At 41.9% G+C, this 71,700-nt stretch overlaps 2 protein-coding genes across 2 annotated transcripts in view; one reads left to right on the forward strand and one right to left on the reverse strand.

Moving 5' to 3' along the window:
• Window positions 1-789: 789 nt before the first annotated feature.
• On the forward strand, window positions 790-42,212 carry CDC40 (cell division cycle 40). The gene is made up of 15 exons (XM_069851706.1): window positions 790-1,024; window positions 11,538-11,624; window positions 13,255-13,384; window positions 23,301-23,384; window positions 25,353-25,492; window positions 26,093-26,189; window positions 27,811-27,950; window positions 29,505-29,579; window positions 30,247-30,292; window positions 31,643-31,744; window positions 32,992-33,107; window positions 33,187-33,320; window positions 38,213-38,289; window positions 40,465-40,609; window positions 41,746-42,212. Exons 1-15 carry the CDS (start codon window positions 833-835, stop codon window positions 41,921-41,923), a joined length of 1,743 nt encoding a protein of 580 aa, XP_069707807.1. The 5' UTR covers window positions 790-832; the 3' UTR covers window positions 41,924-42,212.
• Window positions 42,213-54,277: 12,065 nt separating this feature from the next.
• The window catches only part of METTL24 (methyltransferase like 24), a 27,380-nt gene continuing 9,957 nt past the window's right edge, over window positions 54,278-71,700 (reverse strand). The window contains exon 4 of the mRNA XM_069851719.1: window positions 54,278-55,785. Within this exon, the coding sequence (XP_069707820.1) occupies window positions 55,471-55,785 (315 nt within the window). The 3' untranslated portion in view covers window positions 54,278-55,470. The remainder of the gene's footprint in view (window positions 55,786-71,700) is intronic.

Genomic DNA, 71,700 nt, shown 5'->3' on the forward strand with positions numbered 1-71,700 from the left:
CGTGTGCGCGCGGGGGGCGGGGCCGAGGGAGGGCTGTTTACCCAGCGGCCGGACCCGAGGCTCGGGTTGGTCCGTGCGCCGCCGCCCCCCAAACCCCCGCGATGTGTGTGGGGAGGGAGGTGGCGGAGCCCACCCCACACCTTCCCCCCTCCCCCCCCCCCCCTGCGAGGGCGGCAGGTGGTACGGTCCGGCCCGCCGGCGGGGCCGAGGCGCTGATTGGCTGGCGGGGCCAAAGCCGGCTGCTGGCGGCCAATGGGCGGGGGGGGCGGTGCTCCGGCCCGCGGCGACGGGACTTCCCTGCCCGGAGCCCTTTGTGTGCGGGAGGAGCTGTCGTGCCCGCTCTGTCGGAGTGTTTTGGGGAAAACCCGAGCTCCCGTGAGCGAACGGCCGGGTTGGTGCCGCTGCCATCGGCCGGCGCGCTTCCCGTCCCTCCCCGGAGGTTCCTCGTGTCGCGCTCGTCTCCCTAGGGGAAAGCGGTGCCAGACAATGCCCCGGCCCGGCGGCGGCGGCGGCCACGCTGTAACACCCGTGCCATGTCCCCCCGCCCCGCTCTGCCCGGGGCCGGCGCCGCGTTGCATGCTGGGTCTTGTAGTCCTGTCTGGGGGTCCTGGAAGGTTACACGCCAACCACAGCAAAGGGAATTAATATCCCCCTAAAACGTCTCTAGACCGCATAGAACACGGCAATTTATCCTTTAAAGCGTGTCTCTCGTTTTATGGAGCTATGTGTTAGAGTGTGGCCCCCCGCCTCGCTCGTCCTGTGCGGGGAAAAGGACGCGGCGAGCTCCGCGGAGCTGCCAGGACCCGCCCGTCCCGTCGTCCCCCGCGTCAAGATGTCGGCGGCCATCGCCGCGCTCGCCTCCTACGGCGGCTCCGACTCGGAGCCCGACTCGGAACCCGAGGCCGAGGCCGGCTCCGGGGGCGCCGCCGTGCTCGCCAGCCGCGACGCCGTGCTGCACCTCCGAGCGCCGCCCGCCGCCCCCCCGGCCCTGCCCGTCGACGCGGCCCCGGAAGTGGCGGTGAAGGTGAGGAGGCTTCCCGGAGGGACAGGGGCCCGCGCCGCCGCCGCTGGGGCGGCCTTCCCGGGCCCGGGCGGTGGCAGTGGCACCGCTTGGCCTTGCCCTGCCCCACCAGGTGGGCGCCGGAGCTGGGAAGGGGGCGGAGGCCGTGCCCGGGGCTCGGCCGGCAGCCGGCGGTGGCGGTTACGCTCATTAAAGGCTGTTATCTTTCGGTGCCTTGTTTGGAGCTCCTCAGAGATTCTTGTCTTCTGTTCCCCTCAGGTTAAGGTGGTTTTCTGTGTAGTTTGCCCAGGTGGTGAGGTGAAGTCGATACTCGATAGGCTGAGTGTATCTGTATATCCAGAGCAGGTGCAAAGCTGAGCGGTGTTTCTGGTTTCCTTCCAGTCTTGCTTGGGAATCCTCAGTTTTCCAAATTCAGTATCATAGTGGTTTGCTTTTGTGATTCCAGAAAGGGGGAAGGGGATGGTGTTGGTTTGGGTATAGGTCTTCACTCTAGTTGATTAATTTATAATCAAATGCAAGCACCTGACCACGATGACTGTCAATACAGTACTGTGTTCTTTACAGTTGTTGTCAAACGTTTCCTACTTTATGACAAAGAGAGGGATGGCATCTTTCAGTTTGTTGTTAGTTAATTCATGTGCTGTTGCAACCGATCATATTCATGCATGTGTGTTGTATTGTACCAACTAGGTGTGCACTTCCTTATCTCTGAGAGTTTTAGAAATATTTAACTTATTAATTTGTAGCCTCTGGCAGACTCTTTTGTATGGGCTTTGAAAGGAAGGCTTATTGACATCTATAGTATCTTTTGAGTGTGAATCATCATTACTGGTAAATAGCTTTGGCTGTGTTCTTTGCTAGTCTTAACACTGTAGTAACAGGGTCTCCCTTTGCCATGTCAGCACAAAGGTTTATGCATTCACTTGGTGGCTGACATCAGGGGAGTGATCGGATAAAAAAAACTTCTGGTTATTTGTCCTTGGATCTGTTCCTCTTATCTGGTTTGTGATGTAGCTGTGGAAATGCTGTGCTGGTACAGTTAAATACCTATTGCCACAGTAGGAACAAGCAGCTAGAGGAAAAAGCTAGGTTTCAGTAGGGTGTTCAATTCAAATTTGTTTGCTAGGCTATGCCTTGAAAGGGCATACAACTACACTACAACTAGGATTGTCTCTGCCACAGGCCTTCTGATAACCAAGATAAAAAGAAAGTGAGGTTTCTGAGCACCAAGGTGGTTCATTAAAATGTTGTCTATCATTTTTATTTGGGATCATAGATGAGATGGATAGAACTGAAAAGATCAATGGCTTCAAGCTGAGGCTTTCTGAATAGGCAGCGTAGTGGAGAGTGTATTTTAGCACCATAACCTTTGGGGAGTAACAGATCATTTCCTTGTAGAGTGATATCAGGCTTTCTTTTCAGACTTTTATGGTTCAAGAAAGAAGTGCTGATCTTGTAGAGAGCGTGCTCTCAACACCTTCTGTGTCTAAAAGTGATACCAGCCCACTGATCAGCAGTGAAAGCTTGCCAGTCACCCCCTCCGGAGTTTACCCTCATTCTTCAGGATTAGAAAGCTGTGGTGGCTTGACCCTGGCTGGATTCCAGGCTCCCACTGAGTCACTCTGTCACTCACTCTCCTCAGTTGGACAGGGGAGAGAAAAGGCTCATCAGCTGATAGAAGGACAAGGAGGCATCACCCACCAATTACAGTCACAGGCAAAACAGGCTTGACTAGGGGAAATTAATTTATTACCAATAAAGTCAGAGTGGGGTTATGAGATATACTCCAAGATGTAGTTCTTCATTCTACAGAAATCTGCTGCTTCCTTGCCTCAAAGTGTATCACAGATATGTAACATCGTATTGCTGTGAAAATAATTTTCTATAATTGAAAACTGTACTAATTTTTTGTAACTGTGTTTTAAAAGTCTGAAGGGAGGGCTTTTGTTACACTCTCTTCTTACAATCTGCTGATCTTACAGTGCTGATCTTCATGTTACATTACTCATAATAAATAATACTGAGCTATAATTACTGGTTACTTCAATTCAGTAGTATTTTAACTAATTTTAAGTTAGAAAGCCAACTAGATGAAAGTGCATGTTTCTAGTACTATTCTTAGCACCACTGAAGTGCTGAAAATGTTACAGTACCTGAGGGAACATAACAGAGGAAGAAAGCATGCACTTCTAGTCCTTTCATCTAGAACAGGATGGATTAGAGCTGCAAAAAGTTCAGAGCATAAAGTTACTGCTTTTGTACGAGGAATTATTGAAGAGGCCAAAACTGGAAAAGAGGTGACTGAGTTGAAAAGTATGACAGAGATCTACAGAACCATTAAATGACACGGAAAGGATGTTAAATACTTACTGCTGTTTCCAGTATTGCAACTATATGCTAAGTAGTAGGAGCTGAGTTCCCAAACAAGAGGATGCATTTCTTCATGCAACATGTAGTAGGGTTATTCTGTTGCCAAGAAATATTGTGTATGCCAGAAGTTTACACTGTTACAAGGAAAGTCTGGACAAGTTCTTGGAAGAGATCCATTGAAGGGAGAGGTGCCAGTAAATACACAGATTTCTTCAAGCTCACGAAGACACAAGCTTTTCTGACCTGGAAACAGATGGCTGCTAGGAGAGTGCAGCAGTAGTATCATGTACACCTGCCCTGTTCTTACTGTCCCTTAGGTGTCAAGTTTTCACATGGCTGATATTTTCTTCTGTGGGGAGAGTGGATAGATTAATCAAGATCCCTCCCTCCTGTGCTTCAACACTGGTGCTTTCTGCTACTAGTCAGGTCTCCTGCAGGCAGTGGTTCTTGTTTTGCTCCAGCCTACTTAAAGGAGAAATAAAGCCCAGATGAAGTAAGGCTTTAGGTCTTTCTGCTCTGTAAGAACATCTTGCTGAAGGATGGGTAGCTCCAGGCCAGTTGTGTTGACTCTGGTTGTTGTGGGGTACGAACATATTGAGAACTTGAGGCACTAGGTATGAAGTTGCCATAAAAATTTCCTCCTGAGCATGGCAACGCCCATTGGGCTGGGCTAAGCAGGCTCTTCATCTCTTATGCTCTTGAAGAAATCAGTTTTGTTTACTGATTAACTACGGTTGATGCAATGAGAAGAAACCCAGAATATGTTTAAGTAATGGAAGTCTGATAATCTAGAACTGCGCTGCTAGCTATCCAGAAACTGTCCAAGTAAGGTGTGTTTGTTAGTGGTGGCTTTTATGTGTGGATTGAATTAGGTTAATTAAGAACTTAAACTGAAAAAGTCAGATACAGACACTCATTTGCTTGGTCCTTAACGCTACTGCATTGTGAATGTTTATTCAATGTTTTGATTGAATAAACTGACTTGATTTAAAAGTAGAGTCCAGCACGTGTTTCAAGTCCTGTAACATAATGATTTTCATTTTTTCAGTCTAAACCTTTTATTTTAGGATTTTTTATCAGTTATATTTTGCTAGACATTGCCAAAACCAATTATATTTGATTTCCTTACAATTTCTATGGACATGAAAAAATCACTCTAACATTGCTCTCAAAATAGTTTTTTTCACTAGTGAAATAAAAATGCTGGAAGAAATGCTGGAAGAAATACTGGAAATTGCGTATTTTGTGAAGAAATCACTTTCATGGGAAATGTTGTAGCTATAAGCTTTGCTTTTGGTGAGAACACTTACTGTTTGATCTCTACTAGTTCAAGGCGAGACTTGGATGGGAGCAGACTTCACAATATTTATCTACGATATCTCCTTCACTGGTTTTGAGGAGAGGATACTTAGCTCAGTTGGAATCAACTAGGGTGGCCTGGCCCCCAGTATAGGACCTGGAGGGCTTGTGTTGTCTTTAATATGGGAAGGAGATGGAAGCCTCAGGTCTGTTTTTCCTGTTGAGTCTACTTTACCTTTGGCGCTATGCAGGTGTTCAGAAAAAATACTGCTTCAGGGGAATAAGCAGACCTCAGTCACATTTCTTAATGTTGTTTTGTAGGAATCAGTGATAGCAAGGTAGACCTGTTGGATACTTTTGACTTGGGGTCCTTGAACTGACCTTGCGTTGTAAGAGCGGGAAACTGAACAAAGAGGTGAACATCAGAGATGCAAATCAGGGTGGAGAGAGCATTTAGGGGCAGCGTGTGGGGTTTTGGAGGTCAACCAACCAAATGTTGCTGCTGGTGATTGCGAGCATGTGGACAATAGGCCTGGGCCAATCAGGATGCTATGGGAAGCGCGTAGACAGATGAGAAAAGGTATGTAAACCTGTAAGTTCCAACAATAAAGATCTCCGCTTTTACATCTATCTGGAGTCCATCTCGTCATTTTATTCCCGCATTCTTTAAAACCTAATCCCTGCCCAGCTACGGCGAGGAAAGGTACAGAGTCGGTGTGTGATCGTTCTGTAGCAATGATAAGCATTTAGTGACTTGGAGGGTATTGTCTGTTAGGAATGTTTTGGCTTCTTTTAATATGGTGGGCTTTCCTGTTTTCTTTGACGCAAAATATCTCGTAGAGAATGGATCTTTAGAACTTGTCGTTGTGCAAGATACTGAGAATCTAGCCTGGTTCAACAAATCCACTAAACATATGCTTTTCTTGCTGATTTATTTTTATTCTATTGAAGTTAGTGGGATGGAAGTTTGCTGTTAGGAGTGTATGAATGAGTAGAATGACTAAAAGCTGGAAACAACAAAATTTTGATGTTGGTACTTCACTGTAAATGCTATGCATGCCTGAAAATCATTGGACTGAGATAGTACTGTGTATTTGACAGCCCAAGTGGTTTATGCAAGAATGGGTAAGTGGCAAATTGTTTAAGTCTCTGTGGCTCGTGAGATGGGGTCTTAATTTACTACATTTTAATTTAATGGATAATTAAAACTAATTAAATTTTATGCAAAGCAGGCTGCCCTTCTTAGCTCTTTGGTGAACCAATAATGAATTTACCAGGGGAGAAGGTGACATTGTAGGTTTATTATCTAAAATGTCCAGAAAAGAAAACTCAAACTATGTAGCCATAACAGCTCTTTGTTTGCATGATGTGAAACTGTAAAACTCTGACCTTTGTTGTGTTCTAACAGACTTCATATTTAGACAAACACTTGAGATTGAAGCATCCAATTCTGCTTCTAAATGCATAACTGGCTTTCACTGAACTTACAGGTAGTCATATATTAACAGTTTGGGCGTTAATTTGGCTGAAAAGTTAAAATATTGTGGATTCAAGTGATTGTGATTTGCCATAACATAAACAACATTATATTCTTTGTAAGGAGCCAGAACCAGCATCCAGTGTTACAGTCTATGTCGCAGTTTGCTTCTTTTACTTAGGGTTTTTGTTTGATGTCTATTATAGGGATTTGGCCTGTGCTTAATTAAAAGATGTTTTTGTCTTGCATACATGTAAAATAAAACTTCTTGCAAGCTTTTTTTCAGATTTTTTTTTTAAATTATTGAGATATTTTGCATTGTATAAATCAAATACTTTTCACTGATGGTAACGGTTTGGACATTCAGGTAGGGTTTTTCTGAAGAAAACCAGGACTGTAGCATGTTTAAGGAATCTGTTAGAAGGAAAGCTAATCTGATTTACTGTATTTATAGTCTAACAACCTTTTTATTTCCTGTGTTCTTTCTTGTGCTGGCTTATAACTGGCCAAAGAGCCTTTGTGGGAGGACAAAAGGAGGACACCTTGGTAGGAGCTAGACGTTCTGTGATCTCTAGGGAGTTATAATAAAGCACCTGCTTGTCTACATTTAGCATCAAATGCTTTTTTATGTCTGAAAGTAGATTCCTTAGGCAAAGCCCTGAGTGCCCTACCTCTATGATAGTGAGATGATTTGTTGTAGGATGAAACAACACAGAAGCAGCAAAAAGAGAGCATGGAAGTAACAAAGCATTTTTTTACCTAATCAGGTCAAATCAGAACTATAAATCAACTTGATATTGCATATAAGTAAAAATTACATATATTTAAAAAACAAATAAAAGCCCCCAACCAGTACACCAAGTAATTCATTGGTAAGACATCACCTTTTTCTTTCTTGTCTTGCATCAAGAGTGATACCTTTGTCTGGCTGGATAGACACTCATTTAACCTGTCTACCAAACTTCAGTGGATATACAGACTCTGCAGTTTCAGTGTTTGGCTGTTCTTATGTATGCTAAGGACATAGTTTGAATCTTTTTTTAGGCTAAGTTAGGTTGTTTGATTTCTCTGTATGGTTCGTATTTTCTTAAATTTTTTATCATTCTTTATTTTCTCTTTTGGAGTCTTTCTAGCAGCACGTGTCTTACCTGATCGGTGATGCCTGAAGTGGCCACTGTATTTCAGTTGGGCTCTTGCTGCCCGCACTGAGAGGAGCGGAGAGGTGGCATATAGAGCTGGAGGCTGCAGCTCCATTGTATTATGTCTTCCTAGAAAGCCATATTTAATAAAATGTAACTTCCTAAAAGTTTAATTCTTCTTTTCCAGCTTCTATGGCACGTACCACCTTTAATGATATTGCAACATGCCATAAAACCCGTATTGAAACAATTTCCCAGTTGCAGGAAACACGAACTGCTTCTCTGCCAGTCCTACAGCTTTCTGTGGAGGAACACAGTATCTGTTTAAACTGACAGCATCTTGACACCACACCACACCCCCCCCCCCGCTTTTCTATGATTCCTGTGCCTTTCTGAACAAGAAGTGACTTAGAGTAATACTTAGCCCATCACTGAATTTACAGATTCCAGTCCACAGAGCCACTACATGATGAATTGCTCACCTTAGGCTTTTAGATAAATCAAAATCTGTTGTGTGTGACCAAAGGAAAAAAACTACAGCACGGCAGACTAATGTAATTCTTTACGTTTCCTTATCTCAGTCAGAGCACTGCCAGACTGCTGCTCTTGTGATGCCTTCCCTGTTTGCTGTAGCCAGGGCAAATGTGTCTAGAATGCATGCAGCCAAGTTCTGTTGGCTGTTGCTGGCATAAGAGGACAGAGTCATAAGATCTGTATGTTAGCTTTCCTCACTTTCTGGGTCTTAGAAAGATGAGTTCTCCTGAAATGGTCTTCTGGTGATGTACGCAGTTCTACCCAGTGTTCTTCACTATGTGCAGAGGTTGCTGAGAAGTTCTTTCGTCTCAGAAAAAAAAACCCAAACAACCGAAAAAGCAAATGAACAAAACAAATCTCTCCATGGAATGCCTCAATGCAGATAGCTTGCCAGTTTGTGAAATGATTGGTGAACTAGGTTAATATTTTTAATGTCTCTGCTGCCTACCACAGTCTTATAATGCTGTACAAAATGGCATTGATCAGGTGTTGACCACAGGATGATTTGTCTGCTGCAATTTGAACTCTGTCTCCAGACCAACATTTCAGAATATGTTGTGTCAATACTTTTATTTTCCTATCAAAATTTCAGTTCTTAAAAATACTGAGAAGGTATATTGGGGAGCTGGGACATGTTCACATTATTCCATAAAGGAAAATATTGCAATGTAAAGATAGCCATTATGTGGTTCAGCAGAATACTAACAGGTCATCATTTGATGCCCAAATACATGATAGCATGAATAAGGCTGGAGGTCTTGGGGAGTGTAGCTCTGATAAATGTAACTTGTGCTTCAATTTCAAGGCTCAGTGGGTTTAACACAGAAGGGCTACGCCTGTGGTGGTCTAGCAGAGAACATATTGTGTGGCTTCCAAGTGACTCAGCACTGTTCCACCAGCAGTGAAGTGCAACCAGAATTGCTATAATCATCCAACAGAGGATCGGCTTTCATGGCACAATCTGTTTCTTTTCTCAATTACCAAGTGGCATGTAATAGGAATTAACAGGAAGAAAAGAGGAGGAAAAAGAGCAGAACTGAAAAATTCTTGGCATTTTTACAAAACTGGATTTTTCTCACTAGTTCAGTTTTAAAAGTGCCTTATTTTCAAGTAGACAGAACTGTTTAAATGTCACTGACAATTGATCAGATAAATTTTGCCATTTAATCAATTATATTAATTTTTATTTTCTTGAATCATAAGGTTGGTGGATAACATGTGAAGTCTGGCTGGCAAAGCAAGCTGTATGATATGGCTTGAAAAAGTTTTCTATAGTAAATGTCTTCAGATCGTGGAACTGTGAGAGGAGATGTAAGTGTGTAGGTAATATGGGTTAGGAAGAGAATTTTATTGGCTCGTGCTCTAGCTGGGGACAAAAAGTTCTGACTTTGTTGCTGAATGACCAGATTAGGCCTGCTGTGCTGTTCCCTGGCAGGTTCATAGTGTATGAAATTCAGGGTTGTGAATGTATCAGTAGCCATTGTCATCCAAGCCCAGGGAATTGGAAAGGTCGTGTGATGAGAGAAAGGAGGGCAGGCTGAGAATTGGCAGGCAAGAGCAGTGCAATGGCTGGACTTGCCTACTGAAATAATTGATACGCAGTGTGAGTAAAGCTTTCTAGTTGGACTTAACGATTCTACTAAGACAGCGGTCTTAACAGAAAAATGATTGATTGGATTGCTGATGTAGTTAAAAACGAAGTTCAGCGTGAGCTGGCAGTGTGCGCTTGCAGCCGTATCCTGGGCTGCATCAAAAAAAGTGCATCCAGCAGGTCGAGGGAGGTGATTCTGCCCCTCTATTCCTCTCTTGTGAGACCTCATCTGGAGTACTGTGTCCAGTTCTGGAATCCTCAACATAAGAAGGATATGGAGCTGTTGGAACGGGTCCAGAGGAGGGCTACAAAGATGATCAGAGGGCTTGAGCACCTCCCATACGAGGACAGGCTGAGAGAGTTGGGCTTGTTCAGCCTGGGGAAGAGAAGGCTCTGAGGAGACCTTACAGCAACCTTCCAGTACCTGAAGGGGTTCCAGAAAAGCTCCAGGGGAGGGACAGTTTACAAAGGCTTGTGGTGATAATACGACGGGAATGGGTATAAACTGGAGAGGGGCAGATTTAGACTAGACAAGGAGGAATTTCTTCACCATGAGAATGGTGAGGCACTGGCACAGGTTGCCCAGGGAAGCTGTGGCTGCCCCATCCCTGGAGGTGTTCCAGGCCAGGTTGGATGGGGCCTTGGGCAGCCTGATCAGGTGGGAGGTGTCTCTGCCAATGGCAGGGGGGTTGGAACTTTAAGGTCCCTTCCAACCCAGACTATGATTCTATGAAAAAACGTTTTCCTTTTTTTGAGCAGTTTTAACCAAATAAAATCAGGTAACAAGCCAAAGATCTTTAGGTACCATTTTTCTTTACTGTGTTCTAGGAAACCAGGTTTTAAAACCTTCTAAGTTTTGCATGCCTAAGCAAATTTGATTGCAGTTGGCTTGCTGTTGAACTGCAGAGAAAAAAGGCTTCCGGGCACAGCATGTCAGAGAATAGCTAACAATTTTAAATTAGTAAAGAATGTGCCATTCAGCTCTTTCAAGATACTATAATACAAAGAAAGATTGAGTTTGTTCAAGGTAATTTTTTTATTAAAGAATATTTTTTTATTAAAGAAGTGACCACTAAAATTCAATTGTGCCACTTCCTTCTGTGAGTTGCAAATGCTTTTGGATCCTGTAAGCACTGATTCAACACTTATGGTAAGATAGCTTTTTTTAGTATAGCATGTTGTAAAGCCCTTTCAAATGCATTTATTCTAGAATAAAGGTACAGGAAGTATTACTAGTAATAATACCACAAAATAATCTTCTCCTTTATTAACTGAGCCCTTAAGGGAGGGGGCTGGAGGGAGGTAGTGTCAATTTAGGATGGGTGTAAATGGGCCTTTGTTAGATATCTGTGAAAACAGGTCTTTTTAAGCATTACCCCCAACCAGCCTATCTTCTTTTCTTCCCCATCTTTTCTGTTTTCTGTTCAGCCACATGTGCCCTTCTGAGTTTTTCCATTTGAGTTGCTTGAGAAATTGTTCTTTTGGTTTGTCCTCCTTTCTTGTCCCTTCAACTATCAAATTTGTCACAACAGGCTTGGAAATGTCCGGAAATGCTGAAGCTGAATTATTTTTATACTTCTTGGTAAAAACTTGGAGATAGGGATCATTGGATTCTCTGAAACTCATTGTTATACACATTTGCTCTGATGTCAAATTTTTTTTCCAAACTATATTTTGAAACATTTACTTGTGACTACTGCCTTCTGCCTTTTGTAGAAATGTAGATTTTGCAGTTTTATATAAAATTGGTGACCGTTTTAATTGGTTCTTTTTTACAAGGCCTTTTTTTTTTTAAACACCGCCCCCCCCCAAAAAAAAAAAAAGTTTGCCTGCAATATTGCTGTTGTTTTTAAAATGTGTGGATGAAGTCTTTAAAAAAAATTCCACATGTACCTTAGACTGAATTCCTCAGTGAGGGCCCGACATTAGGTTTGCAATCGGTATTTGTTAAATATAGAAACTTTGACCAAGCTACTTTTCTTCTTTCATGGTACTAAAAGTGTCAGCTTGAATGAAAGGTCTAATTTGGTCTGAAATGGGGTAATGTCATGTATTTAAAAGTCTCTACGTGAAAAATTGTTAATTAATATGTTTATTTTATTTCAGGAAGATGTGGAAACAGGAGTCCACCTTGATCCTGCTATCAAGGAAGTTCAATACAATCCCACCTATGATACTATGTTTGCACCTGAGGTAAGAAACAGTTTTGATATTTAGAGCAGAAGTGCCTTTGGGTTGAAGGGTATTGGTTCTTTAAGTCTTGTGTAAAATTCAGATAAGGTATGTCTTATTTGGATGCTTGCTGCATTTCGGAATATGCTGTGGACAAATTGAAAAAAAGATTCTACACGTGTTATATTTTTAATGCTTGAATTTTCATATTCTTTATAAAGCTGTTTTAAGAAGAACCTTAAGTTTATCAGAACTATAGCTATGAAAATTAAAAAGCATTGTAAAGGTGTTGAGTAAAACATGAACTGCATGAAAGTAGTCTCTTACTGTTTTCACATTTTTGCTGTTTACTCATCATGCTACTTAGAGCAAAATGAATGGTTGCAAGTCTTGTGGTTATATGGCTTTTAAAAGGAAGATTTAAAATTAAAACCCAAGTACTTTCAGTATAACTGTTCACGTCAGTGTTAAGTATCTTAGAAACTTAAGCTATGCTAAATGTATGTAGTGAAAAAAACATTTTAGGCTGAATTTGGACTCGTGCCACGTGAACCACTTTCTACTTTATTATAACTGACGGGCTAGCTGAAACGTAAAAGTAACTGTTCAAGCATTTAACTTTATTCAGTATTTAACTGAATTCAGTATTTAACTTTATACCATATTTTAATGGTTGATAGGAATGGTTGGACTCGATGATCCTGGGGGTCTTTTCCAACATAGTGATTCTGAACTACTTTATACAGTTTGTCTGCTTTTAGACCAGGGGTCAGCATTCCAGGTAAACAAAGGCTGCATCCTTCTGAAATTTCTACGTTAGTTATACTTTACATTTGGAAAATCTTTTGTGGAACCACATAAATTTACTTTAGCAAAGTAAGCTTGCATTTTGCAACCTACCAAAGCTGTGAAGTGTGTGAGCAAAAACCAATTTAAACTTACTACAGTGTTACCTTGTCTAAGTGTTTTAGTTAGGGAAGCCTAATGTGGGACACTCGGGTGACTGCAATTATGACTGACAAGCATAGGGGTTACAATTAAATTTAGTTTTATGTTAGTCTCGGTGTACTGCATTTGTTTGTATTCACTGTTCTTTTCCCTAACCATGGCATGTCGAGGAAGACTGCCTTTTGTCATCTTACAAGAAGAAAAGCAAGGCAGGGTTTCCTAAGTGAATTTCCTGGAATAATGTAGCAAGTCCCCAGTTGCTTTTTAAATGCATGGAAGTATTGTTGTAAGTATGATTCTATTAAATACAGGAGTTCAGTAGGACTTGGTATCTCTTTCTTGATATCTCCCCCTTACAAGGACAGTATGCTATGGTTTTGTCTTCTGAATGCTTCTAGTGATCCCATAGTGAATGGCAGTGTTTTGTCTCAAGTAGTTAATATTGATTTGTCCTCTGTACGAGGCTAGAAAGTTCAGTCATGAACTGAGCTGCTCAAAGCACGTGTGTAAGCAGTATCTGTAAAATAACAGACTAAGAAGCTTATTCAGTAGACATAAAGAATAGAAATAGAAAGTTGAAGTGATTTTACATTACAGTTTTTGAAAGGCAATTTTTTTCCTGTGTTTTTTTTCCTGCAAAAGTACACACATGAGTAAGAAATTATTAATTCTGATATAATTTCTTTTAACACTGTTGATGTAGTTTGGACCAGAAAACCCATTCAGGACTCAGCAAATGGCTGCACCTAGAAATATGCTTTCTGGATATGCAGAACCCGCTCACATCAATGATTTCATGTTTGAGCAACAAAGAAGAACATTTGCAACCTATGGTAAGTCCTTAACAGCGGAATTCACTTCCAACTTTATTATGCCCAGGTTGGACAAAATAAGTTATTATCTATAGAACAGCTTATAGGACTACAAGTTCTATAAATTTATTTTAAACAGAATTAATAATAATAGGGAAAAGGCTTGGAACAAGAATACATACAGCTAGAGATTGTAGTATTTATCTGGGAAGTCTCATTTTGCAATTCCCTTTGAAATTCCCTCTTACCAAACCCTTTTTAATTAATCCTTTCATTAGTTGCATCAATGTAGAAAATACAAATCAAAATTTCGTGCTTTTAATATGATAAGGAACTGTAGATCTGTCATGCAAATAGGTTCTGTCACATGGTTCTAGCTAAAGGTAGCTCTCTCAAAGCCAAAAGGAAGCCTTACTGTGTGGTTGACTCTGTGGATACAAACTGAATGAATGGGAATTGAAGGAAGTGGGAATGCATCTACTTGAAATAGTCTTGGCAAAGATACAGCCAAAGGTGTATCTCTGTATTGGTGGTCATAGCTGCAGCTTTCTTGAAGAACCTTGTCAATTGTGAATAGTTGCATTTGAAAAATGAAACATTTGAGTTTGGGAGAGGCTTGAGTTTCAAGCAGACTTTTTATGGATTCTAAGAAAAAAATATTTTTTGAGTAAGGAAAATGTGGAAAGGCTATGGATTCTAAGCATTCTTTTGGACATGTTTGAAAGAATGAAATTGCCCCGTTTAACAATGATTAATTTTTCTCGTGTTTCATCGTAAGCTTTCATGTCAGTTTTAAACTTGACTGCAAATATTTGTCTTGCAAATACAAATCTTTGTTTCCCCATGAAATATCACTTTATATTCTTCAAATTCAATCTGTTAGGCAAGTTCTGATACTTCTTGTGTAAACTTAGTGTCACAACGCTCAACTTTTTGCACAAGTGTGTGGCTTTCTTTGTATTTACATTCAAAAGAATGCTCCCTGCAAACTGTCTTGCCTCAACATCACCTCCCTACACCTAAGTCCCCTTAACTGCATTAGGGCTTTATGTATACATTAATTAACTTATTGCTTTCTGTGATGAGTGAGGTTGGGACTTTATTGCTGACATCTGTGGGAGCCATGTATTATAGTGAAACCTGTATAAAATCAGAGTCTATAACATCCTTAATTTGTCTTTGTGTTTGGGTTCTATTAGTGGTTTTCTTGTTGATATTAAAAATTGCAATATATATGAGAGTTTATTTTCTTTTGCACTGTTTTAGATAATAGGTACTTCTCACTTAATTGTTAGGATGTGGAATGTAAGCAAAATGCCAGTATTATGCTCCGGAAATACACATACATTTCTTAAGTTTAACTTGCTTCACTGTAATTTTGATGTTAGAACTTGGCAGATAATGCAGGTAGGAGCCTATTTAGGATCTGAATAGACGGATTAGATTTTATTCTGTGAAATTAAATGTTACATTGTGTGAGTTGTGCATTTTTGTGTGTGTGTATGTGGAATAGATAGTGGAAAAAGGGGCTTGTAGGCACTTAGTGTTTGAGTTTAGAGGATTTTTTTGTTTGTTTCTGAAGTTCAGTTTGGGTGCAGATAGAACTAATTAAGTATACTCAAGGTTCCTGCTTTTGGTTTATATCATCGTTGTGCAGCAGTTGCCTTGAAAGCTGTATTACAAGAGAATATAAAAATATATTTTTGAGACAGATAACATTGCCAGCTGATATTCAGCCTTCTAGGAACGTTCAATAAATAATGGTCTGATTACAGTGAAAATAGAACTATGTAAAGGCTGACATAGGCAATTTGAACTGCAAAACCAAGCACCAAGAAGTTCAAGCCAGAAGGTGCAGTAAATGAGCCTGATATCCTGATTGACTAGAAGGTCTGTTAAAAACAGCACTCCTTTAAGTTGTCAAAAAGTTGTCTATTAAAAAATTCAATATTCTCTTTTCAATTTGGAAGGAGGTAATAAATGTCTTCTTGGAAAAGACCACCTATAAAAACTCAAGTATAAGTGACAGGCATAAATCTAAGTCATACCCATTTGTAAAGACTAAGTCATAACACTGGAAGAACAGAGAGAAATCTCTTAATTCAAAGCTGTACCTCTTGACACCTCTGGCCTCAGTTAGGCTGGTTAGCACCATTGTGCTAGGGCAGGAGGTCTCAAACAAATCAGCAGTGGCTAGCATGTAGATAAGCAGTGACTATAAATGAAGGGTGTGGTACAAGACAGAGAGGGTAGTAAAAAACAGGTCAGCTGCTGCAGAGTCTTTTAAAAAAATTGTGTTCCTTTATGTATTTTGAAAGTTAATACATCTTCAGTGGGAAACCTATATATTAATCACAAACAAAACCCAAGTATTTTCATAGAATCATAGAATCACTAGGTTGGAAAGGACCCACTGGATCATTGAGTCCAACCACTCCCATCAATCACTAAACCATGCCCCTCAGCACCTCATCCACCCCTCTTTTAAACACCTCCAGGGAAGGTGACTCAACCGTCCCCCTGGGCAGCTTCTGACAGTGCCCAATGACTCTTTCCGTGAAATATTTTTTCCTGATGTCAAGCCTGACAGTCTTTCTCATCTCCTCCTCTTGCCATAAATATCTACTGTTGAAAGTACTTTTTCCCTCTGAGGTTTGGATAGCTGAGAACATCCATGCTGTCACTGACTGAGGATCCTTCCAACCCTTTGTCCTGCTAGACAGTGTACACCAATGGGTACCTAGTGAGGAGCAGAAGAAAGAAACAAGCAGAGATCAGTCCAAATACTTTTTTTCATATGCAGTCTCTCAACCAAGGACAATGTTTCTATATTAATTTTGAGTGAATTTGTTGTGTTTGTTTGGGTTTGGGGTTTTTTTACAAATTTGTCCAGCTGCTGCTTGAACTCATACAATTTTTCTGTGTATGTAGTAACCTATTGCAGGCTGTTATGCAGCTAACTAGCACTTTGCGTGAGCAAGTACCTCTGTTTTGAACTTGTGGAACTTAACAGCCCTCTAGTTTGACTTGATATCCCCTAGTCTCTTGTGAACAGTCATTTCTTATTCACCATTTCTGCGTCATTCCTGATTTTTATAGATCTTGGCAATAGCTTCATTTCAGTCTGCTTTTTTCAGCTTGAAAAGATCTGGTCAGTCTTCTTGTTCCTCTGTTGCGGCCTTTCCCTGCCTATGGCTGTCCTTGTTTCTCTTCTGTCTGTGCTAGTTCCACTGTATCGTTCCTGAGATGAAGAGCAAAGCTGTGCACAGTGTTTAACATGTAATCTCCCAATGAATTTGTTCTATGGCTTAATAAAGTGAGAGCCTTTTTCCCTTCAGGTTCTAAGAATTCTAAACATTGCATTTTTCTCTGTGACTTTGAGCAACTTTGTAAAAATTTTTCAGATTATCGACGTGTCAGCAGCACAGACCTGAGCATGAATCTACCAGTCACTTTCCTGTGCTGAGGAAGCCGACCATTTTTTCTTGCCAGTGTTTTAATGACTTTTAATCAGTTGACCATATGAAGTCCTGTAGATTTTTTTAAAGTGTCTTTGAGGCACCATGTAATCAGTCTAAATTGGTTTTGTGAAGGTACCCAGCCTCAGTTGAGCTTTGCTCAGAAATGTTCTGGAGGTTTTGTCGTTGTGGTTTACCTGTACAGAAAGCTGTGTTGTCTGCTCTGCCGCAATATGTAATGTGCTCCAAGTGCCTACTCATTGTTTTCTGTATCATAGTTTCTGCTGCTTGAAACTTCTAACCATACGAATGTCTGACTGATTGACCTGTAGTTCCCTAGATCTCCTCTGAAGCGGCTTTTGAAAGTTGGAATTGTATTTAGTATGTTCCATTTTTGTCATTGAGACAATATTAGGTGAGAGTTTTTTGCACTGGCTTTAGATCTCTTGGATGACTGCCATATGGTCGATGTTTTTTTACTGCTTATTTGACTCTTTAGTCTCCTGGCATTTCACTTAGAAGTAGATATTTTGTAACATTACCTGCAAAGAAAGGTTCTAGCACAGGAGCTTCCCCAAGCTCCTCCATAGTGAACATGTGTTTTAAAAAACCTCACTGATGCTCTCTTTGCATCCCTTGATCATCTGTTGGCCTACATTCTGTCTGGTGTGCTTTCTGCCCTTGCACTCTTTGACAAAGGACACGTGTGAGTTTTTATACCTTATGTGATTTCCCCCTCAATTTTTTGTTTTGTGGTTTTCTTTTTGGGGGGGGAGCTGCCTTACTGTAGTTTTTACTTTGCTAGAGTTTGTTTCTTCGTATTTTTCACATTTGGATGCAACTTCAGCTCTTTGAAGAAGAGTTCTTTATTTCTGATGGTTTCTCTTTACATATTGTTCAGCTGTGCTCCCTTCCTTATGGTCTCTTTAAAGTCATCTTTTAATAGCTGGCAGAGTTTAGTTTTTTTCTCCTACATGGTGTCTTTGAAGTGTCCCTGTGTTTGGAAAATGATTTACCTTTGGTGCCTACTTTCTGTTCCTTTCCAACATCTTCTTTATTTAATGTAGCCCTCCTGTTTTGAGATTGAGATTATTGTAGTAAATGTTTTTATGACTTTAGTTACTTCCTCAGCAGTGTTGATTTATACTGCATTATGGTCATTGTTACAACACATACCCTCAGGAAAAAATCTCGTAAGTTTCCTTCACTGCTCAGTTGACTTCTTTTCACATGAAACTCGAATGCAGCTAGTTTGTGGTATGTGTACTTTGTGTAAAAATGCTATTTTCATCACATTTTGATCTAGAATTTGCTGTCTGCTACAAGAAGGAGTCTAAAATATCTCATTAGCACTGAGCTTCTTTTCCTAGCACCTGTTTAATCTCTATTACCATTTCATGGTTGTTGTGTCTTTTGATTGAACAGTCAATAAGGGAGTCTTGGTAACTGTACTTGCCACTTAAACCTGGAATTTCAATCCAAAGGATTCTTTAATGCATGTTAACACCATTATCTTGTTAATCTGATTTGTCTTTAAGCTTTCTGTAGCGTGTAGCACATTTTTTCTTACTGATATGACCATCTTAATTCTGCATTCTTTCTGCCTGATAAATAGAGTATTCTGTCCAATTATGTCAGTATTGTCCTACCAATTACATTAGTTTCTGAAGTTAAAACAAGGTGCTCAAATTTCACTATGTATTATTTTTAGCCTCTGCCACTTTATATGCATGCTTGGGTTTTCCATTTTTCTGCCTTCAGTTTAAATGGGATTCTGTGCTTATTGCTGTCCCTGTTATCTGAGGTTTCAGATTTCTGTGCTACCTTTTGCTTAAGGATGTCGGTTTTCTGAGATTGTGTGTCATTCCAAATTGCTTATTTTTCTTTAACTATTGGCTGTTTAATCTAAAAGCATTCTTTGAACCTTCTCAGTAGTACCTACCACCTTTTAAATCTAGGTAAGACGACCTACCCATGTCAGTAAGGTTCCCTTCGTTCCAGAAGTCGAGAGGTAGAATTGACACAGGCACTGGGGATGTTTTCCGCATTAGGGTTAAGACCTGCAGCTTCTTTTTGCAATGAATAACTTAATGAGAATGAGCTGAGCTGCCCTTCCAGGATGTATATTATACAGATTCAAAAATACTATGGCCTAATTGAGTCACTTTTGTACCATCCTTCAGTCCATAGAAAACTGAGGAAGAGCATGCTGAATATAAACCTCAGATCTCTAGCAGGTCAAGCAGACTTCAGCTTCTTTATCAAAAATGTCTCTGTGATACCAGCACATGGAAGTAGTCGGGTGTCTGCTGCTGTCTTTTACTTCTGCAGGATACAAAACATTTTAGTTCAGTACATAATTTACAAAAGTAAAGGCCGTATCTTAGTCTGCTCTAGTCATTCCCCATTTTCTTCGCCTCACACTGGATTCTTAAGCTACCATTTCATCTTTGACCCCCAAGAGGTTGTGAACCCTTGTTATTGTGAAAGCAAACACTTCTCTTGTCTTCCAGAGTCCCCAGAAGGAGTCAGGGGATGTTCAGGTTTTATATCCACACATGACAGCTGGAAACCAGTGATCTAGTCAGGGCCTTTTGAGTTGAGTCAGAATTGCTTCGAGGTCATTTAGATCTTTATACTATTTTGCGTGGGTCTGAAATCTACCTTAATATTCTAGCTGTAGTTTTTTCGCAGGTGTAGTAGTTGAGATTTTATTGATACTACGCTGAACCTTCTGGGCAGCAAATTTATGCTATTTTTTGTATTCCCTTCAGGAGCCCTATCAAGCCATGGGTCGTTGTTGCCTCTAATCTTTCACATATTGAAACTACCTATGAGTCTACCAGATTTTTGCCCTCTGTCTTTCATCTCTCTTTAGACTGACAAGCATGTTTCTTCAACCTTTCCTAGGCCTGCCGCCCACGCTCAAGGTTTTATCATTCATGTTATTCTCGATTTTTATCTAAATTTCTCTTTAAAATACACTGCTTAAAACTGGGCACAGCAATCTAGATTAGGCCTTGCCAGTGCTGTTCCATGTTTTATAGAGTTTTTCCTTTGAAATAAATCTCAGATTTCCTTTTTATCCTTTTTTTTCTCCATAGGTGCCAGATAGACTTGTTAAGTCTATCAACACCACTACCCTCGCAGCCTGTATTTTTTTTTTTTCACCTATACCTAATCAGTTATTTTCTTTTTTTAGTATTTGTCATTTCATCATGTCTTTGCTGAAGCAAAATTTTTCACATTTGTCTTTGGTGTCAGTTGCAGGTTTTACAGGTACGTGATCCTTTGCTGATGGCATTAAAATACTGAGTAAAACGGTTCGGGCAGGCTATTTTATAATCTTGTATAAGATCCTCTCCCAGTTTGATGAAAAGCCAGTAATGATTACCTTAGCTAAGTCTGACCTTATTTTAATTGGTAGCCAGTTTTGCATGTGGAATCATAGGTAATCTACCCTATTTTGAATCCATTGATGTAAGGCAACCTTTTTATATAAGTGAACCACTCCATTCCTGCAGCATTTAGTGTTTTAAAATCTCTCCTTCACGAGACATTAATGTCTTATTTAATAAGAAAGAGTCTTCTGTCTATAAATCTTAAAGCTCTTGATGAGTATCCAGTAACTTGGTTATAACAGGATTGCTTCATCAGTAAGGCCGGTATTTTAAGAGCTTAAAATTACTCTGACATGGAAATAACACTTTTGATTTTTTTCATCTCCTCATGTTGCATGCAACACCTACGGTCGCTATCAGATCTTATAATTGTAGGCACTTTATTCTCTGATTACTTTGATTGTGCGGAGAGGCCAGTGCAGTCAGAATGGGTTAGTCCAGCTGCACTGTTCCACATACCTGAGCCGCCGTGGCGCTCTGTGTGCTGCATTGCAAAGATACTTTAAAGATACTTTAATTAGCCACCTTTCTGGAACACACATCAAAGTATGATTATTTAAACAACCATTTTCAGGTGCACTGAAATTATGGATGTGGGTGGAATTGTACTTTTCCTTGCTAAAATGTAGCATGAAATATCTACCTCCTAAAAAAAACCTGAAGGAGACGTAGGAGTCAGGGCACATTATGTGGCATACCAGCTGAATAGGATAAAAGCAAGCTGTCTTTTGCAGCTGCATTTAGGAGTCCCAGCCAGAAAGAAAAGATTCTCTTTCACATATCCACTAGAAAGTAGAAATTGTTCAGAGCTTTTCTATGAGAATGATGCTGGACCAAATTCAACGCAGCTATAAGAAGTCTCCGCTTCCACGGGAAGTTGTGCTTGGCCCAGAGTCCCTATTCATTAGAATACTGTCCCTTTTTTACAAGTACCAAGCAAATAGAGTCCCAGAGACTGTGTCAATAGAGTTGAAGGACAAGTAAACCACTGTATTGATTTTGACATAAATCCAATGTAATATCTCTCTGCTGTTAACAGAAACCTTATAGCTTGGTAAAGAACTCATTGAAATAGTGGCTTAATAAAAGCAGGCAGTTAAATTAGCGAAAGTCTAATTGCAGTGTCTGCTCAGTTTGATTATCCATGAAAGTAAATCCTCATAACAGTCTCAAATAGGTTTTTTGTTGTTTGGTTTAAGTATAGGGGGAATTTCTATTTCGTATGAAAACATTGGTATATATTCATTCCCTAGATCGTACTTACAGGGTGTCTGGGTGTATGTTCCACGCCTGGATCTTACCAGGTTTGAAGCTTAAGAGTTGGTCTGCAGGTGAATTGCTCATTTGTACGGGAACACTCGCTGTGTTCGTGGAATGGTTCTTCTACTCATTTCAGTAATTTGTTTTTTTTTCCAGCGTCTAAAATAAATGAACTGGATTGTCTTCGAGGACTGTAGTCTTTCTGAGAAATGACTGGGGAGATGATCATCTTTGGCTATTGGGATGATGTTGATAAGTTCTCAACTTATATGCACCAAAAAGCTTTTATGGGCCATTGGTCTCTGTGGTGGACTGGCTCATCTCCCACTGTTCATGATTGTCTCTGTGAATCAACAAAAATATGAGAATTAGATTGTATGCTGTAGGATTTCTTTGATTTTTGTGTGTGTGATTACTGGAGGTTTAATATCTTCGTTGCTTCTTTTTGTTTGTTTTTCCTTCCTGATACAGAGAAATTCTCTTTGGGTCCTCAGGGGACATTTTGTCACTTTAATAATTAATAAAAATTGGTGAAATGTCCACCAGGGTGCAGTCTTTCCTTAAAAAAAAAAAAAAAAAGCCATGGTGGTCAGTTAAGTATTCAGTGCACCTGTTCCTTGGAAACTAGATGAGTTGTCTATCTTATTCATATAGGATCATGGTATTCACTTCAGGAGAAATGGAGAAAAACTGTCAGATATGCATATTAAAATGAGAACCTCAGTATAAAAAATTGTAAATATCCTGAATATCTATGAAATGCCGATATATTTTATAAATTATTTATAAGCATAAACACAGCAGGGTTGTTATTGTTGTTTTTTTTAACAAGACTCAATAGCTGTAATCAGGAAGTGAAAATTTGAATACTTAATTCTTCTATGAATTAAAGACCATTGCTGCTGCTTCTGATCCCATCCACATTAGTTAAAGCAATTGCTTTTAAGATGAAGGAACAAGCTTTCCCAGCTCTGGCAGGAGAATTAAATAATTTCTGCTGGGGGAGACAGAATATGCACAAAGCCCTAGAAAACTTAATTTGCTTTCCTTCTTTCTCCATCTCTATCCTCTTCCTTCCATCTGTTGCCATCCACAGGACTGCCAAAGACGAGTAGCACTCTGTTTGGTTCAGTGGAGGTAGGGAGCAGGGCGGGGGCTGGCTGCAGGGCCAGAGGCTGCTGCTAAAGCTTGTGGGCTCTCTGTGCTGCAGCAATGAACTGGTTTCAGTGTGCCTTACTGGCTTTGCAAACCAAGGAACAGTGCCCTGAACTAAAGCAGCATCTGTTTAAAAATCACATATCACTGAGATAAGATTTTGAGTTGTTATTTTCCTTATGCCATGTTTTAACAAGAAGAGGATGCTGTGGCATTTCATAATCTAATGTTTGCATTACAGCCAACTGATCTGAATTCAGTGTTGACCTCACTTTTGGAGCGAGGGTGTTGGACCATGGAGCTCCTGAGGTCCCTTCCCACCAGAAGGATTCTGTGACAGTGCCTCCTATGACTGCACTTTGTCTGCATCTTATGTTAACTGTTGTCTGTTGTATTTATTTGCTTCTCTGTATTGTGCAAATTTAAGCATTCTGGCAGCACTTCACTTCACTCAAGGACCTCATGGTAATACTCTAGTAATCCTAATACCCAGGCCAAGTGAGAAGTGGATGGGATTTCAAAATGTCAAACTTTCCTCATCCCTAGCTCCTTGAGAAAACACAGAAAAAAATATGGAATGTAGGGAAGGAGGGAGGGTAATAAAAGTTTTGCAAAATAAAAAAAACTTGATGTAACAGTATTTTATTTCTTCTCTTGTTCCAGGTTATGCATTAGATCCTTCCATAGATAACCCGGAAGTTGCTACCAAATATATTGGCTCTGTAGAAGAAGCTGAAAAAAATCAAGGTAAATAATTTGGAACCTCATATAAATGACTTGCAACTGATGACCGTTTCAGTTTCTTCTTCACTAAGAAATGGCATAGGTATCAGCAAATGAAGGAATTATGACTTACCCATGTCCAAAGACACAATAAATGAAGATCTTTTTTAATTGTGTGTGAAGAGGGAAGAGAGATATTGGGAGGCATTGTTTTCCTGAAGTAACAGACATTTAAGACTATCATTATGTCAAATTTAAAATTAGGATATGTAGTTGGAACCTAGCATGTCTCATTATATGAGTAGAGTTTATCTATATATTTGAAACAGAGCTTTTTGGTCCTCTTAAATTCTGTTCTAGCTAAAATTGTCATATGTCTATGTTAGGATATTTGTATGTTCAGCTAAGCACCTTAACTGCGCCAATCAGTAGCAGACTGATCACTCTGTGCAACCTTTAGCATTCTCTTGGGAATTGCATGTTATCTCTGCTTAGCAGAATTAAGCTATTTGGGTTATTTAGAAAAGAAAAACCATTGGAAGGTTGCCAGATGGTAAAGGCATAGCGTGCCACTGGGAGGATTGACTACCAGAAGCATGGAGTTTGTAATTAATACTTTGATACAAGATATTTAACACTCTAAGTGACTAATCTGCATTGGAAAATTGTACCTGTATAAACTTTACATTTATGCTTTCCCTTGCATGTCTTTTTCTAACATCTTATTCACATGTATATACAAAGGTTCTTTATTTCTGTGTCTTCTTCCATGGAGTATATCCAAGGTTATTTCACTCTTTTCTTCCAAAGTAAGATAAAGAAAACAGACTGATAAAGAAACTAGACTTATTTTGGTATAGCAGCTACAGACATTAGACAGAAATGGATAAGAATCATTAAAAAAAAAATAACCTTTTCAAAATGGGTTATTCATTAATGTACAATTTCTTCGTATGATTATTACATTAATTTCTTCATTGCCTATTTCCCCTTGCTTATACAAGGCCTTTTTGGGCTTGTTTGCACCAGATAAGTATTACTGATGCTGTGGGAAAACATTGTCTGAAAATTGCACATAATTGTACATACAACTTTTTGAAAAACTTTTAAGTCATTACTTCAACATCTTTTAACTTTTTTTCTTGCTATCTCTGTATTGTCTAATGGTTTTGACAAATCAGATTCTGAGGTCACAGCATTTGTGAAAAGCTAGCTACAAGTAAATGATCATGTCAGTGTGGACAGACTTTTTAATAGGGCATGTAGCAATAGGACAAGGGATAATGATTTTAAACTAAAAGAGAGTGGATTAAGGCTAGATATAAGGGAGAAATTGTTCATGATAAGGATGGTGAAACACTGGAAGAAGTTGCCCAGAGAGGTAGTAGATGTCCCATCCCTAGAAATGTTCAAGGTCAGGTTGGACGGGACTCTGAGCAACACGATCAAGTTGAAGATGTCCCTGCTTATTGCAGGAGTATATGACCTTTAAAAGGTCTCTTCCAACCCAAACTATGATTCTATGAGTTTTTGCTAAATTAAAATATACAAGTGTAGTTCGGGTTTGGGGACATTTGTCTTATTTGGGTTTTGAGGGTTTTTTAGAAACTTAGGAAGGTGAGAGGGATCAGAAGCCAGTTCTTAGTGCAGTATTTGAAATAGAGTCCTACTTAAGGTATGGAAATTGATGTGGTTTTATAGTCTGCAGACTTATTGTTACAAATGCATGGGTACGTGCATGGTTAAATAGTCCAACAAACCATGACACATAGTTTAAGTGGTTCCTCTGTTACTGTGCATAGTTAGCAGTGTCATAGTTAGAAAAGTTAGCAATGATTTGGCCATTTTGCTCAAATGCTTTTTGCATTTTGCTGTGTGCATTGGAAGAAGGAGTAGTGATGTTGGTGTTTTTTCTTTCAAGCTGACTATGATGTGACTTATGATGATGTGAGCTGTTTTATCAGCTAGACAGTGCATTGTTTGTTTCTTCAGGTTTAACAGTGTTTGAAACAGGACAGAGAAAAATTGAAAAAAGGAAGAAATTCAAGGAGAATGATGCATCGAATATTGATGGTTTCCTGGGACCATGGGCAAAGTATGTTGATGAAAAAGAAGTAGCCAAACCATCAGAAGTAAGTACTACTTTAATACAGTAGATGAAATTTTTAGTACATTATAGTGGTTTTAACAGAGATCCAGCTGCACTAGTAGTTTATCCATGCTTTAGGGTGATAGAAACACTTCAGTTGATATCTTCAAATAAGGTGTTCTGGATATTCTGCGTTCAATTACTTGCATAAATGTTTGCAAATAAAATTAATAGTATCAATGTGTAGTGTGTAGAGTCTGATTAAAAGATGATTAAAAACTGAAGCAGCTTGGAAAGAACTGAAAGTAAAACTTGTTTAAAGTAAAAAGAAAAAAAAACCATAAAAACAATTCCTCCCCCCACCAAAAAATATCCAGCCAACAAACGTCCTTCTTATTCAGTGATGCTTAGCTGTAGCCTGTGAATAAAGATAGTATCTAATTCTTTTAAATGTACATAGATTTTTAATTTTTTCTGGTTTGATAAGGGTATTCTCTTTATTGATGCTTAGAAATATTTCTAATCTTACTTAGAAAATAAATGTGTTCTTAATAGTAAGTAAAAGGTAGTGCAGTTCTGAATTTTGTTATGTGGTTCTGAGCACTGAATTTTTAAAAGTCAAGGTCACGTTTTATTTTTCCAGGAAGAACAGAAGGAGTTGGATGAAATAACAGCTAAGAGACAGAAGAGAGGAAAAGTAGAAGATGATAAACCTGGAGAGGAGAAGACTATATTACATGGTAACGGCATCTTCCTGCTTGTTCTCATTTCTTGCTCACTGTGTCTTCTTGCCTGCTGTGTTAATTAGTAAGGATGGCAGACAGCCTCAGCAGTTTTGTTGAGGCACCTTAATGTTTCTGTATTGGAGATAATACTGCTCACAGGCATAAGCGTAAGGGACAGGGAAATAGATAAACTTGGACTAATTCCACTTCATACTGTGAGGAGCAGTGTGGAAGTGTCATCTTTCAGGGTACTGGGTTTATTTATTTATTTTTTATAGTACTGGATGTACGTATCCCTTTCCTATTTTAGAGAGAAAACATTTTAAAGCTATGAGTTTGGCTTAGTTTCAGCTTTGGAATTGCTGCAGTTTTATATGTCAGTACTTTCATCAGCAGGTAGTGCTTTGAGTTATGGCTTTAGAAAATCACTTGGACTTTATACTTCCTCAATTCTTAACGTAAATGTTCTTGCTGTCATACTATGAGTTATTGTATATGAAATAATTACCCTATGGAAGACTACAGCATGTGGTACCTTCAAAGAGGATGCTTTGGTAAGTGAAATTAACTGGTTTTTGGTAAGTGTTATTTCAACTCTCTGCGTACAGAGCAGTCCTGCCTTGGCACAGATAGTCAGGTAAACTGTCTCTCTTTGTTTGCCACTTTGTACAGCCAGGCCCATGCGCACAAGCTAGAGCATTCTTTCTTATGTGCATTTAAGAAGGTTTGAGATATGTGTTGCTGACATTAGTACTTCGTTCTGTTCTGTTGCAATATTTATTGTATAGTGGCGAATGTAACAAACCTGAGATTTTAGCTATTGAGCCTCTGATAGAATAATTATTTAATATCCAGCTTTTCATGGTCTCTACCTGAAGTCTCACAGTAAAAGGCCTTACAAGATAAACTTTAATCTTCTCAAACACAAACATTCCAGAAATATGCAATTTTGTAGATATGTGTAAAGATTGATACTGTGCAAGAGGTCACTTGTACAACCAAAACTGCTATAATAATATCGCAGAAAATGAGAAATTAGTTTAATCTGAAATATCCTTTTCCATGCACAAATCATCCCTGCATGTCTGGCAGATCAGTCACTTTTTAAATCTAGATAAAGAGCAGCTACTGGCTACTGCTGACCAATATTGGTTCATACCGGTCAAATGTGGGTTTTGCCCCTCTGGTTTATAATTCTGTTGGTGCGACTGACACAGCACAGAGCTGGCTGGAATGTGAATCATAAGCCAAATGCAAGGGTTAGTTGCACATTATAATCTGCGTAGAGTTAGTGTAAGCAAACCCTTGTTGGCTGGAGAAACTTGCTTAGTGGTGAGTAAGATGGGGGAGTGGGAAGGGGGCGGAAGATTGTCTTGCTGTTCAGATTATCAGATTCCAAGCAGACTTTGCTGAAATGGCTTAATTTGAGCTCAACTGATGTCAAACAAGATTGCATATCTGTGTCCTATGAAGTGGGCTTTTCTCCCCTTTGACTCTCCCTCCACCCCTCGCTTCACAGCAGAGCAGCTGTGTTGAGAAAAACCTTAGTTGTGTGTGTCTGCTCAACCTTTGGAAGATTGTAACCTCTAAAAATACAGGCTCTTGGATTCTCAGAATTCTTTGTTTACCTTTTCAGTTAAGGAGATGTATGACTATCAGGGCAGATCTTATCTTCATGTTCCTCAAGATGTTGGAGTTAATCTCCGTTCTACAGTGCCACCTGAGAAGTGCTATCTTCCAAAGAAACAAATCCATGTGTGGTCTGGACATACAAAGGTAGGAAGTTGTGTTTGTGAGTGTGCATCATAAAAAGCCACTTTATTTTGTGTCTGAAGCTAGTAGCTTCTATAAAAACTGAAATAACACTAGAAGGAAGGAGTATTTTCATCGTTACCACATTATGCATGTAATTGGTTGCATTATACACTTGCACAAGTTGTTTGCCTGCTCAGTTGCAGTCATTTACCTGCATATACTTTCATGAGCATAGTGACTTCCTGGCGTACTTTAAAGGGACAAATATTATTCAGTGACTTCTATGGGATTTGGAATTATTTCCTAAACTACCAGATGAATAAGAGTAAGGCTGATTCTAGGGATCCATGAAAATGCTTTTTTAGTTTTGGTTGTAGAAGTACTTTAAGGCTATTCCATATCAAACTTGTGAAAAGTTACACGGGTTTTTGATATGATATGGTGCATCAGCATTATATAATTTCCAAATACACCCATTACCTTTGAGAGATCTGCCTTGTTAAGTTTTCTTTGATGCTGCTACTTAACATTTCCAGTTTCTTCTTGTGCCAGAGCCTGTAACTATATACATAATTCCAGTATTAAGTATTTCACTGATAAGATTTGTAAAGTCTGTACTCGATTTGCTGCTTCTTTTGTCTCTTGAGGGAATATGCAGTGGACAGCATCTTAGTGATATGTGAAAGATGGAAGAAATGAGGGCACACAGAACACTTTTAGCTTTTACACTTTTTCAGTTGAGTCACAACTCTGAACTCTTCAAAGATTACTGCACCAAAAAGCTTGTAGCTGCAACTGGCAGTGTTTTCCAGAATAACATCTCCTTCCCAAAGCTCTAGTCACTCCTCTGCCTATTATCTTGTTAGAACAGACCGATGCATTAAATAGCTTTTATCTTCAAGCAAAAGATGAATAGTAATATCAGTTAGAGAAGTAGAAAGAAGGAGGATGGCCTGACAAATCTAGAAAAGCTGGGCAATATAAGTAGGCAATAATAGGATGAAGCACCAAACTCCAGCTCCAGGCTCCAAAGGGTAGGAGGAACTGGATGGAATACGAATAGAGTAATTGACATGAAATGGAAAGAAGGGACATCAAACCATGAGTATTTGACAGTTCTTTGGACTTTATTTGCAAGGAGTACCTGAAATACAGACAGATGGGAAGATGCTGTGCGCCGGGAATCTGAGTTCAGTGATTAGAAGCCACTGGTAGTATAAGAAGTGGAGCTGGCCGGAAATTTTATTTTCTGGAATATTTCCTCACCTTCTCTACCTGAAAAGGCTTTTTATTATACAGACACAATCGCCCAAACCCACAATGTGTGTTTCTTTGCTGTGTTTACCATAGTAATGGTGTGACTGTTGAAATGAATCAATTTGTTACTAGTAACAATTGTTCAAAATGCATTGCTGTTTCTAAAAGGGAGTGTTGGTAGGTTATTTCTTTCTAAGATACAGGATCTGTATATTTTATGAAGATAAAGCTTTAGGTTTTTACTTTGAAAAGAGTACAAGTGAACTGATGAAATATCTAGATCCTCCACTTACTGTTTAATTATGTCCTTATTTACAGGGTGTCAGTGCAGTTAGGTTGTTTCCTCTCTCTGGGCATATATTGTTGTCATGCTCTATGGATTGCAAAATTAAGGTGAGTTATTTTTCTATTTTCATGATGCATTCTATATCATCATTGAATATAGACAATGTATTTTAGAATATTTAAACATTTGGTACTTCTACCAATGCCTTTTGTCTGTGTTACTTTTGTTTTTCTCACTTGATTTTTTAAATTACAAGTTCATTGGAACAAAGACAGAAATAATACACAAGACTGTGGGTGTTAGAATGGTGTTAATCACTTAGTAACAGCATTTAGAAGGTCACAGGTTCCTTAGGTTATCGCTTTTGTTATTATAATCCATTTTCTGTGAAGCCCAGTTTTACAACTAGCAGTGGGTTTCTACTGAAATGTTTTACCAAAGCATTTGTGGTCTTGAACTGATCTAATTTTGGTCCAGCAAGTTAGAAAGTCCAGAAATAGAAAGCAATTTTTTTTTTCTGTTTTTACTAGCAAAATCTTGGGGCTTTAAAGTTTTGATATGATAATGGGGATTTCAGTTATTTTAAGGAGGTTTTGTTAGCAATATGACATAGCATTCCTGTGAATTTGTGGGTAGATAGTTGTGATTAATCATTAGATGTCATGTTTGTAATAATTTCTTAATAGATGTTACCATGTATGTTTGCACTTAATTTCAGCATCATTATTGTTTAACAAGTGACGTTTTTTTTTCCTCTGTCCCTTTTTTTCCAAGCTATGGGAAGTATATGGTGATCGAAGATGCCTACGAACATTTATTGGTAATAGTCTCTTTTTTCAACTGATGTATATTTTTAAAAACTTCATGGAAGGATATGATTTAGGTTGGCTTAGTAATTTATCATTGAGAGGACTTGTAGGCATCCAGAGTGAATGGTTTTCAGTATAGTCTTGGCAATAAGAATTGAAAAAGGTGCAAGTCTTTAGTGAACCTGTGTTCCAAGCAATTTAATGTTGAAGTAGAATACCTTAAAACAAAACATTAGTGTACTGCATCATTACTTGATGCAAGGCTCCTTTCTGAAGTCAAAATTGTGGAATTAAATTGCCCCATCTTCATGTTGAGAACAGCAGCTCACAGTGAGAGCATCTCATGGTCTGATATCCCTTGTCTTTCTGTGCTGATCTTGTAGTGTAAAAGCATGGGAATTCTTTTTTTTTTTTTACATTCAGGTGCCACCTTTGTTCACATAACAGGTGCTTTTTAAAGCAGATAGCTGAGAGAGAGAAATACAAACTTCTTAGCAGCCTTGAATGCGGAACAAAAGCAGCTGATTCTCCTTTTGAAATGGGAACATTTCTAGAACACTAAGTGAATATATGTTCAGTAGCAACAAAGAAGTCTTTTTTTCACCTAATATTTCTGATGACAGCAGTGTGGCAAAGATGATGGCTCAAAAAGTTTTTCTCTCTCAATAGACTGTAACAGTGTATTTTCCTCAAAAGGTCTTTATTATCAACCTTATTAACACCTGCTGTTTTGCTATATTTATGTTACTGTGCCAATGTTTTAACTAAAGAGATCTCCTACAAGTTTGATGCACTGGTCAGATATAGGTGTTGGAGTTGAGGGATAGCAAGGCTAATATGGATGAAAGCATTCTTAATTTTCCGATTTAGTATTTCCCATATTTTATACCTGTTTTCTGATTTTAAATGTGTGTCCTTTGAGTGTATCTCCTTTAATGTTTTTCTCCTCTTTTTCATTAGATGTTCACTTTTATTACAGTGTTTTAAACTTCTCTTACAGCTCTTAACTGTGACCAGGACAATCTTTGAAACCAACAGTACTTAGAGTACTGCCTTGTAGATTAGTTTACGAATGATGTGCAGTCGTTGGTTCTGTGCAGTGCTACTGTTTCTTTCTCCGTTGCATTAGAGGTGTGGGGATTTAGGGACTTTATTCACATTGTTCTTTAGGAGTTACTTTTTCTTTCTCACTTTAGTCATTCTTTACTAGTGCTTAAGAAAAATTACGGTAAGAGATTTCCATGTTCTCTTTGCATTATTAAGGACTGGGACATTTAACTTGAGTAATGTTTTAAAAGAAACATTAATTCTAAGCTTGAATAAATGAAAGTTTATCATTGCATTTTTTCTTTATCTTGTAGGACATAGTAAAGCTGTTCGAGACATCTGTTTTAATAATGCTGGCACTCGGTTTCTTAGCGCTGCATATGACCGCTATCTTAAACTCTGGGACACTGAAACAGGTAGGCTTGTATTTGTAGATGCTGTAATTTGGCACTATTTTTAATTAATAGTAAATATCAAGATATATTGTCAGTCAGGTTGTTTCCAATTATTCTTACTATCATCTTGTGGTTCAGTGTTTAGGCTTTCATTGCAGGATAGAGAGTCTTTTTTTTCCTAAATGTTTTGTTGTTATTTGTAGCGGTGCAATTGACACTGCCTACATAGCTTACATACCTGGTTTTTGTATACCTTTTTATTGGAGAAGGTTGACAGTTAGTTGTAATGCTAGAATAATTTTCAGCAAAAAGACAAAATTTTACCAATCAGTTAATTGCATGTTTACATTTGCAGGCATAAAATTAAGTAATGAAATCACACTTTAGACCTAAATGTGCCTAATTTAAAAGAATTATTTCACTTGATCTTTTGGCTAGCTGGTATAGGGAGTGAAGGATAGGTCTGATGCTCTCACAGAACTGCCTGGGAGATGCTCTGTAATATTCTTCTCCAAATAGATTCTGAAACTAAAAAGATACGGGATAGATTTTGTCAATATTCCTTTAAATGTACATCTGTTCCTAAGACAGAAAGTTCCATGTTTGAAAAAGGCGTTACCTTCTTGGTTAGCAACGCCACTAGTCTCATACAGGTGACAGCCAAGTCAAATTCTCCAGACTTGAGTCTGAATTCAGTTATTTAGACACCTGAAAAATGTGCTGAGCTTTTGAGTTAAAATAGGCTTCTGTAAGTTACAGATAATATGTGATCAGAGTATTTATGGCTGAGGCTATGAAAAGAGGTCAGTGATTTGTTTTGCCGTTGGATTACTGTTATCCTTTTCTAGGCTTGGGATTGAGGAGTTCTTGTCTTAGTTTTAAGTCTCTTGTCAAAAAGACCTCTTACCCTAAGGAGGTAATGATATGCAAAGACAGTGGTTGGTTTGTGATATTCTGGTGAGTTCTGATGTCCTTGATATATGCTGATGACATACAGGTTACTTGTTTGGAAAGCTATATTAAAGGTATGGAACAGTTTCTATGTGTATGTGTTTATACAAATGCATGCATACAAACATGTGAAAGAAAGCAACATCAATGTACAGGGTAAATTCTACCCTCTAGTCCTCTTAAAGGCTTTAAAAGAAGTATTTCCTGCTGTTAGTGAATGAAATGTAAAATGAAAGGTTTTTATCAATATCTGCCGAGAACTTATCAGCCCACAGAACTTCCAACCTGACACACTATGACTGGCTTGTCTGTTGCAGGGCAGTGCATTTCAAGATTCACAAACAGGAAGGTTCCCTATTGTGTCAAGTTCAATCCTGATGAAGATAAACAAAATCTCTTTGTTGCAGGAATGTCAGATAAGAAGATTGTGCAAGTAAGTCTACTTAATATTTCTTCCTTTAAAAACTATGATATTTAAAAACAAGGCCTTATTCTGACTTTTCTACTTGTAGTGGGATATTAGAAGTGGCGAAATTGTGCAGGAATACGATAGGCATTTGGGAGCTGTCAACACCATTGTGTTTGTGGATGAAAATAGAAGGTTTGTGAGTACATCCGATGACAAGAGTTTAAGAGTCTGGGAATGGTAAGTTTCAGAAATTGAATTTTAACTTGAAGTATATTGTGAGCAAACTGAAAAGAGAGTTTATTTTTAAAAGTATTCACAGCAGATAGGACACTGGAGTACTGAGTTCTAGCTAGCTGAGGAAGAGCTGAATTTAAATTTTTACAAATTTTTATGTAATGATATATGCAGTAGCTAAAATGTTTCATAATAAAGTAGCACCAGCATAGTCTCAGCTGTTGTTGCTAATTTCTGATAACTGTTGTTGGGCATTTACTCTGCAGAATCCTGCATGCTGCTGTTCAGTCTAGTACGGGTCATAGTTCTTAAACATTTTTGTCTAGTGAAGGAAACATCCCTTCCAAAATCTTAGTATAGTACTTTCAATGTCTTTCACTATTAGATATCAAGAAGGATTTAATTGCTATCCCTAGCTTCCTGCCTTACTGCACTGCAATATTTGAACATTGTTTTTAAAGCCTACAAAATCTAAATCATTGTATGCAAAATAAAATATCTTAAGTAGCCTCTGGCGCAGGTATTATACGGGCACTGGGCTGTATTTATTTTTAGCATTAATTATTAATAATTTGGCTTAATATTTTATCTATTAGAATATTTTTTTCTAGATATTTTTATATTTAAAACCAGTTGCTTCCTATCACGTTGCTAAATGTTAACCAACCCATCCTAGCTTAATGCTCCAGACACTCACAGATTTCCTTCTCCAGCAAAGAAAGCATAAAACAGCCCTGTCAGCCTGAAGCACAATGTACTCTATTAGTAATCTCTATTGTCTCTCCTTTCCTTAAGGGCATATTAGCCCTTAAATTGACCCTTTAAAGAAATATCTGCTGTGTTACATTTGTGTGTGGCTGTTTTAGTAGCTTTGAACGTGGATGTGCATAGGATTATATAATATTTAGCCCATGTGTGAGGTAGCTAGCTTAGCGTAGCTTCATTTCTGGTAGTCTGGGGGTTTGGGCAATTATTGATACACATAACAGGTATACAATAGATGACAGAAAAGCAAAAGTCTGTCTAAGAAAAACTAATAAAATCATAAATTTAAATCACTTCCAATTTTTAACATATGTGGAAGAAACCAAATCTCTCCTATCTGAAATGTTTTCTGTAAGGTTCCAGGTACTAAGATATGCAGCTTAGGACTTTTTAAGATTTCTCTAGGATTTCAAATTTCTATTTGAAATAATGATTCCCATGTATTTAGGTATAAGTTTCATTCTGCCGTTCACACATGCAAAGATGTTGCACAATATGGATGCTAGTTCGACAGCTCTGTGACTAATCAGTTCCTTGCTAGCTTTTTCTTTTAAAAAAAAAATAGACAAGAGACTCCAATCTGTGGTATTTGAATGCAACCCAGCAGCCAGCAAAACCCTCAGCCTGTCTGTGATCGGCTGCTATCGTTGCCAGTAGCAGCGGTGGTAATGACCATAGTCTGGGAACCCAGGCTTAGGCTAGACGTGTAATGCTGTCACCATATGTCACTCCAAGAGAGCCTCTGTTCAGCTTTTCATAATTAGACCCATGTATTTTACTGAGCTCCTTAAAGAAAAATCTTTACCATATCGTCTTTAGTGAGGAGTGTCTCCTCTGTGGCGAGTGGGAGGATCTCACTTGCACAAATCTGTTATTTCCTTGAGATTAGTTTGCCCTTGTGTTGTGAGCTTTGTGTTGATGTCTGAAATAAATAGCAAAGTGGGTGGATTTAGTCACTCGGTGGGGAAGAGCAGGGAAGGCAAAAAGGTTCCGGCATGGGAACATCGCAACCTGATTGTTCCAGTAGCAGAAGTTTTTTCCTTCTGAAGAAAAAAATATATACTGAGCTTGCTGTACACTGAAGGAAGGGCTCCCTTGTTGGGATAATAGGGAGCTCAACTGTAGGAAATATTCTGTGATTCAGTCGTCAGGGTTTTATTTTTCTTTGAGTTCTATAAAAAACAAATGTAATGCTGTCTTCCTAGACACAACTTGAAAACCTTTCTCCATAATCTGCTATGATATATGTTAATGGGTCTGTAGGCAAATTTCTATAATTTCAAAACTAAATTAATATATTCAGCACAGGAGCTTTTAGAGCTTGAAAAGTTCCATGGTAAATTATTTCATGCTGCACCTCAAATCCTTTTTTCCTAAGTTCATAAGGAAAGTGATTTGCAGCTTAGGGTTATTTGGTTACTGCACCTTTTGGCGTGTTCTTCATTTGTTCTTCAGTGCAATATTTCTTCAGTATCCTACAAAAATAAAGCAGAAGTAATTATGACCTGAGTATGGCCTTAAAAGCCAGTAATTAAAGCTGGTCTAATTGCTTAGTTTCAATTGTTTAGAGGAATTTTGTGGTATGTTTTGTAAACACTGGGTTGGGCAGAGCTGGTAGAGGGATGCCATGTCAGACTTCATCACAGTGAGGAACTTCTCCCCTGAGAATTTAAATTGCCTTTTCCCAGAGATTCATCCCATGCATTGATTTCACTGTGCTGTACACTGAAGTGCAGTTAGTTGCTTTCTGGAAGTTCAGACTGCAGGTATAGGGCAGACTCTTGCAGATGAAATGGTTTCTTTAGGAGTCTTAGTGGGAGTACTTTACAATTTGTCTGCTTTTGCATTTCATGTGATTGTACCATTACAGCAGTGATATTAAAGTTGGCATGGTTCTGTGTTTGCTCTTCTAGAAATGCAAAGTGGTATTTTGTCTTTGTCTGTTTCCTATGTGTCTGATCCTACTTGGATAAATACTGGAATGACCTTGGAGGATTTTATTTTCTTTTTACCTTCAAGTCAGCTAGCAAAGCAAAACCATACATTAGCAACTTAGTTATTATCTCCGCAAAGCCATAGCCTTCAGCAAGCCTTTTCTTTCCACTTTTCCTGGTAAAGAGATGGTCTCCTGGAAGAGCTTTTCATGATGTGCAGGTTCCAAAACTGGATGGGATTGGGTTTGGGGTTTTTTTTCTGCTTTTTTTAGAAGGATTTTTCTCTCTCCTGCTTAGGGAAGAAGTTGTATTAGAACCCCAGAGTATCATGTTTCTAAATCTTTACTAGCAGATACTGGTTTTGATATTTAAAACTTTCCAGCCTTTGAAATGTTATGAAGTGGGCAAAGAACTTGAAGATCTTAAAATTTAAAAATTTGAATGAATAGATTAGTGTGAGTTTTGAGGTCCAGCAATCAAGACAGCAACCTTTTTGAATTTTTTTTTTTTTTTTTAAGAGAGCAGACTGATATTACTTATGTAGCAATTTGACTGGAAGCAAATGTGAAACATAAATTTATCTCTTTATTCTGACTAATAGTTTAATGCAGCATATCCTGCAGCTGTTCTAAGTGTGTCTGGTAGGTTTCAACATAACGCAGCGCTGTCTTGAATAAATTCCAGTCGATGAGCCTGCCTTCATTTGTAAAGGGAGAGAGGAAACAGGACAAGCTGTGCTGCATTTAGATTTCTCACTGCAGTACAATTCAGCACTGGGGATGCATCTTCTGTGATCAGACTTTTTTTAATAGGGCTTCCAATGGGATTGCTTTTACCTGGCACTGGGGACTCCAGATGACTTCCAGATGAGAAAGTGTGGGATGTTGGGACCTTATAAAAATCTGGCCTTATTGCAGCGATGACCTTGTGTCCTGTTGCCAGTGGGGGTTGTTTGGAAGCCAGTTATCCCTGCACATGCTCTTATCCACAGAGTGTATTAAGTGAGTTGCCCTTCTAATGCAGAGGGGTAAATGATTGTAACATTTAACTCACAGGAGCACTTGGGTTGCATCCTGACAACAAAGCAGCTTCTCACCCTGCTGCCCATGTGCTCTTCGCTTCACATTAGTTGACAGGAAACAACTTATTCCACAATAAAATAGAATTCTAATGACTTTGCCAATGCCAGCCGTGTTGCCATCCAGTGAGGCTCGGTCAGTGAGTACAAGGCAGCCACCCACGCTCTCTGCTCTGAGAGTGTCCCAGCAGCTTTTCTGCTGTGTGAATTAGACGATGAAGTCATAACCATCTCCTTTGTATTAATTAATGTTGCTACAGAACATTTTGTATGTGTTTTCTGCTGAATACATTAATCAAATCTATTTTCTGCTGGAGTTTTCTTTTGTTTAATGAGAAAGACACGTGCATGCCTTCCCTTCTTACCAGCCTTCTAGTGTAGGATATGAGAAGTACTGTGAATATGCATAGCCCGTTAGTAATTCAATTTGTATAGTTGAAACCAAATGACAGTTCTGCAGAGTAAGGATTAGACTGTACTTGGTTTTTTCCCTAGGTCCACATGCCTTTGTACAAGACAGTGTATGTTCTCAACATGCATTGTCACAGCTCTGTGTGGAATCAAGATCAAGGAGTTCATGGTTCAGTTCAGCTGTGAATGTTTGGAATTGGTTGGCATCCTGTTTGAGGGAGATCAGGAGGAAAATGGCATTTTCAGAGAGATGGGAGAGGGACTCCCATTTTTTATTTTGTTTTAAAAAAGGCAGAAATACTCTAGTTAAAACAACAAAACTCAAGTCAGTAAGACATTCCAATAAGACACATGCATATATCAATCTATTCTTGCTACTTATATGAAGATTTTATAATAGCTGCAGTCAAACTGGAGGCAATAGAGTATCTTTGTGTACCAGGTGTACTCTTAACAAGTGGATTCTGCTTTAGACTGGGTCATTTGATTAGGGTACATTGACTCTATCGGAGCTTATCCTGTAGATGGCTACACAGCTGGAGCTCTCTAGATGAGCATTAGTAATATTTTTGAGCTTTTGTGCATTCTTCCTTTGGACACCACTATATGCTCTCTGTGGCTCGGTGGCTGAGTAAATCAGCTGGCTGGAGACAGCCCACTGGAAAATCTCCATGTCTTCATAAAATACATACTTCTTCCTTTTGCAGGGACATTCCTGTAGACTTCAAGTACATAGCTGAGCCAAGTATGCATTCGATGCCAGCCGTGACTTTGTCTCCAAATGGTAGGTTAACGCTTTACTGCCTTTGTAGGCCTACTTTGCATAGATTATATGTCTGTAATGTTGCTCTGTTGCATCCCTGTGCAACCCCTCGCTACTCCTCACCCACCCCCCAATCAATGTGTGCATTTATTCCAAGATCAGGCTGGATCTTATTTTGGCTTAAAAGTTTTAAGAACAACAACTATGTCAAAGTAAGGGATTATATCAAGACAACCATATTGATTTAAATTTAAAACTTCAACCAGATAAGGCAAAGGACTCTTTATTTTCATAGAGCTACAATGCGATGTTTGCTGTATTTGAAATATTGAGAAATACTAATATTAAGGTGGTGGGAACTGACAAAGCTGAGGGAGCTGCAAAGTGCTAAGCATGTTCAGCAGCTCTTGTGGTGCCATTGTCAAGCAGCAGCTGATGTTGTACATGATCCTGTTAATGCCTTTCTTTTCTGTTCTGAATGTAGCCCAAATAACTCCCGCAGAAGAGAAATCCCAAATTATCTGAGTGTTTCTATATGTTAATGTTTTACTGGTGGTTATGTGCTTCAATTAGAATCAAACTGAAGGAGGATAAAAGTTCGGTGCCTTCAGTAATCGGTGAAAATCCTTCTAACAGGAAAAAAATCTTTGTTGTCTGTTTTGGCCAAAATTAAGTATCTTTAGTGTTAACATTATTAAAGTGTTGCCAGATTTACAGTTAACAGACCCGTTATGCTGAGTAGTAAGTAGCTCATCAGCTTGTTGCTCAGCTAATGTTTTCAGTCAGCTATCAGCATCAAATTGTATTTGCTTTGCAGTGTAGATGTTTATATTTTTAAATAGAGAGGTGGGTTTCTAACAGAAAAAAAGATTCCAGAGAAGGAGATAGCTGCCTTTTAACATGCTAGCTTCCCAAGCTGGCCTATTTCAACCCCTGTTTCTGAAGTTGCACAATGTGGTATATTATGATCCATTTTTGTCAGTTCATCTTGTTCTTCTACATTGAAATATTGGCTTTCTCATCCTTTTTCCAGTTCTGGCTGGCCAGTGTTTGAGCATTTAATTTCTGAGATGAGACAGTAAATGATGTTATAGATGAAGTAGTCATCTTCTCAACTCGAGACATCACCTGTGACATTAGCTAACATTATCCAGACCCAGAGTAGTCCCAATATCACACAAAACAAGTTCCTTCAGAATAGTTACACTATAGGTTATGCCAGGCCCATCATGCATCATTTTGGAGTTAAATGAGTCCTTTAAAGAAAAGTAGATTAAAAATTTTACAGACGTATAACTTTTCTGCTTAGAGGAACTGATTTATTAATCTTATCAGTTAAGATATGCTTCCTAAGCAAGGCAGGAAACTTTTAAAAAAGTAGAAGAGAGGAATAATATGCTTGGGGTACGCATTTGGTTTGTTTCTGTGGGAGGTTGCATAAAGTCCTCAAATTCCAAGTCAGTACTTGGAAGTGAGATCAGATTTACAGATTGGATCAGAGTCAGCACATTTGATGTTATTACCGTTTGCATAAAAAACTAAAGGCAGTGATGATATGCAGAGTTCAGGACAGAAGTCTCTGTTTGGTGGTGTTCTGTAGCACGTCATCTTCACGATTCTCAGGCAGGAGTTAATGCACTGCCAAGACGCAAAATCTAAGTTTCGAAAAGCCTAGAGTATTTCCTGTCACTAAAGTATCTTTATTAAATTGTATTCCATTAGGGCAGAGGATGCTAAATGTTTGCAAAAGTTGAGTCTGCCTTAGACCTCCCTTTCCCATAAGGAAGATAAAAGGTGACCATCTTAGAGTACCACAGAACAGGTAATCAAATAGATTACAGCTAGACAGGGGTTTTTTTCACCTCATCTGGATTGCTTGATTATGCCTATCAGCAAGCTTACTCAGTAGCTTAAAAACCTATCAGTAAGTCAGTGAGGTTGATACAGAGCTTTATGGGATTCCTGAGTGCATTTTGTAGGAATAGGCGTCACAAATTCTGTCAGACTTAAGGTTTTGCCTCTTGGCAGTTGTACCGGGGAGAAGCAGTGTCAGCTGCTACCTAGAACCCTGAAACTAAATTAGAATCTGGATTCAGATAGTGCAAGGAAAGTTAAAACAATCTCTTAAGGCTTTCTCTTAAGTCTGTTTCTGCAGATGCAGTGCTCTGATGTCATCTTTGTATATTGCATTTACAGGGAAGTGGTTGGCTTGCCAGTCAATGGATAACCAAATTCTGATTTTTGGAGCTCAGAACAGATTCAGATTAAACAAAAAGAAAATTTTCAAAGGTCACATGGTAGCTGGCTACGCTTGTCAAGTGGATTTTTCACCTGACATGAGGTAAGTTTTTGTGGGAATGAGCTTAATCTTAAAACTTGCTGGTACAGGCACTACATTTCTTTCTGAATCCTCTGCAATGTTCATTGATGCACAGCTTTCCTATGAATTCAGCATCAGGCAGAGTTCTCTAGCCAGGCAATGGAATGGAAAGTTTGCATTTCTAATTCAGTAGTACTAAGTTAAGCCCAGCAGTTGCTCTGAGCAACATTTAGAAAACAGTCCACGTAATCCCCATTCTGCAAAGATGACTTACACTGCTATTAAACCATCCAGAGAGTCCCTTTGGTTTCCCTAGCTCTGGTACAGCACAGGAGGCTTCCGCTTCTGACTTGCATCTGGCTCTTTTGCATGTTGTCTGCAGCACAGGGTCTGTTTTCACAGTGTGCACTTGTCTAGAATACCTGGAATCTGGACTTCCCAGGTTCCCCAGATTCATAGAATCATTTGGTTGGAAAAGACCTTTGAGATCACTGAGTCCAAATGCACCTGTGCACTACTAAACCATATTCCTGAGCTCCTCATCTACCCATCTTTTAAATGCTTCCAGGGATGGTGACTCAACAACTTCCCTGGGCAGCCTCTGCCAGTGCCTGCCAACCTGTTCAGTGAAGAAGTTTTTCCTGATATTTAATCTGAACCTCCCCTGCCACAACTTGAGGCCAGGTGTAGCATGTGTATCCTCATTTATGGTTCAGAGAACTGTCTTTTTCATCCTGCTTGCTCAGTAATATGCCCATACATTTACCACTGTAAGTACATAAGATACTCATTACTCTAAAAAATGGAGAATAACCTCAGCGCAAATGGAGGAGAAGGAGGAGAGAAGTGTCTATAAATTTTAGAGATACTTCTGGCACTTTCTCTTTTGCTGATGTATCCTCTTTAGTTCCCGTAACACAGAGTATGGTATAATCGCATTGCTTAGCACATTTACCCTGCAGGTGATGACTCACCTTCTGCAGGACTGGTGCACTTTAGAGCACAGCATTAATGCTCATTTTTTGGTAGGTATGTTTGCAAACTGTCAGACAGGGAGCTCACTAGGTCAAACTCTTTTCTATTGCTCAATGTAAAAGTATTAATACAAGCAGTCTTCACGCATGAATACAGCTTTTATTTTAATCCTGTTAATACAGCTATGTGATATCTGGAGATGCAGATGGAAAACTTAACATCTGGGACTGGAAGACAACGAAACTCTACAGCAGATTAAAAGCGCATGATAAAGTCTGTATCGGTGCAGTGTGGCATCCACACGAAACATCTAAAGTCATTACATGTGGCTGGGATGGTCTTATCAAACTATGGGACTAAAGAGAATGCTGTGAAGTTCGAAAAGTGTAAGTCCTGCACACATCTGAGATTAGAGTGAACTCTCCTAAAAGGATGGGAAGACATTTGTAATACTGCAGTTCTCAGCTAGCTGTATATAGGCACTGAAGATGGGAAATCTTCAGAAGACAGAACAGAAAGGATATAGTTTTAAATGCAACCTCAGAATACGAGAAGCTGAGGTCATCTGAAGCATGCGGAATCAAGTGTTAGTTTGTCATGTCTCTGTGCAAAACCCTCTTGTAAAATAAAATAATTTTAAGAAAAAATATTTTTGTGGTTTGGCTGTCAGAGATGGGAGGGGTTAAAGGACAAAACCAGCAGTTATGTAACTCTCTTCTTAAGAAGAAATCTTTGATATCTACTTCAGTAGAGCTGGAAAAGATGCATTTGTTTATCTGGTTGGGGTGCTACTTTGTTGTCAGCAGAATACTTCTACCTTTATGGAACACAGAGCCCCTTGCCAAGATCTATTAATTCACAGTAGAAATGAAGAATTAATCAGAATCTAGCAGTTGTCAGATAAACTGCATCAACTGAAGACTGTTCATAAACTCTTGATTTATGTCTGTGTTTAACAGTAGCATCATGCTGATCAGAGTTTCATCTTTGCAAGTACTCCTCAGTTTCAGGGTTTTGCTTGTAATGCTTGTGTGTTGTGTTGTTTTCTCTCTTCTCCTTTGCTGTTAAGTTCCAATAAGCATGACATTTTAACAAAAGAAAGCAAATGTCTCATGTTCAGTTTGGAATACGTTGTATTATAAGCCTTGAAGTTTTTGTCAACTTAATGTATATACATGTCACACTTCTACTCTTTAAAGAACTTATTTTTAATAAATCATTTTATAAAAAATCTGCTTATCTTTATTCAATTCTTCTGTCTGGCAGTGTCCACATAAACTATTTCTTATCATTGGTATTTTAATTTGCAGTTGTACCAGCATTCAGATAAACTCACTCTCTTGCCTGTTCATGCAAAAGGAGTGCAAGCTGGAAGCAAGAGAAAAACATCCTTTCAACTCCCTATCCACTCTTATCAAGCACATAATGGAAATAAGAAATGTGTAACAAATTTATCCCATTGATCAGCCTTTAATTACAGTTTTGAATTACACTATATTGTTTGCTGTAAATCCAGTCACTGCTCATCAGTTAGAAACAATAGCAGAGGAGTAATTGCCTTAATTGACAGCAGAATAGAGGATCAGGCTCTTGTATAGATGAGATGCGAAGAATCTCAAATTGTGCAAATGGAAGGAAATGGGTTGGTTGTTCTGTGGGGGTATTGTTGGGCTTGGGGTTTTGTTTTAATTTCCTGTTGTGGAAGGATTGATTAAGAAAACCATTCTGCTCTTTCAAAGAGTACTTGCTAAAGTTAGACCCTTGTGAGTGAACATGGAGCTTGTGCCTTTTTAGTCCAACTCTCTGAACGTGAGCTTCAGAGTCTCCACTGTCTACTCCTGGGGTTGGGTAACTGCACCAAGTTTACATGTTTCTGTTTATTTTCCCATCTTGGTAGCTGTTGCGTACCTGAAAAACTCCGCAGGCTGTTTTCACAAGCCGTGCGCTGATGGTAACTGGGTGTTGCTTCACCTTGTGCCCATGCAAGGACAGAGGTAGGAAATGGTAGAGCCTGGGGTGAGACAGAAGAGCTGGTCTGGCGTGTCCTAAGGCCCAACCCCTCTGCAGGGAGAGAAGAGGCTGTTCTTGGTTCTTGGCTCCTCAGGGTGTGTGTGGGAGTGAGCTGCTGCCACTTTGCAAAGGGTGAATTTCCTATGAGATTCTTTTCACAGGAAAAACTCAACTCCTTTGCTGAGAGCTGAGCCCTGGTGTGCAGCGTGCCTGGGTGCTGCTTCAGGAGAAAGTGGGCAGAAATAATTTAGAAGAGTTTTCTTCATTCAAATACATTTCGTAATGGAGACATGGCAGTGTGCCCTGACCATTAACAGCGTATAAGTACAGAGAACAAAGGAGAAGAGGAGGGACAGCACAAGTACAAAAAATCTTCACAGGAATGTAGATGAGCTTCCATATCAGAAATACCCTTCCCAAATGCTTAAAAGTCTTTAAATCATAATATCAAAAATACTTGGCTCTGTAGTTCTTAGTCAGGTTTTCCACATGTCACCTACCAGGCAGAAATTTATAGTGTGTGTGCAAAGTGTAAGAACAAGTGTATGAACTTTTTTAGTCCTACACTGGGTGTTGTCTTTGGAGAAAAAAAAAAATAAGAAGCATTGACTCAGTTCTGCCAGAGTTGATCAATTGGGATTAAACGTTTACAATAAACCCAGAATTAAAATTTCCTTAGAAACTTGCAGATAAAATCTTTTGTCCCTCACAGCTGGTCGCAGTGTTAATCTTTTGTGGAATTTCTCACATCTGCATTGAAGCCTGCAGGGGGAATTTTTATGAGGATAATTCCTTCTTGTCGCCTTGAGAGTTACAAACTCCAAAACTCATGTTGTCAGATAGTTTGCTGTGCTCGGGGATAGCTGGTGTGTGTCTGTGTGGTGCAAGTCTAGACTTATCTTTCCAGCAGCCACCTGGGAAAAGATTTCTGGCTGGCTAATTAACTCGAATCACGTCCTTCTCTTATCTTCCCGGTTTCATATTTTGCTAGAAATTGGTGTGTTACAAGTGTTGGTCAGAACAAGTCTAGACTGAGACCCCTAGGCTGAACTTGACATGTGAGCAGACAGAGCCAGGGTAAAAAGCACAGCTGGGAGAAAAGGTGAGGGTGTGTTTCAAGTTCCCCCAATTTATTCTTCTCTAACGTTAGGCACAGAATGCAGTGAAGTGGTTTGCGGAGCTGCTTGGGAGGCTGGAGGCGAGCATGTTGCACTGCCAGGGAGGAATACGTGCGAGCTGGAGTGCAGGGCTGCTCTCACAGCATCATAATTTTTGTTCCCGTTCATCACGCATCTGTAGCTTTCAGAAATGATGTGCCAGTGTGTTGCTGCTTTTATTAATACCAATTGCTTTTACAGAGAAGTTTTTACAGATAAGCGAGCCGCCTCTGTCATTCTTGGAGTTCTGCCTGGGAAGCTTCTTTGTTACTTTGGCCTTGTGCCATCTTTTTCTTGGACTTTTTTTCATATGTGAGAGGGGGAAATATCCCACATATCCTCACGCAACTTGCTGGTAAGGAGGCTGCCTTTTTTCAAGCAGATGGTATTGGCATCTGTCTCGCTCCGAGGTTATAATTGTCCCCAGTAAGATGGGGCTGCTCAGTCTTCGCCCTCATTCCGAGGAACGAGTATTTAAATTACTGTACATCCAGAAAAGTCCGAGATTGTCTTTAAAAACTGGCTTTTTATGTAACAGGTAGATAACACCATGTTCTTTAAAGGCTGATTTAAACAGTGAGCCTTGCAGCTCTGGCAGCCCAAGAACACAATGTGCTTCTTTCTACCAGCTGGCCATTACAAAATCCTGCTCCTGTTTGCTAGGAGGCAGCTTGCACAAGGGGGAACACATGGAGGAGAGAGGGAGTTCTGCTTGGAAGACATTAAACAGTTGAAGCTGTGCACCAGAAAAATCAGTTGCCAGGGAGGTTGTTCCTCTAGAGACTAGTTAAGGACTTGCTACTGTAGGTTGACTTCACTAGCATGCACTCAAAATTTAAGTCTCATATCTTGCAGTAAAATCTGTCTTTTCTGTCAGGCTTGCTGATAGAAACAAACGGATACACCACAGCTGCCTTGCAGCACTCAGAAAAGAAACTGCTTGTGGCAGAGTTGTGTTTACAGAAGTGCCTTGCAGAGTTTAAAGCTTTTAGAAACAAGTTCCAATGACTTGCAGTGGGGCAGGGACCTCGAATCTCACCAGGGACGCTGGAAGTTTGACTTCAGACCTGTTTGTTATCTTGTTGTATGATAGAACAGTTAAAATGTGTTAAATGCTAAAGCACCGAACCTTTCGGAGTCTCCTTTTAACCTGCTGTACTTGGTGCTGCTGGGAGACTGCTAAGGTGAAACGTGATTGCAGAGACGTTGGGTTTGTCATTCAGAATACGAGGTTCTTATTAGGGTTTTCTTGTTTAGTCTGAAAGATGTCAAAGCTAACTGGGCCTGCTCCCTCCCTGATTTGGGAAAGGAAAACCACAAAACAAATCCTCCAGGGAGTCATTTCAGTAATAGGAACTCCGTGGAGCTTCATAACCACTGACGGTTACCCAGACGTGGTTCTGGGAAGTGCAGATCTTCCCCGCTCTCCCAGCCTAATCGACCCGTGGTTGGTGCCTTGCTCTAACTCACCACTTAAACACCTCAATTGTGGAACAAGTGGGTTTTCAGTGGTGTTTAAACTCTTGCAAAGCAACGTGTTTTTTTTAAAAGGACTGTGTGAGAAGACCTGTTAACACACTATAACTTCACACCTTAATTTGCACTGGGCTGATTTCCCCACGCGGCTGTGACTGCTGGCCCAGGCTAGTTGGGTTTTATTTTGTGTCAACATCCACGCACACCCTTGCTCCCTCAGCATATGCTCCATCAAATGTAACCCCTTCTGGTATTCCTTGCTCGGGACATAAAGAGGGAAACTGGGCTCTGAATGAAATCAGTTGTAAGGCCACACATCTACAGCGGGAAAAAAGTAAGCCCCACTCCCCAGAGTTTTCAGTGCCATGTTGAGTGCATTCAGAACAGCTTCTCTGCAGCAAGTTCCTCTCTTCCTCTCCTTTGGTGTCGACCCTTTGGGAGGACCTTGGAGCAGGGGGATGAGTCAGCTTTGTTTGCTTTTTGTTGTAGTTCCACCAAATATGAAAAAGGTGGAATAGCGTTATGGAATAATATTTCTTCAGTTGCTGAATTCTACTATGTCTTTGAGCGATTTTTCTTCACAAAGAGGAGGAGGAGAAGGAGAAGAAGGAGAAGAAGGAGGAGAGGGAGAGGGAGAGGGGGGAGGAGGAGGGGGAGGGGGAGGGGGAGGAGGGGGAGGGGGGAGGAGGGGGAGGAGGAGGGGGAGGGGAAGGAGGTGGAGGTGGAGGAGGAGGGGGAGGGGAAGGAGGAGGAGGAGGAGGAGGGGGAGGAGGGGGGGAGGGGGAGGGAGAGGGAGGAGGAGAAGGAGGAGAAGGAGGAGGAGAGGAGGAGAAGGAGAAGGAGGAGGAGAAGGAAGAGAGGGAGGAGGAGGAGGGGAGGGGGAGGCAGGGGGAAGGGGGGAGGGGGAGGGGGAGGGGAAGGAGGAGGGGAAGGAGGGGGAGGAGGGGGAGAGGGAGAGGGAGGAGGAGAAGGAGGAGGAGAAGGAGGAGGAGAAGGAGGAGAGGGAGAGGGAGAGGGAGAGGGAGGAGGGGAGGGGGAGGCGGAGGGGAAGCGGGGAGGGGGAGAGGAAGGGGGGAGGGGGAGGGGAAGGAGGAGGGGAAGGAGGGGGAGGAGGGGGAGAAGGAGGAGGAGAAGGAGGAGGAGAAGGAGGAGAAGGAGGAGAAGGAGGAGGAGAAGGAGGAGAAGGAGGGGGAGGAGGAGAAGGAGGAGGAGAAGGAGGAGGAGGAGAAGAAGGAGGAGAGGGAGAGGGAGGAGGAGGAGGAGGAGGAGAAGGAGAAGGAGGAGGAGAAGGAGAAGGAGAAGGAGAAGGAGAAGGAGAAGGAGAAGGAGAAGGAGAAGGAGAAGGAGAAGGAGAAGGAGAAGGAGAAGGAGAAGGAGAGGAAGAAGAAAAAGGAGAAGGAGAAGAAGGTGGAGAAGAAGGAGAAGGAGAAGGAGAAGGAGAAGGAGAAGGAGAAGGAGAAGGAGAAGGAGAAGGAGAAGGAGAAGGAGAGGAAGAAGAAAAAGGAGAAGGAGAAGAAGGTGGAGAAGAAGGAGAAGGAGAAGGAGGAAAAGGAGAGGAAGAAGAAAAAGGAGAAGGAGAAGAAGGTGGAGAAGGAGAAGAAGGAGAAGGAGGAGGAGAAGAAGAAGAAGAAGAAGACGAGAAGAAGGAGAAGAAAGGTGCTTGTGGGCCTCTCCTCCCTGGCAAGTCAGTTTGGGAGGTCAGTGTGGAGTTGGATTAATTCCCAGTCCCTGTGTTATGGTTACTTCTGGCTGGTGTGAATGGAGAGGTGCAGTTGCTGCCGGGACACAGCTGCTGTTCTGCTGCTGCATTGCAGGTGTGACTGTGGCCAGGCAGCCGTGCCCACCTCCCCACCAGGGGGATGGCAGTCAGGTGGGTGGCTCTGCTTTAGGTAGCTGAAGGTGGATGCAAGGGTGGGATGCGCATGATTTGGTTTTGATTCAGAAATGTAATTTCAAATGTGGAGGGGGAGAACACCAGCTGAGGCACAGAGGCATTTGAATTTCTTGCCGAAGTTTTGTGCTGCGTACACCACTGAACTTTCTATTGGGAAACTGCTGAAAAATAAGCACGTATGGTGATAATCCACCAAAAAGGGCAGGACATTCACGTTTGAGTCATCGTTTCTAGGCAGTGCAAAGCAGGCTCCTGTTTCCTCCTCATGAAAAGTTTTGTGCATTGGGATATGGGACGTAGCACAAGCCATCTCTGCAAAGGTCTCGGATTTTTTTAGTGATTGATAGGAATGGTTGGACTTGATGACCCAGTGGGTCCTTTCCAACCTAGTGATTCTATGATTCTGAGCCAGCCGAAACACTTTACAAGAGGCAGGTCAAACTGCACTGTGAATGGGGACTTTTATTTAAGGGAAATGATCCGCTCATCGTCACCCACGATTCCCTTCAAGTACCAGGCTTGCCCTACCGATGCTGCCCCTGAAAGTGAGCAGAGGGAGGCAAATATAAACGTGACTCTGAATGTAGGTCAGCTCTGAACTTCCACCGGCACTAAACCAGCTCTCTACTGACTGCAATAAAATGTCACATTTTGTTAACAAGCAGGAAGAAATCAAGAGTGATTTCCTACTGAATAACCCTGAGGGTCTTTTCAAGGGCAAGGGAGCAACTAATGAAGCTCATGAAATCAAAGTTTTTGAATGAACCAGATGGTCCCAGCTGTTGAATAATTCACCAGAGAGAAGGAGAGCTATTTCTTCAGGTGTGCTACTGGGTGATATATCTTCTCGGCATCTGCCAAGAAAGGTCAGGCATATGTTCTCTTTACAATTTCTTTGATCTTTCACAGTTGAGAGACATTCATGAAGAACAAGCCTTCAGCAGTCACCGATGGGATCAAAGCCCGGGGCCAGAAGTGCATGCAACAAACATGAGGTTTTGGAGTGGGGCAGGAGGTCAGACCTTCCTTTGGTCAAATTTTAGAGCCTCCAAGGAAGCCAGCGTGGCATTCAGAAGGGAACTGGTTCCCCTAGAAAAGAGTGTTAGCATCATAATATGTGCCCCTCTGTGCTGCCGTGGGCTCTTCATGGAAAGCCAGTGCTGCAGTATTAACTGTGATAGCTCGGGGGATCCAAGTCTGTTACTGCTCTTCATCTTCTTCAAGCCACAGGCAGCAACTGTGGATTCTGGTTCACGACCATGTGGGCCTCTCTGAAAGGAAAATGCCCTCAACTCCACACAGGGGTCGGTGCAAATAAAACTGCCACTACACGGAGCTCCTCTCTGCAAAGCTCCATTTTAGACCCAGCTGAAACATCTCCTGGTGGAGGTGTCAAAACCTATTGGCATAATACAGATATGCAGCTTTGGAAAGAGGACGAGCCACTGTTTTGCAATGAACTCCCGTGCACGTATATTGCTGAGCACATTGCTGGAAGGTCAGTGCAGAGACGCATGTTTGCCAGCTGCCAGTGATAAACTGGGATGATTTGGCCCCTGTGCTCCTGCCCTGAAGGTCCAGGCACCTTCCTGTGCTGCTCCTGGCAGCAGGAGTTTGAAGGCTGAGTCTGACTTTCTTCCTCAGCCATCGCTCTCTTCCTCTCTCAGACAAACCAGGGAGAAACGATAAAGCTTTTTTGCCTTCTCCACAGCTGGATGCTGGATGCTGCCCAGACCAGGCAATCAGAATATTTTAGTAATGCCAGGACATTCCAGTGGCCCTTTCTTCCTGCCTGGGCATGGCCACACCGTTACCAGTCTCCAGGCTGTGGCTGTAATGGGAGAATCATAGAATCATAGAAACAGCAGGTTGGAAGAGACCCACTGGATCCTCGAGTCCAACCATTCCCATCAATCATTAAACCATGCCCCTCAGCACCTCATCCACCCATCTCTTAAACACCTCCAGGGAAGGTGACTCAACTACCTCCCTGGGCAGCCTCTGCCAGTGCCCAATGACCCTTCCTGTGAAATTTTTTTTCCTAATGTCCAGCCTGAACCTCCCCTGGCGGAGCTTAAGGCCGTTCCCTCTTGTCCTGTCCCCCGTCACTTGGGAGAAGAGGCCAGCACCCTCCTCCCTACAACCTCCTTTCAGGTAGTTGTAGAGAGCAATGAGGTCTCCCCTCAGCCTCCTCTTCTCCAGGCTAAACAACCCCAGCTCTCTCAGCCGCTCCTCATAAGGCCTGTTCTCTAGCCCCTTCACCAGCTTCGTTGCTCTTCTCTGGACTCGCTCCAGAGCCTCAACATCCTTCTTGTGGTGAGGGGCCCAGAACTGAACACAGGATTCAAGGTGCGGTCTCACCAGTGCTGAGGAACATCCTACCCACATCGATATCAACAGTATGCTCTGTGCTTGAAGAAAGTGGCAGCTACCATGGTTTCTGTACAGTTCTGGTTTGGGAAAAAGTGCAGAGTGCAACAGTGGGACGTGGTCACTGAAGGGATGCTTGGAGGGGGATCATCACAACAAGGTCCTCACCTGCTTCATGGCCTCCCTAACTGTCCCCTCTCCTCCAGAGCTCTCCCTGGGCAGTGCGATGCTCCTTTGCAACGCTACAGGCCTGGGGACAAAGGGCTGCAAAGCTGCCCTGGTGGGAAAGGACCTGGTGGTGCTGGCCAACAACCGGCTAAACATGAGCCAGCCGTGGCCCAAGTGGCCAAGAAGGCCAGCAGCATCCTGGCTTGTGTCAGAAACGGTGTGACCAGCAGGAGCAGGGAAGTGATTCTGCCCCTGCACTCAGTGCTGGTGAGGCCATGCCTGGAATACTGTGCTGAGTTTTGGGCTGCTCAATACAACAAAGACATTGAGCTGCTGGAACATGTCCCGAGGATGGCAACAAAGCTGGGTCTGGAAAATAAGTCCTGTGAGGAGCGGCTGAGGGAATTGGGGCTGCTTAGCCTGGGGAAGAGGAGGCTGAGGGGACATCTCATTGCTCTCTACAATTGCCTGAAAGAAGGTTGTAGTGGGGTGGGTGTGGGTCTCTTCTCCCAAGCAGCAAGTGATAGGACGAGAGGGAATGGCCTCAAATAGTCCCAGGGGAGGTTTAGAATGGATATTAGAAAATATTACTCCAGGAAAACAGTTGTCAAGCATTTGAATAGGCTTCCCAGGAAAGTGGTTGAGTCACCATCCGTAGAGGTATTTAAAAGACAGAGGTGGTGTTTAGGGATATGGTTTAGTGGTGGACTTGGCAGTGTTAAGTTTATGGTTGGACTCAATGATCTTAAAGGTCTTTTCCCACCTAAACAATTCCATGATTCTGTGATGACCCCAGAGTATCTGGAGTGGTTGAGAGAGAGCTCATGGCAGTAAATCACATTTGGGGGGGGGGGGGGGGGGGGGGGGGGAGCGGGGAGGGGGGCGTTGGCTGGTGGATCTTCAGCTCTGGCAAGAGCCTGTGGACGTCAGCAGCCCCTGCCTTTCTCTCCCAGCAGTGTCCCTCATGGGCTGGAGATGCCACCGAAGCAGGGTGTCCAGCTGCAACACTGCAGCAGGCAGGGGCTGTGTCCAGGTACAGCAGTGGGCGGACACAGACCAACCCCACCAGCGCTGGCTTGTACCCCAGGGCACAAAACAGAGCTGCTGGCTCTGCTGGGGGTTTGGCTCTTGCTCTCTCAGCATTTCTTTGAAGTAAGGCCCAGTTGTTAGGAGATGGGAAATGAATTCATTTAAGAGCCTCTCCTTTAGGTAAACGAGATCAATAAAAGAGAAGCGGTAAGGGCACAAAAGCAAGATCTCAGAAAGGAATGCTGTAACTCTGCTTTAAGAGATGATAAGTATAATAGAAAGGCACAGATAGTGCATAAAAATAAGAGCTGTTCATTTTCTCCATAGTATCACATAACTGCCTCCAGAGTGATAAATGGCTTTTATCTATCCTGTATCTGAGATAAGGTTTCCTTTAAAATTACCATAGTTATTGGAATCTTTTCTTGCAGAAGATGTATTTGCTACAGCCTCAATTGTTCCTGATGCTACCTGGCAATCCTCAGCAACAGATCGACTGAAGGTTTACTAAACTCTTAAGTGAAGAAGGACCAGGATGGACTTCCACTCCATTTCTATAATTTACACATAGATCACCATTTATTCCTCAGGGCTATAAATGTTGATGTGCATCCCTTTGGAATTTTAATATCTGAAAGAGGTCATATAATTTGTCTTTTAACCTCTACCTATTGGTTTCTTAAACAAATGATAGTAAGCTACTAGGCTAGTTACTTGAAGACTAATCAGGAGGAAAAACCTATGCAGTACTGAAGCCTATGCTTCAGTATTTTATGCTTTATTAATAAATCAGGACTCACAGCTGGGCTTTTGCCACCCCATTATTTGAGAAATGGGAGCTGAGCCATTCTGCAGTGCAGTAAGCATGATTGTCCCAACAAGCTCAATATCATTTTAGGAAATCCTGGCACCCTCTCGCATTCTAATGAACCTCCTTATGGCCCTGTGCTGTTAAACAACCTCAGCACGGAATGTACGAGGGTTGCAGCAAGCAGGGCTGCCGCAGAGGAGGCATTTCCTACCCATTTTCAGAGGCTGCAGTTTTCTTGGGTTGTGTGTTACCTGGCTCAGGGATGGCAACATGTATTTAGCTTGGGCCCCATGGAAAGTGCTTTGCTCAATGTCTTGGACATGGGGAATCCAACCCATCTGCAAGAGATCACCTTGGTTTTGAGCACTGCAGAGCTGAGGAGATGATGGGCACACACAGCGCTCTGCTCTGGCTGACTGCAAAGCCCCTCACCCCTTTTGTCCAAGTGGGATGTGCAAGAGAAGAAAGAGAAGCTACATTTATACCAGAAAATAAAACAGTGCCAGGAGGTATTCCCCAGTCTTAAGGCAAACTGGGAAAGATGGCCTGGCCGTGCCTATTTACAAAACTCTTTCAGCTTCCCAAACAAGGCAGCTGCTTGCAAGCCACCCTAGCCTTGGGCTAATTCCCCAGCTGTACCTGGGAATCGTCTGGGAGAGTCCTAGCTGGCCTGAGCCAAAATTGTGCAAGGGATCTCACTAATTAACCAGAGAGCCATTCCTGTGCGTGCTGCCTGCCTCTGCTTCATTTACTAGTACAGGTGCCGCTGGGATCATCACCTGGTCAGTTGTCCTGGTCTGGCTGCACCATCCTCTTTTTTCCGCTGCATTAGGTATTTGATATTCAGAAGCCTATGTTCAGTCCTCTTAGAATTAAACTCCACTGCAGAAAAATCCAACAGTAACTGAAAAAGTAGATGGATTTGGTTTTGAAAGGAAAACAAAATGGGCAGGCAATAAATCGGACACTCCATACAACACAAGGCACTACCAGCATGACTGAAAGGCAGGAGATTGAAAATCAGCATGTGTTTGTTAAAAAAGAAAGGGTTTGACATTTAGCCACAAGTTAAAATCTCAAATGTGATTTGCAAGACTGCTATGAACCTGAACGCACAAGGGCACAGAGCTCGCTCTTCTCTGAAGAGATTCACATCCCCCCATTTCCACCAGGTCCTCACCACCTCACTCCTTCACCACTGAAGCAGGGAGAGGGGTTTTTTTTTTTATTGCTTCTTCCACAGCAGCCCAAGATCTGTGAGCTCTGTGGCCAACACGGATGCTCACAGCTGAACCGACCACAGCAGTTCAAGCCCCACAAAGGGCTCTGCAGGCTCAGAGAAGAGGGAGAGGAGGAAAGCAGATGCCTGGCTTGAGGCGAAGACTGGGGGAAGCGAGTGGAATGGCTCAATCCACTGGTGCAGCAGAGCAGTGCCTCTGGGAGAGAGCTGACTCACCTGACTGGCAGCAAGAGCTCCCACGCTCTTTTTCCCCCTTTTCTCTGGCCGTTTGCCAAAATCCTGCAGGCATGATGGGTCTGAGGGACCCGAGGCAGCAGAGAGGGTGAAAAAGGAAAGGAAGGGATGAAAGGAGAGAAGGAAATGCTGGGATTACAACAGAAGGAACAACATGAGGACAGAGAAAGACTTGTGAAAAACACAATGCTGGGCTGAGGCACACCAAGGGGAGGAACACGGAGCCTTGTATAAGTAATAAACCAAAGGCAGTTATGAAGGTTGTTTATCAAAGGCATGGAAGTGGAGTCATCTTGTATTTTAAGGCAAAGTTTAATACCCGAATTCTAAACTCAACCTGCTACATGTTTTTTAGCTTCCCTGTTTCCTTAGCTCCTCAGGGAACAGCCAAGGCTGGCGTGGGTGATTGTGGCACTGCAGGCAACCCACCTGGCAGCACGCAGAGCCCCAGCACGGCTGAAGACCACGAGAGCCGCCTGTGCCACCAGCTGCGCCTGCAGCAGCGCAGCCCCAGGGTCTGGCCTGCTTGTGTTAGGGAGAGGCGGCCAGGCCAGGGAGGTGCTGAGGAGGCTGCAGGCGTCCAGGAGCAGGCACACAGCAAAGCATCCAACTAAACCCCAAAACGAATGAAAAAGACCAGGTTCCACTTTCAGCTCCTTTAAAGTATCTCGCTAGATGAAAAAACATTTGCTACAGCCATTGCAAGAGTAATTTAAAACAAACCCTTCTTTGAGCAGATGAACTGGGGAAGCCCTGCCTCCTGCAGCTGAAGCGTCTGGAAGAGGAGGAGGGAGAGCGTTAGCAGCAGCTCTTCCTGAAGCTGATTCTCTCTGTCCCACCATCTCCTGCGTGAAAAGCACTGAACTTGCTTCCCACAGCCAGACTGCCTTAAAGATCTGAAGTCAGAGAACTCCAAAGCTGCTCAACAAAATAGGTAGGAATTTAGTTTGGTGGTGATTTCTGCCTCTGCCAAATTCAGCTGAAATTTGCCAGTGGGTTGAAGAACACACTGTGCTTGCCTAGAATTTGTTCTGCAGGAAACAAGGCCAAAGTAAAGAAGGTGCAAATCAAAGACAATTTCTTCACAGAGAAGTAACATTTGCCCCTTCCTGAGAAAGGCATCTCCTCATGAGTGCTCTCCTGCCTGAAGACGGGTGCAGCTCAGCGAGCAGAGCTTCCCAAGGCAGCCCCAGAGGGATGCTCCTGCACCAGCACACGCAGGCACGCGGCAGCCTGGGAAAGCCGTGCTGTCAGCCACCCCAGACAAACCTGAACAGAAATCTCTGTGCTCTGAGGCAGTGTACTTGCTGGCAAATATATTGCTACGCGAATTTGCACCATGTATCTTCTCCTAATGCCAGTTCTTCTGACAACATGTAAAACTATAATAAAAGGCAGTCCATTTTATTAGCAGTCACTGCGAGCATATTTAGCAACGTCAGCCGGTGACGCCAAGTCCTCTTCAGTAATGCCGTGGGGCCAGATGGCTCACAGTCACACATCATAAATTCCTTTCTGCTATTTCCATCTTGTATTTACCCAGCTCAGTGTGTAACAGCTACTGGCGTTGAAGGCTTCCTTTTTCAGAAACATCTGTGGTTTTGATAAGTCTTTGTAGGTATGGAAAAGCCTGAAGTCCTTCTGCTCCAGTTCTCGGAGCAGACTGTACCAGTACCGCACCACAGTGCTGTCATTGCCACTGACCTCAAACCCAGGCCAGTGGACGTGCACCTCGAAGACCAGCTGTCCTATCTGCTCAACAACATCTTCCAGGATCAGGTTTTCCAAAATTTTCCACTCAGCGCTCTCCACGTCTGCCTTGAGGACATCGATCTGCAACAAAAACATGAAAATTCTAGGCTTGGCAATTACTGTCAGTAACACCTGAGGCCAAGTTTGCCCATTTTATGATACACATGTATTGCTTCTACGTACAGTTCCTTCAGTGTTTAAAAAAAATATACTAAAAAATCTCAGAACATCCTAGGGCTAACATGGACAATAGGTGAAGTTTCACGCTTGCCTGTTCACAGCCCTTCTTCTGCCTCTGATTTCTGGGCTGAAAAGCTTTGTACCCCAAGGTAACCAATTCAGCTGATCCTATAGCCAAAGAATGTTATTGTTCCTTCACAAATCTTGTGGTGGCATCAAAGCTATGGAAAAGAAAAAGAAACCCACTTCACTAAACCAAGACATTAAGGCATTGCTGTTCCTTATTCCTCCATCACAAAATCCTGCAAAAGAACAAAACATGTTACCAGTGATTACCTGAACCACAGTAGAGCTGGAGCACTTGCAAGCCAGATGCTACATGAACCTCACAAGCGCAAGGGAAAGACAAAGTGAAATTAATACTATGAGCAGCCCAGGTCACCAGCTACCTACAGCCAAGCTGCTGTCTGAAGCCTTTGCAGGCACCACTACAGATGCTGAGTAAGTAGGAGCAAATCAAAAGAGAATTATACAAAGACTCTGCAGGGTTTTAAGGGCAGCTCCTCCAAAGCAAAAGGAATAGCAGGAAGGAAGCTGTGAAGCTGCTTGAAGGGAAAAATGTCTTGGTTTAGTTTTAGACAATTATTTAATTTCATAGTAGGATATTCAGGAATCCAGCTTCTCACAGGCCAACACAACTGCAGGTTGACTTTGCCTGGAGATTAGCTGGGGGAGCAGAGTTGTATGCTTTAGCCCAACAGGGGAAACTCCCTGCTGTAAGAGCAGGGCTGGCCAGTGCCAATTCCACCTGAACTGCTGCTTCTGCCCATCTGCTCACATTCAAGATGTGCTTGAAGTGAAAACCAAAGACTTTTAAGTCAAGAACAGTGAAAAAAAAACCCAAGGCCTCAGACTCTTTGTAGCCTACCCTAACCCTTGTGGTGGTGCGAGAAAAGGCACAGGTACAGGAGAGAAATTCGGGTGGATGCTGTAAAAGCCCTGCCAAAGTAACTGCTCTCCTAAGCCGTGCCATCCCAGGACACCTTGCTGGCACCATGCCCCATCCAAGGAAACTGGGGCCCTGGCTTGCAGACCCCTCTGCAGCAGCAGTAGTGCTGCGTGCACCTCTCCTGTACAACCAGAGCTCTGCTTCAGAGGGGCCACGGGTTCAGAAACCAAGGGGCCATGGCAAGGGGTAGCCACATCTGCCTTCCCCTGATCTCTAAGCCGGTGGACTGGAGGCATCAGAGTCCAATGTGCTGAGGTGCCGAGCACTCACAAACATGTCAGCCCTCCTCAGGGTCTGTGCTTTGGTGCCAAGGATGGGCATGGGATGGCAAGAATCAGTAGGTGTTAAACACTGGCCATTTCTGGTCTCCATCTGTAAAACAAGGGTATTAACCACCGAACGCCCTCTGCAGGGTGCAAGGGTTGTGTCTGTGAAGGGCTGGGAGACTTTTGTGAGACAAGCAGTAAAACAGCTGAAAACAAAACTGCGTTTTCAGAGCAGGCTTGGAGAGTGGGACTTGAATGATGTCCATGGTCACAGGCTGAATAATGATAAGCCAAGCCACTGCTAATCTGCTCATTAAGGCGGCATTGTGCCTCCTCCGCACTAAGGGAGGCAGGGGGGCAGTGGAAAATGACCAAGGGATTACAGAATTAAAGCTCATATTGTGGCACGTCCACATGGGGAGCAGAGAGGAAGGTTGCACAGACAACCTTAGCTCTGGTATTTCTTAACTTGACTCTGTAACAAAGAGCCTGTCAGTCTGTCCATCCGTGGGTCAGTGAAACAGCTTAACATAGCGCTCCTTTGGGTTCAAGGGGAGGGTGAATGTAAATGATGCTCCTCATGACATTTAGCTGAGAACTACTTCATGGCTGAACTCAATTGTTTCCCTTTATACTTATAAATAGGTTACTTATTTTTCAGATACCAACCCGCAGCTCTGCCTGTAAAGACATTTTCTAGATAGTTGATTCCACATGGATGCAAGTGCCAAAGGACCACGTTGCTGTGCTTCAAAAACCAGATTTTTATCTTTGTGAGACTTCTGTAACTTTGAAAGGAGACACATTATTCAAAACCTTTGGGGGGGGTGGGAAGTGGGGGAAGAAATGTTTCTAAGTGTATGCTTTTGTTTTCCCACGATCTTGCTTTATGGCAACAGTAGGACATCTTTTTTTCCCATGGTAATGTTTCCAGTCATCATCCAGGTTTGTTTGTTTTTCTGTTGTGACACTAACTGCTGCTCCGGCTGCTCAGCAGGCACGCTGTATGCTCTGCACTGTAATTGCAAAATTGATCTGAAAAGTGGCTGCCAACCAATGTTTCGGTAGGATAAAACAAGTCACCACAATAACTGCTTAAACACGTGCTTAAATGACCAGAAAGAAACACAAGACTAGTGGGGATGTGCTGCAGAGACAAACCAGTTCTTCTCTGCTGCTTTCAGTGCCCGGCTCTGCTTATAAACTCAGAGGGAAGAAGGTACCTGTTTCCACCCACCAAATTTTGTGACTGCCTTCCAGGGAAGGCATCCATCTCAAGCCAGAGTCTCCATTTTATGCCATGGATAGGGTAAAATAAATGGCAGAACAGCTTTGTGTCAGAGTATCTGAGTGAGTAACAAGCATCCTGCTAACACCAAATGCAAGTTTTGTGATGATCAGACCTCTCAGGAGATATTTACCATCAGTGATAAGCAGCACACTACTGATAAGAAATGGACTACCACCTTCCAGATGCCTTGATTCAAAGTGCCAGTGAAAGGATTAGTGGACAAATCTATAAATTCCGAGCTCTAGTTCACCTGGGAGCACAGCTGGAGTCTGTTTCTGGAGGGCAAAGATCTACAGTGCCTGGAGGTTAAGGATAGCAGTCGATTGCCTGCCAGTTTCAAGCACTCACAAACTAAAGCTGGTTCATCTTGTCTTCCATAAATCCTCTTATCTTTCACAAGCTAAGTAGGTTATCACAAGAAAGAAAAAAAATGTGGCTTTTTTAAATGCTTTCTCAGTTTAGCTCCCTTGAAAACGCACCGCAGCATTGTACCAGCTACAGCTGGAGGAAAAAAAAAACAAACCAACAAACCACCTTTCCTCATGCACAACCAAGCATATAGAAAGCTGAAAAAGAATGTGTTTTAGTTAGTGAAGGTTAACACGTACTGTATGAAGGCTCATTTCTTCTTTTTAGGGTAATGGCTTGTTACAACCATGCATCATTTCCTAAAGCAGAGATCAGAGCTCTGTTTGCCTTGATCATTTTTGAACTACTAGGGTTAACGGGGATTTAGGGCTCTGGCTGCCCCTGGGCACCATTTAAAACTCCCTGTGGAGAAGAGTCAATTGAGAGTGAGTAGCCGGAGGAACCAATTTAACTGTATTACTTTCAGCACGAACTCAGCATGCGGAACAGTAGCCAGGAAAGGTAAAAACAGCAAATGAGCTACAGGTCAGGTAAGGAGGATCTTTCCCCTTCTATGGGAGCAGCTCTGCGATGTAAGCTGGGAGAAGGTTAAGTGGAGCCAGTTATGGCTTGCAAACAGAGAAGCAGAGCTCAGAACCACTCTATCTTCCTGAACCACAGTGCTGCACTCAGGATTTGAGGCTGTGAAAAACAACCCTCTGCTCTGGCTACTTGAAACTGGGTGACAGTTTTGAAATCACCTGTACAACAAGATGAACTCTGCTTGCTCATGCACCAGTTTTCTCCCTCCTCATCTAAGTACAGTTTTATATTTCCAGCAAACAAAACCCTAGAAAAAGCTGTTTAATTCATATTTTGATAGCACGTGACTTTGCAGGTAAAAAACAGGTCCTTGAGTGTGGGTTTTTAAAATGTAGCTTCCATCTTTTCCCACCTGCAACCTTTCAGCATGATACTTCCCTCACTTTCTTTCCTTCCAAAATGCATTCAGCCCCTCCTCACCAGCAGGCGATGGCTTGGATGTTCAGTCTCTTTCATCCCCTTTTATTCCAAGCTGAGGCTATAAATGATGGCAGACAGGATGCCATGTAGTGGGTGGAAAACTGGTTGGGTGGCCGGGCCCAGAGAGTGGTGGGAAATGGAGTTAACTCCAGCTGGAGGCCAGTTACAAGTGGTGTCCCCCAGGGCTCAGTGCTGGGTCCAGCCCTGTTCAATGTCTTTATCAATGACCTGGATGAAGGCATTGAGTGCACCCTTAGCAAGTTTGCAGACGACACTAAGCTGGGTGGAAGTGTCGATCTGCTGGAGGGTAGGGAGGCTCTGCAAAGGGATCTGAACATGCTGGAACACTGGGCTGATACCAATGGGATGAGGTTTAACAAGGCCAAATGCTGGGTCCTGCACTTGGGGCACAACAACCCTGTGCAGTGCTACAGACTAGGAGAAGGCTGTCTGGAGAGCTGCCTGGAGAAGAACCTGGCGGTGTTGATTGACTCACATCTACACCCTGCTCTGTGATGGTCTGTATGGCCAACTTCAAAATGATTTGGAGATAAACATCACTCCAGATGATCTGCTCCCGATGTGACAGATTGGGCACATCTTCAAGTAAAGCCACAAAGCCAGTTTGTGCAGTTCGGTGCTCACATGGTCTTTGGCCTCTTTTTTTACAGTAAAGGGCAACCATCCAGTTGAAGTCACACAACACACATACATATCACTGAAACAGAAAACCAGCAGGGAGGGCAGACAAGCTCTGTTCCTCTGCTCTCACTGCTGATACTCTGCAGCCTTGCGAGTGACAGAGAATTCTTTTTTAGCCCCCAGTTTTGGTGATGCACTTCCATGGAAGTGTTACACAGCAGGGGCAGGATACCAACAGTAATTTTATACTTACCACTTAAGCTGGAGAAAATGTTTCAAAATCATATTAAGAAAACTTATTTAACTTTCTCTGATGGCCACCTCTCAGGATAGCAACAGCTTGTCAGAAGCCATAATGGCCCCAGAAAGACAAACATACCCATCGAGAAAGCCTCCCCAGTGCATGCAGGAGGCATAAATCTCAGCTGAATGCTCAGGAGCATGACAAACGCTTTGTCCATGTTGTCCCACCAGGGACTGCTTCCAGCAAGGACCCACGTGGGCACCCCAGGTGACTCCCTGCCACAGAGCCCAAGTGTGGGGGCCATATGGCACATTTATTCCCCACTTCTCCCCTTGGTCTCTGACACCAAGATGTTTCTCACATACTCTCTCCCTCTGGAAACAACTTGTCTCTACAGAATCATTACAGAAAGAGAGACATCCCTAATTCCTCCAGTCCTGCCCAGTTATGCCATGTCACCACTGCTGTGGGCAGGCAAAGAAGAAAAAGGGCTTTTAGCTGGCAGGAGGTTTTTTTTCAATGCTACTTTGTCAGAGGATGAAATAATCTCTGGACAATTAACTGCCAGCTGACTTAGGCGATCAGCATGGCCTGAAATCCTTTCTCCCTGACTGCATTTGGTCAGAAGGCTAGAGGGTTTCACCTTTGACCTCCCTGTCATCACAAACATCTTTCTTTGCCATGGGATTATTTCTTGGCGTCTTCCCATCTTAAGTCACTCTGGGCACTGGATCAGCCAGAGATGGCAGCTCACCTGTTAATCATCTTCTGGTCATAAAATAACACACATCCCCAAGCCTGAATCGATTTTCAGACAGGTTTGATGGACTTAGCTAGCATTACTTTGTTATGACCCTAAAGCTAGAGGTATTGTGCTTGGCATCTTTGTCTAGCTTGCTACCCAGCAAGACCGAACTTCCTGCACAGTGACCCAGAGAACAGGATCTAAAAGCCCTAAGCATGTGACAGGCTGGCACCACACACATACAATGTTAAGGGAGAGGACCTTCCCCTCACAAAAATCCTAGAGCACTAAAGATCTCAGTTCCCCATTTCTTTAAACCGAGAGCATTCTCCAGAGCAGGCAATCGGAACCTCACTGCTAGCTGAGCACTCCATGTGATGCTTTCTTAGAGGAAACAGGGTGAAGAGCTGCCGTGAGGACATAGGTCTCCAAACAGTGACCTCCTCACCTGCACAGAGCAGCAGCAGCTCACAAGTACCATTCCCTGCTCAGAAACAGTGTGCCCCAGCTCCTGTCTGCACCACGCTGCATTTTTCAGTCTGCACGACTCTTCTGTTATACAGAAAAAGACGAAAACAACATCCTCTCACCAGGTCCCTCAATTCAATAGCAAGACTGCCCAAGTGGGAGAAATCCCACAAGGGAGCTACAGAAACCCTGATCTTAAATTATTTATCAGCCTGATGATCAGCAGGAGCTCTGCCTGCCGAAGCCCATGCTGCAAACCAACATTTTAAATATTACATTTATTCCACCAGCAGCCAACAGCTCAGGCTGGAAGCAAAACTGCTCTGCGTGCAGCCCTGGCCGAGTGCACGAGTTGTTTTGCAAAGTGTGCATTCAGCCATCTAATCTCACAGGAGATGTCCTGCTGCCCACTCCCCCCCAAAAAAGGGGGGAAATCCTTTCATTTCTGTTCTTTTGATCTTCTCTGCCAGACACTGCTGGGTGCCTGTGGGAACGGATGTTTACTCAAAAGAAGAAATGCTGTATGCTGGACCCTCAAGACTCTTCATTAAAGGGGAACAAACATTTGCAGTCTGTTTGTGCTGCCCCAGCACCAAGCACGGGCAAAGGACCCAGCTCTGTGCTTACATAAGTCCACATTATCCCGTTCTTACTAAAGGTGAAAGCCAGCAGCAGCTCAACAAATGCATTAGGAGGGGGCAGTCAGTGCAGGAGGTTTGCATTAGAAGTCAAATAGTTAAGCAGCAATTTCTCCAAGTCCCAAGGAGCAAGACCTGTGGTGCATGCGTGTGTGCACGGAACAGAGGGTGTAGGCTACTGTAAAATGGTTGTGCATAGTAAACAGCATTTTGACTGCAGACCCACTGTTCTCATTTATTAATACAGTGTCCATGGGGTCTTCAAAATGTAAGTAATTGAAAAGAGGGCTCCGAGTTCCATCTTTCAAATCATGTTCACCATACATTAAAGAACACCTCTTGCAGAAGGATATCATATGGTCCCAGTAACTCAAATTAAATCTGGTACAGGACCAAGTTCCCATCTGCACAAGCCAGTGCAATGAAGTCCTTTAGGACTATATCCCTTCATGGGGATCTATACGTTTCACTCAATTTCTTTTCCAACTTCTGCTTCACTGTTTGTCTGTCCACCCTGCTATCTGCTTGCAACAGTGGCAGGAAGAAAGCAGCGTATTCCTGAAAATGTGAAGAACCACAGAGTCATTGAAGAGTTTGGGTTGGAAGGGACTTCTAAAGGTCATTCAGTCCGATCCCCAAATAATAAGGAATAAGGAACAGCCTAAACTGCTTACACGACTTATCAGATTCCACCTGGGATGGGCAGGAAAAAGGGAGGGGGGAAAGGAGCGCTGCTGTGGCTTTGACCTCTGGATTTCAAATTTTTGAGAATGGACAGAAACCGTAAGGGCTGTCAGATCTAAAATGAGACGAGAAGGATCCAGACACTAAGGTGAAAGTATTCAAAGAATAGATGGCCAATTCCAATGACAAGAATTTGTGAACAGTGATGGGAGGAAAGATGAGCTACTAGGGACAAATGTGGGGGCGGGGGGAAAAAGTTTTTTTTAGAGAGCTCCTAAGTGCTCCGGATGGGGCATTTACTTAAAGTATCTGTTAATGTCAATTACTTCCTGGTAATTGTGAGAAAGATGGGTAGCACAGAAAGACCAGGATGCTTATGGAAAGGGGGCTGCTCTCAGTTCTCATAAATCAGCATCATATCATGGGCCACCACCTGAGCAGATATTCAACACCTTGGCTGAATTAAAACCACACAGTTTCACATCTGTATCCCTAAGGTGGTGTTAATGGCACAGAGCAGGAGCTGGGGAGCACCAATACAGGTTTGAGCTCCGCAGGTGCCCTGCCCCTGGGATCACCCTGTGAAGCAGGACGAGTTCCCCAGGCTCCTGCCGAGCTCCAGTTTAGGTGGGAGGAGGGAACCAGGAGTGACTGGCTTCTTACAGCCGCAGCATACCAATGACAACTTCACGGTGCCTACAGCGAGTGCTGTGCTCTTCTGAATGCAACTGTTTGACACTGAAGTAGTGGTTATGCTGCTACTGCTGTCAAAAAGAAGGTGGAACTGCATATTAGTGCACTGAACTGAGCTGGGAATTGAGCACAGCTTGTACAGCCCTCCAGTAAAGCTGGGGGAAAGCAGATTTTTAACATCTGATTTTTCTGAGGGGTTCTTCTTAACAACAACAACGACAACAACGGCAACCAAAAGGGAAAATAAACCCCTAAAAAATCCTCCTTCCTTTCTAGTTTTTAGCAGATAATAATACGCTTTGAAAGTGTTGTGGTTTTTTTTAAAGATGACCTGCATACACCCTGTTTCAACAGTAAAATCCCTTCATTACAATTCAGGCAATACAGTAGCTGTTTTCCTAGGGGAAGAAAAGGCTGTGGATTGCACCACATTCAGCCCACGTTATTGTTAAAAAGATCTTCACTCCTTGCCCGACAATTGCATACTAAACAGAACCTCCAGGTCACTCCCTAGAAACACCCCTAATCTTAACAATATCTTGAGAACTGCTCCTGGTGGAAAGAATTTAAATGAAGTAAAAGGAGATGTACGGGACCAAGAGAAAACACTATAAAGCACTGTGTATGAGGCATTCCACACATACAGCACAGGGAGTGGGAGAGGTGGTGAACAGTAAGTCACTGCCCAAAGACCTTTGTTTCCAGAAACATGAGGTTGTCAAGCCCACTTGTCCTTGCAGCCAAACTCTTAAATCTAATCACAATTAAAATACTGCATGCAGCAGCCTCAGCCAACTAAGCAAACGCAGAGCAATTACCATCTTGATTTCACTATCATTAAAATAAAAAAATAAATATACACGAGAAAGAAACACTGTGTGTCAGGAGCTTGTAGATTATAGAGGGGCAATCATTGCAAAGCTACAGAAGGCACCATTTCCAACTGCAGCTGAAAACATCTGCACCAGTTCAATTGTCCCTTTCCAGCAACTGGAGTAAAAATCACCAATTGACTGATGCATCCCCAATCAACAGGTTCACACACAGCAACCGTTAGTGGTCAAACTGCAGCTGTGCTGTAAATCCAAGGAAACTGGTTGTGTTAGAGAATGAATGTGGCCCAGCATGTACAAACACATCCTCAAAGGGACTGAATGCCTGTGTTATGGGCAACAAGCCTCACAAGAACTCATAAATCAAATCACAGAGCTAGAGGCAGATACTTATTGTAAAATAACATGCTCTCCAGCACTCTAAGCTTTTGCTTTAATGGAATGACTTAGGAAAAAACAATACTTTACATTTTCTGGCTAGCTTGCCCAATGTTACTGTCCTGGTGCCCTCCCCTTCAGCACAACCGGCATGGAAATCAGATGCGTGAGACAGATTTGCAGAACTTCAAAGTCTTGATCTCAGGACTTGTCAGACAGATCCTGGGCATAGAGCTGAGTTTGGAGTCACTACCACAGTTCCCTCCATTCTGCATTTTTTTCTCTGTGCATGCCTTGAGGTTACCATACACAGAAATAGGAGGCTGGAGGTGGATTTAAAAAAAGAACAAATGAGGGAATTAACACAGAGAATTTTTAAGGGTGCACACCCTCCCCACTCCTCAGGTCCCGCTTCCTATTCCCATCTCATCTGCTTGTGCTGCCCAGCACCAGCCACCAAGGCCACTTTCACCTGCACTGGAACTGCAGCGTGCCATCATCCAGTCTCCGCTTCTTATCCCTTCTGGTTTTTGTGGATCACTTCCACAAGCACCCATTATCAGTGTGGCTCAGGTCACACCTGCTAGCGTTTTCCCACTATGTGTTAAAAACACAACAAAACAAAAGCCCAAATACAGACATATGGTACATCACTACAACAGACCTGTGCTGCTCACAGTGGCAAGAAAGTCTGACTTTCAGGAATAACCAACCCACAGTAAATATGAAAGTACAAATCGCTCTCCTAATTGATTAAAAATTATTCCAAATATCCAATTTGAGTGCTGCTGAATTAATCCTCTTCCAGGAAAACAAGTCAGAAAAGTGGGAATTATGTATCAGTTCTCTGGGTGACACCACAGACACAATCTGATGTGTCCACATAAAAGTGAATGAGATATCAAGCTATCTCAGGCCTTTCCAGGGGAGGAAGGGGAATAAGGTGGTCATAGCCTGAGCCCTGAGTAGGACTTCTGAATAGTACTGATTGCTGAAGCTCCAGCTGCAGGAGAAGAAGTGGAACACTAAGAAGATGTTAGAGAAAGACAAGATCTTTCATGTCGGAGAAGACAGAGAGGCTGCTATAACCACCCTACTAAAGCAAAGGCTGCTCTTCACAAATATATCTGGATGGTAAATAACAGCTGCAGAAAAAGGGCCACTTGAGCCGAAAGACCATTGATTACACAAGAAAACTTGGATGTGAAAATAATGAGGCTAAAAATCAGATGAAGGCTGGGTTTCTTCCTTTTAGAATTGAGATTCTGTGAAAGCCCAAAATAAGCATAATAAAACAAAGAAAAAATTAAGTCCCTTCAAGACAGAACTCCAAACATTTACTTTAGGATTTGTATGATGAAGCAATTAGAGAGATCTGGTCCCATTTGGTCTTTCTGACACTAAGCCAAAGGGAGCAGAGTGCATTTCTGTAGTTGTGCCTCCCCCTCCAGCAAGGTGAAGGCGACTGCTCTGCGGCTGCAGCAGCAACAGTGAAAAGGACTCAAGGCCCTGCAAAAGCTGCAGGGCTTCTGAGCTCCTGGTTTCTCATCCCAAGCTCAGGCTTCCACATCAGGACATAAGAGTAGTCTGAAGGCATTCAGCAGCCAGTGCTGAGGACCTTGTGTGAGATAAGATGGCAGCTGAGCTGAGTTTATGAACACTAGTGGCATCCACACATTGAACTTGGGCACAGCAGCCAGCCAGTGAACATAACTCACGCTAATTAACTCCAAGGCTCCCTGTGCGCTTCGAAAGTCTAACCTTTCAAGGGATAATCAAAGATAAATGATTTTGTCTAGGCAGGGTCAAGAATTCAAAAGACTACTCTGGCTCCTGCAGTCCTGAGGTGTGCACAGTAAGGACTAATTGCACAGACGTGGTTACTCCAAAACTTGAATGTGGACTTCTCCCAACCTAGAGCGTTAATTTTTTGTTTCGTTAATCAAATCTTGCTGCACAACAAAGTTGTTATGCAGTATTCCCAGGTATTTTATTTTACATTTATCTGTGTACTGCCAACAGAGATGATTTTAAATCAAAATGCTAAGCCCATTTTCTCTAATCTTTGCTCTTTCACACCAGCCGTCACACAACTGAAGGTGCAGCACAAAACAGACTCTATCATATCTGCTTTAGAAGAGGAGCAAGTGATAAACTACTTTCCTGGGAGGAGATGAGGTTATTAATCAAAATGGCTTCAAGGTCTAGTGTTTTAAAATTGTGTCTAGTATTCAATAAGAGGTGAAAAGGAGGAGGCTTTTCCTTTTGAAATACTAAACCTAAGCCTGTTCAATAAAATGAAGCAGATACTTGTTAGCCAGGTTGTCACAGAAAAAAAAAATCTTCATGAAGTGCCAGTATAAATGAAAGCCTTCAAAAGAAAATCAGGACTTAAAGATTGCTTTGCATTTCTTTTCATAATAAACAATGACACAGTTTGGTCTCTTTCACAATTTGTTCAAGATGACTTGAGTGGCAGGTGCTGAATGCAACTCTGGTGTCCCCTGAACATTACACCTATAACCACTCCCTGATTAAATGAAGGCTTTACTTGGTATTATTAGGCTCTCTTTTCCAGCCTCATTTGTTTTCCAAGAAACTATCTCATCCTCTGCTGACCTATACTGCCACGGAATGCAAATTCACGGTGCTTACTGATGGTGTCACACAAGACCTATCCTACAGGACTCCAGAAAGAGAAAACCTGCTCCTGAAGTAAGAGTAATCATGTGTGAACACACATGATTCTCTCATGCATGCCCATTCAGTACAGAATGACCTCTTGCTTCTGCTGCTCAGGGCCCTTCTGTCAAAGGTTTTTAATTTTGCTTTACAGCATAACCTTTAGAACATATAATACATGTTTTAACCAGAAACTCAAACCAAGCTAAGGGTTAGGAATTTTTGTAGAGGGGATAATGTTGGAGTGTGGGGAGGGAACTCACATTTCAGTACAGTCTTCCTCTTAAGTTTTATTGCATACTAATACATAGAATCATAGAATAACCAGGTTGGAAGAGACCCACCGGATCATTGAGTCCAACCATTCCTATCAAACACTAAACCATGCCCCTTAGCACCTCATCCACCCGTGCCTTAAACACCTCCAGGGAAGGTGAATCAACCACCTCCCTGGGCAGCCTCTGCCAGTGCCCAATGACCCTTTCTGTGAAAATTTTTTTCCTAATGTCCAGCCTAAACCTCCCCTGGCAGAGCAACCTCCTGAGAAGGACACCGAAACCGCACACAATGTAAATCTACGCTGTGACTAGGTGAGTAGTTTATGTAAACTTCTAACTAAACATGAGAGTAACAATCCCCTTGCAAGACGGTAGAACTGGCTGTGACCAGTCAAGAAGAGCACTGGGATATATATTTGACACTGTCTCCCACAGTAGTCTGGTATTCAAGCCAGAATGTTAAAGCCTGGATGAAGAGACAACCACGTAATTAAGCAAGCAGGTGGATGGTTGGACTCAGTGCTTAATGGCTTGTACTTTACCTGGAGGTCAGTTACAGGTAAAGTTCCACAAGGTCTATACTAAGTTACTTCCTGTTTAACATCTTTATCAGTTACCTAGAGGAGGTGTTAGATGATACTCTTGCCATGTTTGTGGATGACACCGAAGTGGTAGAACCAGTCAATGTACACACTCAAGTGCAGAGCTGCCATCCAGAGGGACCCAGACAAGCTGGAGGGGTGGATGGATGAATAGGAACCTGATGAAGTTAAACAAGGACAAACACCAAATCCTGCACCCAGGGAGGAAGGACCCCCTATAATGATACCAGCTGGGGATAGACTGCCTGGCTGGGAGAAGCTCTGCAGAAATTTCATGGGGGTTATGGTACAAAGAAGGCCAATAGCATCCCAGGATGCATGAGGAGAAGCAAGACCCATAGACCAAGGGATGTGATTATTTCCCTGTCTTCAGCATTTGTGAGAGAGCATCTAGATGCTATGTCCAGGTCTGGTCCCCTCAGCACAAGACAGACAATGACAAACTCACATGAGTTCAGCTAGGAGACACCAAGATTGTTGGGGACTGGAGCACATGCCCTGTAAGGAGAGGCTGGGAGAAGGGGGTTTGTTTAACTCAGGAGATAGCTTAGTGGAGGAGGCTAACCACAGAGGGCCTGGAAAGCAGTCATCAAGAAGACGGGGAGAGGCTCTTCAGCAATACACAGCTGGAAGACAATAGGCAATAGGCATAAATTGAAATTGGAGGCCTTCAGACTGGATATAAGGAGAAACTTTTTCATGATGAGGACATTCAAACAGGACAACTGCCCCAGAGAAGTTGTGTAGTCTCCATTTTGGACAAAACTTACTGTTTTTAAAGACCAGAGTGGATAAAGCCTTGAGCAACCTGGTCTGACTTCACAGCTGGCATGACTTTGAGCAGGAGGTTGAACTACAGGCCTCTCAAGATCACTTCCAACTTGAATTATCCAATGATCCCGTATGAAGCAAGCTCCCCATCCAGCTATCACTAATCCATGGGGAACACTAGCACTGTAGCACACCCACACAGTAGTTAGAGATTATGGAAGTGAAAGCTTTCACAAAGCTGAACTGGATTGTGATAAGAAAGATGATCTTAGGCATTCAGTGGCTTTCTCTTTTTCCCCCCCGCCACTGCTCATCAGCAGCATGTTACAGAGTGCACATGTTAAAAAAAAAAAAACAGGAAAAAAAAAAGATGAGCAAGATCAACTTTTACATCTTTATCCTTTTCTGTGGCTGATAAACTACCGCTTTTCTCAGAAGATATACCAGTAAATTTTCAGTTTAGACGTGTGTACCAGGAAATAGGACTCTCACTACATCCTTTAGAGATTATTCCAGGGCTTAAAAGATTTCACACTCTGACAATTCTCCAAAATGCTCTGACTACATTTCCTTTGTCAGTCTCATCCTAATATAGTACAAGATAAGTCCTTACCTCCAGGCTATCTACACTCCCCAGAGAACTGAGGACTGTTATGCCACATAGCCAATTAGAAAGATCAAGTCCTTTTAATCTTTCCTCAAACCCATGCTAACACCAAAAAGCTGTTTGCATTTCTTGTCATAATACCAGGACGGGTTTCCCTTTCTGTGGATGAGGTCCCAGTACTGACTCCAGAAGAGCAGGTGTGCTCTCATCTAAGCCAGAGTGTAAGTGAGCCCATCTAAGTTTTTTGATTCCCTTGCACAAAAAAACCCAAACAAACAAAAAAACCCCAAACCCCAAATTGCAAGTTTTCTATTCAAGGCTACAACAGCAAGAACGTCAGAAGGCCTTGTGTATACTCTCTTCATCAGCCCAATCCAAAGACTCAGGGAAAATACTCTCAATCTTGGATCAAGTCCCAAATCTTAAAGAATAAAGCAAGAGAAAATGAGGCATTAACTTCAAATGCTGCTGCCTGGAACTGCCTGGAATTCCTGCCTTGAAGTGGAAAGAGAACAACTTTGAGGGTAGGCAGAAGGATTTTCAAAATTAAAAAGACTGGGATGAAGAGCCCGTTTTAACTTTCTAATTGAAAAAAGTGCTATGGAAAATAGTCTGTGAAACTGTTTTCAATTAACTTATTTATTCAGTCAAGGGAACATTCCACTCACATTAAGCAGTAGAATGAAAACCTGAATGTCATAGTGTTTACTTTGATGTTCTCTTCATAAATTGGAGCTTATTGCTGTCTTTACACAGCATCCACCTTCTCAGGCTCCCCTCCAATTAAAGAAAAACTAAATAGAACAATGTGAGGAGAGTCAGCCCATTCAGGTATTTCACAAATAGGAAGTAACAGAAGACTGCACAGTGTGTAACAGCTTTATCCTCAGTGGGAGACAGTCCACTCCTCACTTGACTAACGCTATAGTTTTGCACTCAAATGCAAAGAGAGCTAGAGGCTGTATAGAAAGTTCATAATGTGCCAAAACACCAAATCCTGCGCCTCATGTACACAACCAGAGGAAAGCCTGACTGCATATGTTAAATGGGCATGACGTTGCTTGGCTGCCCGCCAGCCAGCTGCTTTCATGTACCATAACTCTAGCCCAGAGAGTTATACATTCAGAATTCATAGCTATATCCTTCTCATTCACAGAATGTCTTATAATTACTCCCTATTACCATGATAACAAACTGATTGCTCTCAGCAGGTCTGGTATGTCACAAAACTCATATGTCTTTTCCAGATCAGGCAGTTAGTCATTTGATCTGCGACTAATTCTTCTAAAATCAAAACACCCAATGTAAGGCACATGTCAAAAGAGAGCCATCTCTCTCCCCAGATGTTTCACTAATGCACAGCCTAGTATAGTTACAGTATGACTAAGAAGTAGGAAAAGCTTCTTTTTTTCTGCCTTTATCTTCAAAATGGTCCAATCAATAGAGCTGAACAAAAAAAAATACTAAAGAAAAGCAAGAAATGAACTGAAAAGGACATCTTGCATTTTCTAATAACAAAACAAACCAATGTTGCATTGCTTGCTTTGTAAACCTTAGAAAAAAGCTCCTCTTTAGCTCAGGCTGCCTATTTTGTAAAAAAACAAAGACAAGCAG

The sequence above is a fragment of the Phaenicophaeus curvirostris genome, chromosome 2, assembly GCF_032191515.1.
Source record: "Phaenicophaeus curvirostris isolate KB17595 chromosome 2, BPBGC_Pcur_1.0, whole genome shotgun sequence".
NCBI lineage: Eukaryota > Metazoa > Chordata > Aves > Cuculiformes > Cuculidae > Phaenicophaeus > Phaenicophaeus curvirostris.

Coding starts and splice junctions, on each gene's coding strand:
- CDC40 (XM_069851706.1), top strand. CDS start 833: ATGTCGGCGGCCATCGCCGCGCTCGCCTCCTACGGCGGCTCCGACTCG. Junction 23,385..25,352: donor AGAAGCTGAAAAAAATCAAG/GTAAATAATTTG, acceptor TTGTTTCTTCAG/GTTTAACAGTGTTTGAAACA. Junction 33,108..33,186: donor CAGATAAGAAGATTGTGCAA/GTAAGTCTACTT, acceptor TTCTACTTGTAG/TGGGATATTAGAAGTGGCGA.